The sequence below is a fragment of the Lissotriton helveticus genome, chromosome 4_1 (genome assembly GCF_964261635.1).
Source record: "Lissotriton helveticus chromosome 4_1, aLisHel1.1, whole genome shotgun sequence".
Taxonomy (NCBI): Eukaryota; Metazoa; Chordata; class Amphibia; order Caudata; family Salamandridae; genus Lissotriton; species Lissotriton helveticus.
In genome coordinates this window covers 1,129,245,402-1,129,317,490 of record NC_136063.1, presented here as the reverse complement: position 1 = coordinate 1,129,317,490, position 72,089 = coordinate 1,129,245,402, and positions in this window count along the sequence as shown.

The following is a 72,089-nucleotide window of genomic DNA, read 5'->3' as shown; positions in this document are numbered from 1 at the left end:
CCGATTCTGTAAAATTCCGAATCGGTATTTTTACCGATTCGGTAAATCTCAGATGTAGGTGGGACTCCTCTGAGTCCCAAAGGCCCTACAAATTCGGTATTTTACCACCCAATCCAATTGGGTGTTAAAATACCGAATTAAGGTGTGCATGCACATGTGTGCATGCACACCTATGCCATGTGACAGACAGACATGCCCTTAGGGCATGTCTGTGTGCCACATGGCGCACATGCCTATTTTTGGGGTGCCAGAGGGTGTCAAAGTGACACCCCCTGCACCCTTGCAGAATTCGGTATTTACCGATTCGGTAATTACCGAATCGGTATTTCCCATTGATACCTATGGGCTTCACAGCCCATAGGAATCAATAGGAAATACCGATTCGGTATTTACCGAATCGGTAAATACCAAATATTACCGATTCGGTAATTCCACATCTGGAATTACCTACATCTCCCCCCCTCTATTTTACCACTTCTTAAATACCTAATCGGTAAAATTCGGTATTTAAGAAGTGGTAAAATAGAATTACCTACATCTAGCCCTATGTGAGAAATTGGTAGATTAGATACAGAACATTATAAGTTGTTTAGGTCCCCTGGGCCAGTAAGTACTTTTTCAAAGGTGTGACCTGACCAATTTTCAGGCAGTTAGGAACTTCTCCAATGTGAGGGTGGCATTGAAAAGTTTGGTTCAAAAGAGTCTATGAGGCAACTATTGGGTTTGATGAGATTTGCGAGGATGGAGTTGGGGTTTAGTAGGAGGAGGCTTTTACATTTGCAACTATTTTATAGTGAAGATTCAGTGATTTACTTGAAGTGTGATCACATAGAGTATGATATCATGGGAGCACTTTCATATTTGTGGTTCATTTCTGGTTGGGAGAGGACATTTTGATCTTTTTTATTTCTTTGTCAAAGAAACAGGCTATGTTGCTGCAGTTTTCATGTGATTCTTTAAGGTGTAGTTGGGTAGGAGGGTTTGTGTGTTGTCAGTATAGCTATCTTGAGAAAGTTTGCTTAAGCCTCAGAGATATGCATCTTGTATTGTTTACCAGAATCTCCAAGTATTTTCAGGTTTTTCCAGAAAGGTAATTGGTACCAAATGCTGTCATTTGAATGGGGTACCTTCCTCTCCTCACTCGGGTCCTAACATTATCATTTAATTTCTTTCTCTTACAATATGAGTAGTGCATAGTAATCACTTTTCTTGGTCATGGTCATTTTCTTGGTCATGGTAGTGTTGTGATCAATGAGAGTTTAAGTCAAGTTGGGCCGGAATCTTGTACATTAGAGATGTGTGAAAGGATGGTGGATAGGGTACTGCCTCTGCCTTCAAGAACCACAGGCTGACTGTTGGTTTTTTCTTAACAGTCTATGAGGGAGAAAGGCTTAAGGAGAAGTGATCTGATAAGTCCATCGAAAATTGAGTTTGGTTTCCAGACGGCCCTCCTTGGAAAATGCAAATTGAGTATGACATCCATTGGGTTTCTGGGGGACATCAGCAAAACTGCAAAAGGTAATTATTGTGTAGTAAGACTGATGTTTGAGAGGAGACTTAGGCACTGAGATCAGTGATGTGAAGGTTGATGTCTCCCAGATAGATACTGTTAGAGAAAGTGTTCATGTTTCAAGGATGAGCTTCATTACTTTAGTCTATAAATATCAGTTTATTGTCTGGTTGGTAGTAGATGGTGTGGTACTTTGTATGAGTAGAATTTGCTATCTTGAGTTCCATATACATATACTCAACGGTAGAGAACAGTTCACATTTCTGTGTCAGAGACAGGATTGTGGTTTTGCAAATCATAGCAATCCCAACTTCTAGCTTTTGTCTCTGTAAGGCTGGAGGATTGAGTATTTCAGGGAGATTAGGATGTGAATTACCAGTTACAAAGTCACTGGATCATGGTTCTGTTCAGAATTGTAAGTCAAGTTCATTGATAAATATTAGGTCTGTAATTTCTAGGCAGTGTCTCACTGCTGAGTGACAATTAATTAGGTTGTATTTGAAAGATGAGACAGTGGTGGTTGTGAATGTTGTCAAGGTCTGTGGTACTAGAATAAGATTATTAGTTTTCAAAGCTTTTCTTGTGGACCTTAGATGGAATTCCTCATGGTAGTGATCATGGGAATGTAAAAATAAGGATATAGTGTATTGGTAGGTAAGGGTATTTGGCATTCTAAGAATAAATCTTGGATGTCTTTGAAAGCTAGATTTGGAACGTTCTTCTCTTTGTGACTGTAAGGAATGTGAAGAGATGTTAAGAAATATAATGTGTGGCCTCATGACTTCCTTTCTTAATTTTGGAAGAGAGGGATCGTACTTCGGAGATGGGGTGTCAAGTTTGTGTGCTATAGCATAAACTATTAGACTCTACTGCAGTGCACAAAAGGAGAACCATCTTGTTTCATTGGAACTATGGGACCCTCATTCTCTGCTAGGCACAGACCTAAAGCCCTTTATCCATCAGAACCCATACTTTCGAGGTCCACCATGTGCTACAGGCACAAGGGGAGAGCATAATCTAGAATCCATGTTTAAGGCACATCACTGTGAGAACACTCAGCAATTAACTGATTCCAGAAGCAAGGTAGGAATGTGCCAGATGTTTGTGGAAAACCAGAGCTGTTGGGAGATTTCTATGCCTAGCAATCTTCTTGATAAAATGTCTGTCAGCAGCCAATTTGCATAGAGATTCATGTAGTATACACAAATATTTTGCTGTGATGTCTAGAGAGCAAAATTGAATATTATTTGCACTAAATTGCGCTTTTGATATGAAATATATTTGCCTCTATCTCACATGACTTTTTTATGTAGTTGTCTATTTTGCATGAAATATGACACAAGATCACAAGCTCACATAGGCAAAAACGACATGAAATCATGTAATGAAACATTTTGCGAAACTTCTCAAATTTCTCGTAGCATGACAATTTTTTAATTTTGTAAATCGCACCTACACAGTTTTAATTCCCCCGGACAGTAAAAAACTGCTTATAAATTAAAAGGACAGTAAAAAGTAAAATTGGTCTCAGTAGAGAAATATTCAACACAAACATATCATAAGGAACAGGGTCCCATTTCTTTTTCCTCTTTTCCCTCTACTTCAGATTCACCCACAATCCTATGGAACTTCAGGGTCCAAGTTAATCTAAATATTTTTGGTCTCATGGCCGTTTGAAAGGGACAGATTCTTTTCAATTTGCTACAGGTAAGTCTGATCCATCCTGTTAGGTAGTTATACTGATGTCAATCTTCATTCCAGCCTACGGGTTATAAATCTGATGGCTCGCACCTTATTTTCCAGGTGCTTGCTACCTGCTCTCTTCCTTTTGGTGCCTCCGGGCCCAACACTATGATACCACCTACAGCCAGGGGTGGTACATGATAAATAAATGGGCTTCATCCCCCTTTTTTCCTGTTTTCAACTTGTTTTGGTACTTTTGGATTAAGACCTTTTATTTAATTCCCCAGGTGCCCCCCACCCGCCTTCTTCACAGTCCTGAGGAAGACCCCGCCGTACAGGAATAAACAACCTACAATTCTATGGGGCTCGAAACGTCGACAATCTAACTGCCATATGCCAGCTTGGTCAACAGCGATTTTTTTCACTGTAATATTGAACTTTCCGTCATGGCTATAAATTTGTATTTATTCTTTCAATGTTGTGGCTTAAAGATGAGCTGTTCTTTAATGTAAATAGTTTTGTGATGAATAGAATGTCACTACGTTTTCTATACACCTGTTCAGTCCTCACTTGATGCACAATACCACTCTCTTCCCAGCCCCTTTCTTTCTCCGCCTTTTTTTGGGGCACTTGTTTGTGACATATTTATTGATTCATTCGGTGACCCATAAGCAAATCTAATGTTCAATGTGATTAATTAACATTGGACTTAATATTCAAGATGTATTTGTTTGATTATGTTCACTATGTTCCTTATGATATGTTTGTGTTGAATATTTCTCTACTGGGACCAATTTTACATTGTACTGTCTCATACCCAGGTCCCAGTGGCCATTTTAGGTTTGCCCTTTTTTGTAACTATAAATTAAAAGGAAGAGAGAAAATTGATAATAAGGAGATTGTCCTTGCTGGATGCAACTGCTCGGTCCTACTAGATAAGCACTGACTATGAAAGAATGTAATGAGGTAGATATGACCCTTGGTTTTATTTGGGCAATTTTTGCCATAGTTAGCATTTGATGCATTTCAATTCATTTCAAGTTTATTTGAATTAATCATCATGTTCCCAATATGTACGATACTCACACCTCACATTGTTTCTGAAAATTAAGGCACACCTTTGTTGTGCATATCGCGTGATGATACATGTTTTGGACATTGGGCTAAACTATTATTGTAAAGTGGTCCCGGCGCTGTTAGATTGATCCGGTGACGTGAGCCCTATGGTTTCTCCCACGTTGCGCTAGCGCGCCTATAAGAATGGGTGCGCAGCCGGTGTCAGAACCGCCTGCAGGCCCCCACCATAGAAACTAATCATGTGTCTTGGCCTAATTACTGCGGCCTGCATCGCGTGCGCTTAGTGCCCTAAATCACCGTCCCAATCACCATACCGCGCACTCCTAAACTACTGTGAGTGATGCGGTAAACATAACAAACAGGAGACGAGGATGTGTCTGTACCCTGTGGGACTGCGGTAGCGGACACACATGTGATTCTTCATGCGCGGTGCTCATGCTGCCCGTCACCTCTCACCACGTGGTTGGCCTGAAGTTCCTTGGGGGCTGCAACTCCCCCTAAAGCCGTCCAGGAAGGCTGGCAGGTGCTGACACCACCTGAAGGTGAACATAGGAGCAGGTTGTGTGTCAGTGCCCAGGTGGGCCCTACAAACAGTGAGTGGAAAGCGTTGGCAGGCAGCTGGACTGAAGGAGCGGAGCGGAATTTCTTTATTATGCATGATTAATTAAAACTGTTACATACATTAAAACTTATTTTAAAACATCTGATCATATGTACTTAAAAATACTGTTATATGGTCCACATATTTAATTTCAGTTACTCATTAAAAAAGGACAAAGTTGAGATGGAAGAGGGCGAATGTCACTGTTATTTGACTTCTCCAATGTGCCATTTTTGGCCTTTTACCAGTGGGGCGCATGTTGTTGTAAAAAGGGTCATGGCCGGTGTAGGGAGAATCCTCAATGTCATTGCCTTGACTCTTGTTTTCTATCGTCAGCTTGCGACATTTCGTTAAGAGGAACCTCTACGGAGAGTTTGTAATTTAATTCACCGTGGAAAGCCTTTTTTAGGTCTCACTGGCGTTGCAGCGCGAAGCGCTGCCGCCAACGAGACTTATAGCCGCCTTCATCCCTGTCAAGGGAGTAACAGCTGTGAACGAGCCCGATACAGACCTGGGCACGAGCCGACCCAGGTCTGTGAACGCGCTTCAAGGTTGAGCAGCTTGTGCACATTTGTTGGACGTTAGGCACCGCAAGCGCCGCCAGACCAATTATCCCAGCATGAAACTCTACTTCCTGAGGCCCACAAGACCAATTATCCCAGCAGGAGTCTCCACTTCCTCAGGCGCTGCAACAATTATCACAGCATGAGACCCACTTATCACAGCATGTCAACAGGCGCCTCAGGCTGCTGGAGCACTCAACTATAATTAATGTGCAGTTGAGTGCTCCAGCAGCGTGGGGCGCCTCTCTGCATGCTGTGATAATTATCACTTTGGGGCCTCATGCTGTGATAATTAGGGCGGCATGCTCTATTTGCAGCACTGAACATTTTCAAAGAAGGCAAAGAAGGCGAAGCAGCGACATTCATTGGATACACTCACCCTCATGCCCTCACCCCCTCACTCGCCCTCCCCCCTCACACCCCCTGACCCCTCACACACCTCCTCACCCTCACACCCCCTCACTCACACACCCCCTCACTCACACCCCCCTCACTCACACCCCCTCACCCTCACACACCCTCACCAACCCTCTCACCCTCACACCCCCTCTCACCCTCACACCCCCTCTCACCCCCTCTCACCCTCACACCCCCTCACCCTCACTCACCCCCTCACCCTCACACACCCTCACCCTCACACTGCCTCACCCTCACACTGCCTCACCCTCACACCCCCTCACACCCCTCACCCTCACCCTCACACCCCTCACACCCCCTCACCCTCCTCACACCCCCTCACCCTCACACACTCTCACCCTCACACACTCACCCTCACACACTCTCATTCTCACACCCCTCACATACCCTTACCCACCCTCACACTCTCACATCTTCACCCTCACACCCCCTCACCCTCACACACCCTCACCCTCACACCCCCTCACCCTCACACCCCCTCACCCTCTCACCCTCACACCCCCTCACCCTCACACACCCTCACCCCCCTCACTCACCCTCACACACACACACACACACACACACACTCACATACCCTTACCAGCATAGCATAACAAAACATAGCATAGCATAGCATAACGAAACACAGCATAGCATAGCATAACAAACAAAAGCATAGGATAGCAAAAGCACAGCATAACAAAACAAAGCATAGGATAGCAAAACATAGCATAGCAAAACACAACAAAGCATAGCATAACAAAACACAACAAAACACCATAGCATAACAAAACACAACAAAACACCATAGCATAACAAAACAAAGCATAGCAAAACAAAGCATATCATAGTAAAACAACAAAACATAGCATAACATAACACAACAAAACATAGCATAACAAAACATAGCATAACAAAACATAGCATAACAAAACATAGCATAACAAATCATAGCATAACAAATCATAGCATAACAAATAATAGCATAACAAATAATAGCATAACAAAACATAGCATAACAAAACATAGCATAACAAAACATAGCATAACAAAACAGCATAACACAGCAAAACATAGAATAGCATAACAAAACAAACCATAGCATAACAAAACAAAGAATAGCAAAACAAAACATAGCATAGTAAAACAAAACAAACCATAGCATAACATAACAAAGAATAGCAAAACAAAACATAGCATAGTAAAACAAAACAAAACATAGCATAGCATAACATAACACAACAAAACAGCAGAACAAAACAGCAGAACATAACAAAACATAGCAAAACAAAGCATAGGATAGCAAAACAAAACATAGCATAGCAAAACATAGCATATCATAGTAAAACAACAAAACATAGCATAACATAACACAACAAACCATAGCAGAACAAACCATAGCAGAACAAAACATAGCATAACAAAACATAGCATAACAAAACATAGCATAACAAAACATAGCATAACAAAACATAGCATAACAAATCATAGCATAACAAATCATAGCATAACAAAACATAGCATAACAAAACATAGCATAGCAAAACATAGCATATCATATTAAAACAACAAAACATAGCATAACATAACACAACAAACCATAGCAGAACAAAACATAGCATAACAAAACATAGCATAACAAAACATAGCATAACAAAACATAGCATAACAAATCATAGCATAACAAAACATAGCATAACAAATCATAGCATAACAAATCATAGCATAACAAAACATAGCATAACAAAACATAGCATAGCAAAACATAGCATATCATAGTAAAACAACAAAACATAGCATAACATAACACAACAAACCATAGCAGAACAAAACATAGCATAACAAAACATAGCATAACAAAACATAGCATAACAAAACATAGCATAACAAAACATAGCATAACAAAACATAGCATAACAAATCATAGCATAACAAAACATAGCATAACAAAACATAGCATAACAAAACAGCATAACAAAACAAACCATAGCATAACATAGAATAGCATAACAAAACAAAACATAGCATAACATAACAAAGAATAGCAAAACAAAACATAGCATAGTAAAACAAAACAAACCATAGCATAACATAACACAACAAAACAGCAGAACAAAACAGCAGAACATAACAAAACATAGCAAAACAAAGCATAGGATAGCATAGCAAAACATAGCATAACATAACTTAAAACAAAACATAGCATAGCAAAACATAGAATAGTATAGCATAGCAAAACATAGAATAGCATAACAAAACAAAACATAGCATAGCATAACATAACACAACAAAACAGCAGAACAAAACAGCAGAACATAACAAAACATAGCAAAACAAAGCATAGGATATCAAAACAAAACATAGCATAGCAAAACATAGCATATCATAGTAAAACAACAAAACATAGCATAACAAAACACAGCAAAGCATAGGATAGCAAAACACAGCAAAGCATAGGATAGCAAAACACAGCAAAGCATAGGATAGCAAAACACAGCAAAGCATAGGATAGCAAAACACAGCATAACATAGCGCAACATAGCGCATAACATAGCGCAACATAGCGCATAACATAGCGCGACACATAGCGCGACACATAGCGCATAGCATAGCGCATAACATAGCGCATAGCGCATAACATAGCGCATTACATCGCGCATAGCGCATAACATAGCGCATAGCGCATAACAAGGCGCTTAGCATAGCGCATAGCATAGCGCATAACATAGCGCATAACATAGCGCATAGCGCATAACATAGCGCATAACATAGCGCATAGCGCATAACATAGCGCATAGCATAGCGCATAACATAGCGCATAACATAGCGCATAACATAGCGCATAACAGCGCAGCGCATAGCGCATAACATAGCGCATAGCACATAACATAGCGCATAACATAGCGCATAACATATCGCATAACATAGCGCAGCGCATAGCACATAACATAGCGCATAACATAGCGCATAGCATAGCGCATAGCATAGCGCATAACATAGCGCATAGCGCATAACATAGCGCATAACATAGCGCAACATAGCGCATAACATAGCGCATAGCGCATAACATAGCGCAATACATAGCGCATAGCGCATAACATAGTGCATAGCGCATAACATAGCGCATAACATAGCGCATAGCGCATTACATAGCGCGTAGCGCATTGCATAGCGCATAACGTAGCGCATTGCATAGCGCATAACGTAGCGCATTGCATAGCGCATAACATAGCGCATAGCGCATAACATAGCGCATAGCATAGCGCATATCGCATAACATAGCGCATAGCGCATAACATAGCGCATAGCGCATAACATAGCGCATAACATAACGCATAGCGCATAACATAGCGCATAACATAGCGCATAACAACGCATAGCGCATAACATAGCGCATAGCGCATAACATAGCGCATAACAACGCATAGCGCATAGCGCATAACATAGCGCATAACATAGCGCATAACATAGCGCAGCGCATAGCACATAACATAGCGCATAACATAGCGCATAACATAGCGCATAGCGCATAACATAGCGCATAACATAGCGCATAACATAGCGCATAGCGCATAACATAGCGCATAGCGCATAACATAGCACATAACATAGCGCATAACATAGCGCATAACAGCGCATAACACAGCGCATAGCGCATAACATAGCGCATAGCACATAACATAGCGCATAGCGCATACCATAGCGCATAGCGCATAACATAGCGCATAACAAATCGCATAGCGCATAACCTAACCTAACCAAGCATAGAGCATAACCTAACCTAACCAAGCATAGCGCATAACCTAACCTAACCAAGCATAGCGCATAACCTAACCTAACCAAGCATGGGGCATAACCTAACCAAGCATGGAGCATAACCTAACCAAGCATGGAGCATAACCTAACCAAGCATAGAGCATAACCTAACCAAGCATAGAGCATAACCTAACCAAGCATAGAGCATAGCCTAACCAAGCATAGAGCATAGCCTAACCAAGCATAGAGCATAGCCTAACCAAGCATAAAGCATAGCCTAACCAAGCATAGAGCATAGCCTAACCAAGCATAGAGCATAGCCTAACCAAGCATAGAGCATAGCCTAACCAAGCATAGAGCATAGCCTAACCAAGCATAGCATAGCCTAACCAAGCATAGCATAGCCTAACCAAGCATAGCATAGCCTAACCAAGCATAGCATAGCCTAACCAAGCATAGCATAGCTTAACAAAACACAACAAAACATAGCATAACATAACAAAACATAGCATAGCTTAACAAAACACAGCATAACAAAACAAAACAAAACATAGCATAACAAAACAAAACATATCATAGCATACCAAACACAACAAAACATAGCATAGCATAACAAAACATAGCAAAACAAAGCATAACACACACCACACACAACCACGCACACACAACCACAACCACACACAACCACACACAACTATCTATCTATCGCCCTCACTCTATCTGTCTATCTATCGCCCTCACTCTATCTAGCTAATCGCCTTCACTCTATCGCCCTCACTCTATCTATCGCCCTCACTCTATCTATTGCCCTCACTCTATCTATCGCCCTCACTCTATCTATCTATCGCCCTCACTCTATCTATCTATCGCCCTCACTCTATCTATCTATCGCCCTCACTCTAGCTATCTATCGCCCTAACTCTATCTATCTATCGCCCTCACTCTATCTATCTAATCGCCCTCACTCTATCTATCTAATCGCCCTCACTCTATCTATCTAATCGCCCTCACTCTATCTATCTAATCGCCCTCACTCTATCAATCTTTCAATCTTTCAATCTTTCAATCTGTCAATCTTTCAATCTTTCAATTTATCAATCTATCAATCTATCGCCCTCACTCTATCTATCGCCCTCACTCTATCTATCGCCCTCACTCTATCTATCGCCCTCACTCTATCTATCGCCCTCACACTATCTATCGCCCTCACTCTATCTATCGCCCTCACTCTATCTATCGCCCTCACTCTATCTATCGCCCTCACTCTATCTTGCTATTGCCCTCACTCTATCTATCTATCGCCCTCACTCTATCCATCTCCCTCTATCTATCTATCTATCTATCGATCTAACACCCTCACTCTATCTATCGCCCTCACTCTATCTATCGCCCTCACGCTATCTATCTATCTATCTACCTATCGCCCTCACTCTATCTATCTATTGCCCTCATTCTATCTATTTATTTAGATACTGATCGCCATCACTCTATCTATCTGTCTAGCTATCTATCGCCCTCACTCCTATCTATCGCCCTCCCTCTATCTATCTATCGCCCTCACTCTATCTATCTATCCCACTCACTCTATCTATCGCATCACCACAGCATCACTCAGCACCACCACAGCATCACTAAGGGGCACAACAACATCACTATGCGCTACCACAGGATCATTGAATGCCACAGCATCACTAGTCGCCACCACAACATCACTCAGCGCCACCACAGCATCAATCTGTGCAACCATTCAACAACAACTGGGTCAAATATGATCTCTCAATGTTTCAAGCTTTATTACAAATGTCACAAAAAGAGGTTAGTATTTCACTTCTGTTCTTGGATTTTCGTCACAATAAAATACACTGAACATATTCTTCACAAAAGTTATTTACAAAAGTTTAAGCTATTGCTATTATAAATTACAATAACTTTTATTTAAGTATTAATTATTAAAAAAATTCAAAGCCATTGTTATTTGTAATATCAATACATCTAAGTCACGTGAATACAACACATATTGCATTACAAATGCTATAGGTGTCACAAGTTATAACTATTGGCATTGTAAATGACAAAGCTATTATTTTTGCTATTTTCAAAACCAACACATATATAAAAAATGTGTCATTTACAATACCAATAGCTCAAACTTTCCTAATGCGAGACCTTATGCATTGCAAATGCTTGTTTACTACTTTTTACTATTTTAAGTGTAACGAAAATAGATAGAGATTTTTAGGACGTTGGCTCCGTTAGTGACTCTTCTCCCTGTTGTTCTATTTGCTGGGTTTGTCCGTTTGGCAAAGCTTCTGTTGTTGAGTGTTCCAAGGGCAATGTACGTAAATTTTCCAGACGCTTAGCTGTTATGTCGAAAAACTTTGTTAGTCGACAATTTAGCTGCACTCTCTCTGGGTTGAAACTCAGCAGAATGCCTATTCTTATGTCTCTTAGGTTATTGCAAGTGCACATGACATGTAATAGGTCCACCACTCCGCAGCCGCAGAGGCGACAGGGCTGATCACCACCTTTTCTCTCCCAAGGAGGAAGAAACTGATTTATTGCACCAATCCCCAAGCGGAGTTTTAAGAATGTTTCCTTTGTAGTTGTTTTTATTCCGATTTTCAAGTAAGATTGCGGTTTTAGAGCTTTATACGTGTTCAGTACTACCCAACCGTGAGATCGTTTGGATAGCGAGTTTTTATCTTCTGCAACTGACAGTTGTCGGGATACCTTTGTTACATTTTTTTTAAATACAGAGTGTGCCACTGTAATACTCCAGAGGTCTGTCAGTCCTAACAGTTTGATTGAGTCCTGCAGGTACTCTCTGGCTGTTGATTTTGTAAGACGGAATAACTCTGTCCATATATGGCTGTTCAGGGATCCTTCTGCTGCTTCTTTGATTTTATGCCAGCATTTCACGTATGCTCCCCTTCTTTCGATTGATTGTTTTTGTAGCCCAAACTCCAACCATATTTGGGCCGGGGAAGCATACATAGGGAGGTAAAAGATGGATAGATATGTGTTAGTTATTGTATTTTCTACAACTTTTGCGTCTTTGCCCTTCATTGCTGAGCTACTGTATGTTATTGTTGGATGAAGTTTTGCTTGCAGGACTTTTAATAATGGGTCAAGTGTTAGGTCCGGCAATAGCTTCTTTAGAGGTTTTATTGCCAAGTATGTCATTAACCCTTTCCTCCCTACGGATTCTATCTGTGATTTAAATGAGTTGTTTTGGTCTAGTATTAATCCCAGGTATTTGTAGCTGAGTGTCTGGTCTAGGCGGTGCCCATCCAGGACCCAATTGAAACCTTTCTTCCTGTGATGATTTACTGTCATTATTCTTGTCTTACTATAATTTATTTTCAAGGTGTTCCGAGCTGAGAAGCTATGGGTCACATTCAGTAGATGCTGTAATCCAGTAGTAGTTCGACATATCAGAACCAAATCGTCGGCATATAACAGGTTTGATAAGCTTACGTTTCCTAATTTTGGAGCATGGTTTTTACACTTGTCCAATTCCCCCGGTAAGTCTGCTAGGTAAAGGTTAAAAAGCGACGGGGCTAAAATGCACCCTTGTTTTAACCCTTTAGATGTGGGGATTTCTTTTGATACGTGAGTCCCTGCACCTAGCTTTATCCTTACCCAGGTGTTTGTATGCAGATTCCTTAACTGGTCCAGAAGCGGAGGTGGTATTCCCATCCCTTGTAGTTTTTGCCAGAGCTTTGTCCTGTCCACATGGTCAAAGGCAGCTGTAAAGGGATATACGTCATTACGACGCACACTTTTACAATGCGTTCCATTACAACGCGGTTGTAACAACGCAAGTCGTTACAACGACTTGCGTTGGGGGGGCGCAAATTAAAATTTGTTAATTTACTATTCCAACACCAGTCCCCGTGGATAGTAGGGAAGGTGTTGGGATAGTAAATTAAATGATTTACTATCCTTGAGCGCCCCCCAGCGCAATTCGTTGTAACAACTTTCGTTGTTATGACCGCGTCGTAATGGAACGGCGTTGTAATGGTTGCGTCGTAAACGTCGCATACCTAATATTAGTTATTGTTCCTTGACCTTGACGGAACCCGGTTTGTGTTGGTGAAATAATATGGTTGTCTGAAGCCCATGTTGTTAGGTCGTTTAAAATAAGCCCCGCAAAATATTTGGCTTCGGTGTCAATGAGGGCTATCAATCGATAGTTTTTTGGCTCTGACCTCTTCCCTTGTTTGTATATCGGGCTTATGATTGAGCCTCTCCTAGACTGTGGAATAATAAATGTTTCAAATGCATATTTAAAGACGGGTTCTAGTGTGTTGCTCCAAAATTCAGGATCATGTTTGTAAAGCTTTGGCGGAATGCCGTTAGGGCCAGGGGCGCCTGCCTGTTTTCCCTTTGCTATTTGTTTCTAAATTAAGGTTGTTTCCAGACTACTAGGCTTCTCTTTTGTCAGTTTCAGTGTCAAGTCCGTTTTCCTTGGTAGTTGGGAGGATGCTTGGGAGAATTTTTCATCTGAATGGACGTGATTTAGGTATAGCTTCTCCTTCATCAAGCTGATCACTCTCTCGGAGCTAGGACTGGCGCTTTGAACAGAAATAGAATTGGTTTCATTAAAGTGATTATAAAGAAAGTCTACCCAGGCTGCTTCAGAGATGTTAGAGTTTATCCCAGGATGGGTTGGGCGTTGTAATCTATTAATTGATTGCCAAAACATGGCGCTGTTTTTCATATTCGATTCGTAGAGTAGTTTAACCCATAGATCGTTGTTCAGTGATCTTTTCCTGTCCCATCTCCTTCGCTTTAGGAGAGCCTTAGATTCACGGAGAGTTTTCTGCAGTTTTTGGTCTGTCGGTGATTTACGAAGTTGCCTTAAGGTGTTGTTTATGATCTGTTTCGTTTTTTTGAGACAGGGCTCATGGCCTTTTTTGTTACATTGACAACCTCTCTGCTCTGTGTCTGATTGATCCCAGTTAGAGTTGTATCTCCCAGAGACGTGGTGAATTTTTACCAGCTGTCCATCGGATTTTCTGAGTTTTCCTTTGCATGGATTAGTGTATTTTTTGCTGTACTTGATACTAACTCCATGTTGGTTGAGTTGCATCTTAGTCGCTTTAGATTTATTGCTTCTGCAGATGGACTGGCCATAATCCTCCTCTGGGGCAGCTGTATCTCATTACTGCAGTTACAGTGCGCACAATGGCCCACATACAGCAGTTGAACCGTTCGTAGTAGAGGGGGCTCCCTTTGCTCAGGCCCAGAGGTGGAAGGAGTGGGTGGAGCGAGTACTCATGTTTTTTGAGGCAACCAAGGTGTACAATACCCAAAAGCACGCCATGCTGCTGCATTTAGGAGGGAAAGATGTGGCTAGATCATTCAGGCGTGTGTGTCAGTGAAGCTAAGGGAAAGGATACTGGAAGAATCCGAAAATCCATTGGTGGACATACTCACCTTGGGGAGAACAAAAGAGCTATCAAAAGCCAGGGTGGCACACATGGAGGCTGTTCTTCAAACGCCCATCAAGACGGAACCAGTCAACGCAGTTGCCAGTATGGCCATGCGGCCGGTAGCTTGCACAAGGAGCCCCACCACCACTGAGTCGATGGCCCACACGTGGAGTATCAGGGTCAAGTTGTGTGGGTACTGTGGAGGGCCATCACACCGACCGTCGGACTGTCTGGCAAAAGGGAAGAAATGCATGGCATGTGGGAAGTTTAATCACTTGATGAAGGTGTGCTGATCCAATCGGGACGGGCAGGAAGGTCTCAAGTCAACATGAATCCTGAGGCTCAGGAACAGGGCAGTGACATGGACGACGATACCCAGGAAGAACATGTTGTACACTCAGTCTTCACAATGGAATCTGCAGCTGACACACCGACGTGCCTCCCGAGATGCCAAATCTTGGTGGCTGGGCGCCCAGCAACAGCAATAATTGACACAGGTGCCACCATCAACATTATGTCCTGGGAAGCAAACATAGAATTGCTGTCTCACCAGGCATTGACGGTGGCCAAGGTTAAGGTGTTTGAATATGGACAAACCAAGCCTCTACTCATAAAGGGATAGTTTAAAACCAGAATAACCTACGATCAACACAAAGTGAATGCTCAGGTGTTCGTGACTTAAGGAGGGCATGGCATGCTACTGGGCTGCAAGTCAGCGGAAGCATTAGGGATCATCACGTTCGCGTTTGGGATCCACCAAGAGGGCATGAGCCAGATACTGAAGGAATTTCCGAAAGTGTTTGACGGCCTTGGATGCCTGCGGGACAAACATATACACCTGCACATTGATCCCTTGGTACAACCGGTGGCTCTGAGGCACAGGAGGGTCACTTTTCATCTCAGACCGCTCGTCGAAAAGGAGCTGAGCAAGCTGGAAAAAGCTGGAATCATCGAGAAGGTGCATGGTCCGATACCGTGGGTGTCTCCGATTGTGGCCACTCGAAAGCCTAAGCAGCAAGGAGAAGTCAGGATATGTGTAGATATGAGGATCCCGAAGACTGACATTAAAAGGTAGAGACACCTGACACCCACCATAGATGACCTAATCGGGGAGCTCAGCTGAGCCGATTGGTTTTCAAAACTTGACCTAAGAGCAGGGTATTGTTGGGATTCAGGGGCAGCAGGTGCCTTCTGTCTAGTTTCCCGTCCTCCGGTCTCTCCCTGTGTACCAAGTGCATGCATGAATTTATGGACGCTCCCTTGGGGTTGCTTTATAAGGGCCTGCCTCCAGGAAACCAGTGCTTGGTTTCTTTGATGGTCCCTTGCCTTGGGATTTCCTGTTCCTGTTTTCTTCCCTTGCTCTTTCCTGAGAGAGGTCTACGGCTGTGGGCCTCTGGAGGGCTGTTTGCTGATTCCCCTGTTTGCCCTCCCTCCCTTATCTGTTTATTATCCTGCCCCTTTTTGCTTTTCTTGAAGTCAGTTGGGACCTTTTGTTCACTAGAGACGCCAGCGATCACGCGGCTGCGTGTTCCATTAAGTGCTGGGCATTTCTTTTACTTTCTGGGTTTTTGTAGTCAACCGCCTTGTTGTGCATCATTCGGGTTGTTTTACGAAGGGGCTGAACAGCGGCCGTTTTTTATGCCACCTTCGTGTTTTTAGATCCTAGGGGGATTTTTGGGTGCTTTCCTTGTCTTGTGAACACCTTTTTTCCCCCTTCCTGACCCCTACCTTGCCCTTATCCTGTTTAGGCCACCCCTCTTTTGCCTACTCTCAATATCCTGCCCAGAGGGTGTGGCTGGTCTGGGTTACCCGGCGGAGCTTTGATATTGGAAAACGTCTTTCCCCTGGTGTTTGTTAAAGCTACTCCCGAGCAGTGACCAGGGTAAGCGGGGAAGTTGGTGGGTTTGTGTGCGTACTTGGTACACGGTAGGTGGGTTCGGTGTGTGTAATCTTGTTCCCCTTTTTGTCTTTAAGGTCCCGGCTGGGGTCGAGTGGTCTGTTGCTGGGGGATCTGAAGAGACACGCCGCGTTACCCAAGACCTTGAGTTTCCCTGTTTTGTTTGTCCATCCTCTCCCTGCGTCGCGGTTTTCCATCACCTGGAGTTATACTTGTGGGTGTTGGGGAGCTACGGTGGGGGGTAGGGGATTGGGACATTCTTCACTCCTGCGGTGTCGGGCCGGTTGGCAGGCGGAACAGAAAACCAAGCCCACGAATTGAAACACTGCCCGAGTGAAGAATGGACGAAGAGGCCGGAGGAGGGATTCCTTCTGTACAGGACTTGATGCAGGCCATTGCGTCCTTGCAGGCGGAAGTTCAGTCCCTTAGACAGGAAAACCATGGGCTGCAGGCTGCCTTGAGTAGTGTTAGCGCTAAAGAGAATACTTGGGGGAAACAGGGGGATCCCTCGGTCAAACCCAAGTCCCTAGTGCTACAGCCTGCTACCTTCCAGTATGAGCGGGGTTTGGGTCAGAGTGGGCCTCCTGTGTCGGTTACCGTTAACACTCCTATACCGGTGCCATTAGCAGCTCCTGAGAGGTTTTCCGGGGATAGCAGCAGGTATACCATCTTCATGAATCAGTGCCACCTGCACTTTATGTGTAGGCCAGCTGCTTTTCCCGATGACACCTCGAAAGTCGCTTTTGTGATTTCGTATCTCTCGGGGACTGCAGCCGACTGGGCGGTCCCCTTAGTGGAAGGGAATGACCCTGTACTGAGTAGCTTTCCAGCGTTTAAACTCCAGATGCATAGCTTATTTGCTAAGCATGCGTTCATGCAAGCAAGCGATGCAGAGTTATTAAAACTAAGGCAGGGAAAGCAGGAACTCCTTGTGTATGTGGCCACCTTTAACCGCCTTGTAGCAGAAACCCAATGGCCTCCCGCTAAAAGAACGTCTTTTTTTATCAGGGCCTGTGCGAGGAACTAAAAGATATCGTCTCGCAGGTGGTGGACCCCCCTGAGGATTGTGTGAAGTTTATCGATTTGGTGGTCAAGCTCAACCATAGATTGTCTGAGAGGAAGGGGGAGAGGACTAGGTTTCACCCATCACGTGTAATTGTGACCAAAAGAGAAACACCTGAGGTTGGGGATACAAAGTCGGACCCAGAACCGATGCAGTTAGGTGGGATACGGGGTCCCTTGACTAGGGAGGAAAAGGAGCGGAGACGGCTACTGCAATTATGTTTATACTGTGGAAAGAGCGGGCATTATGCCCGAGAGTGTCCAGTGAAGCCGTCTCGGTTGAACTTGAATAAGGCAGTGGCCTTTGTAGGAGGGGGGTTTGAGAGGCCTTCTATCCTGGAGAGTAGCAGTAGCAATCCTTATGACATACAAGGGGCAGTTCAGAGGGTCCCACGCCATTTCACTGTGTCAGCCTGCTTTGCGTTTTCATCTAGCAGTAGAGCTACTCTATCGGTGTTATTGGACTGTGGGGCCACTGGGAACTTTCTGGACATTGCCTTGGCCGAGAAATTGAGGGTTCCGTGTGTTATGAAGAGACAACCCGAACCAGTGAGGGTTATCGACGGGACGGAACTTTCCTCTGGCTCAATCGTTCGGCAAACGGAACCTTTGTTGATGACCTTTGATAACGGGCATTCCGAGACCATTTGTTTCGATCTTATAGACGCACCTGCGTTTGGCGTGGTTCTTGGGGTGCCGTGGTTACAGGCCCATAACCCTAGGATTGATTGGGCACGGAGGTTGGTCACGCTTGACTCGGAACATTGTCTTCTGCACTGTTACTGTGAGGCGACCGATTGGGTGACTCCTTTATCTTGTGCGGCGAGTGGTAATGCTGTGAATAGTCTACCTTCTTCCCTTGTTACGTTCAAGGATGTTTTTGACAAAGACCAGGCTTGTATCCTGCCTCCTCATAGGGCTTTTGACTGTCGCATCGATGTGGTACCGGGGGCGGTTTTGCCCTGTAGTCGGGTATATGCGCTGTCGGAGCCAGAGGAGAAGCACTTACAGCAGTACTTGGATGACATGTTGGGTTTTGGTTTTATTCGTCCTTCTTCTTCGCCTGTTTCTTCCTCCAACTTTTTTATACCTAAGAAAGAGCGAGATCTCCGCGCGTGCGTGGATTACCGGGCGTTGAATAAGGTAACGATTAAAAACAAGTACCCACTGCCTCTTATACCGGTGTTGTTGGACCAGCTGCGACATGCCAGGGTTTTTACGAAGCTTGACCTGAGAGGTGCTTACCATCTCATTCGTGTCCGTGAGGGCGACGAATGGAAAACGGCGTTCCGCACTAAATTTGGTTTATTTGAATATTGCGTTATGCCTTTTGGTTTATATAATGCCCCTGCCGCTTTTCAGTTCTTTATCAATGAGGTTTTACGTGAGTATTTGCATATTAGTGTGATTGTTTACATTGACGATATTTTGTTTTTTTCCCAGTTCCTGAGGAACATGATACTCATGTTTCTCAGGTTTTGTCTAAGTTGCAGGAACACCGTTTGTTTGTTAAGTTGGACAAGTGCACTTTTGGTGCGGCACACGTGGAGTTTTTGGGTTTCTTGATCTCGGCGGATGGAATCAAGATGGACCCCCGGAAAATAGATGCCATTATCAACTGGCCCATTCCCACGTGTGCAAAGGATATACAGGTCCTCCTTGGATTTGCCAACTTTTATAGGCGTTTCATCAGCCATTTCTCGGAAATAGTTTCACCAATGACATCTTTGTTGAAGAAAGGAGTGACTTTTGTCTGGACTTCGGTGGCACAGTCTGCATTAGAGCAGTTGATTGGGCATTTTACATCTGCCCCGGTGTTGATGCATCCTGATCCTGCTCTCCCGTTCTACGTGGAGGCTGATGCGTCTCAATTGGCAGTAGGGGGTGTATTGTCCCAGCGCGACAGTGTAACAGGGTTCATGTATCCTATTGCGTTCTTTTCAAAGAAGCTGTTACCAGCAGAGCAGAACTACACTGTGGCGGAAAGGGAGTTACTGGCCATAAAGCTATCGTTTGAAGAATGGCGCAATTACCTATGGGGGGCTCGGCACCCCATTACGATTTACACCGATCATAAGAACTTGGAATTTTTCCGGTCTGCCAGGGCCCTGACACCAAGGCAGATGAGGTGGGTGTTGTTCTTCAACTAATACGATTTTACCATCAAGTATAGGCCAGCTGCCCAACAGGGGAAATCCAATGCTTTGTCCCAGATTCATGTAAGTCCAGTAGAGGGCGGGCAGGGTAGCGAAACCCAATTAATGATACCTCCTGAAAAAATTGTAGGATGTGCCTCCATGGATGAATTTTTGATCAAGGTACAGGAGGAAGTGGAAAGGGTAGATCTGACTCCGTGGTTGTCTGATCCAGGGTTCGCGTTACGGAATGGGTTGTTATACAAGGCAGATAAGTTGTTTGTCCCCCCTGAGTTGCGTACACTGGTCCTTACCCATTGTCATTCTTCGTCTCTGGTTGGGCATCCTGGGGTTAATAAGACCAAGAAGATGTGTCAGCGTTGGTTCTGGTGGCAGTCCTTAGCACACGACGTGCAGGTGTTTGTGGCCTCTTGTCCGGTGTGTGCTGTTAGTACGTCCTCGCATATGTCTCCATCTGGGTTGTTGCATCCATTGCCAGTGCCTCCCTCTCCCTGGCATACTATCAGTATGGATTTTGTGACCGATTTACCACCTGATTCGGGGTTTACGACCATATTGGTAGTAGTGGATCTTTTTACTAAGACGGCACATTTCATCCCCTTACTCAAGTTGCCTACGTCTAGGGAATTGGCTGAGGTGTTCATTGCTCAAGTGTTATGACTGCATGGGGTGCCTTCGGCCGTGGTGTCAGATAGGGGGGCCCAGTTCGTGTCTACTTTCTGGTCTGCCTTATGCCTGTCTTTGCAAATGGAAGTACGGTTGTCATCTGCCTATCATCCGAAAAGTGACGGGCAAACGGAACGTACAAATCAAACCATGGAACAGTATTTGCGATGTTTGTTGGCATCGCTGACGGGCAGTTGGGTACGTGCCCTCCCTGTGGCTGAGTTCGCCTATAACAACAGTATGCACTCAGCCTTAGGGATGTCACCTTTTTACTGTTCCATGGGGTTCCACCATAAAACGATTCCCATTCAACCATCCGAGAGGGTGCCTGCTGTGGACACCCTTAGTAGGGAATTGATTTCAATCTGGAAGAAGGCTCAACTGCATTTCCTAGCCTCTAAGACGAGCATGAAGGTTCAGGCAGATAGGCATAGACGTCCAGCTCCTCCATATGCGGTGGGTGACAGGGTTTGGCTCGCAACGAAACATCTGAGATTGCCGGGGCCGAAGAAATTACAGCCGCGATTTGTGGGTCCCTTTGTCATCCAGAAGGTGGTGAATCCTGTTGCTATAAGGCTGACTCTACCGGATGATTATGGTATCCACCCAGTGTTTCACACCTCGTTGTTGAAGCCTTATGTCATCACTACTCAGGCTGTGCCACCTCCTCCTCCTCTCTTGATCGATGATAATGAAGAGTATGAGGTTAATGCAGTTCTAGACTCCAGAAGGAGAGGGGGGCGGTTGTATTATCTTATAGACTGGAAGGGGTATGCCCCTGAGGATCGCTCCTGGGAACCGGCTAGTCGGGTGCACGCTGCCAGGTTGGTGCGGTTGTTCCATCGTCAGCACCCTGGGAATCCTAGGCCAGTGGGAAGGCTTTTGGGGGGGTACTGTTGGGATTCAGGGGCAGCGGGTGCCTTCTGTCTAGTTTCCCGTCCTCCGGTCTCTCCCTGTGTACCAAGTGCATGCATGAATTTATGGACTCTCCCTTGGGGTTGCTTTATAAGGGCCTGCCTCCAGGAAACCAGTGCTTGGTTTCTTTGATGGTCCCTTGCCTTGGGATTTCCTGTTCCTGTTTTCTTCCCTTGCTCTTTCCTGAGAGAGGTCTACGGCTGTGGGCTTCTGGAGGGCTGTTTGCTGATTCCCCTTTTTGCCCTCCCTCTCTTATCTGTTTATTATCCTGCCGCTTTTTGCTTTTCTTGAAGTCAGTTGGGACCTTTTGTTCACTAGAGACGCCAGCGATCACGCGGCTGCGTGTTCCATTAAGTGCTGGGCGTTTCTTTTACTTTCTGGGTTTTTGTAGTCAACCGCCTTGTTGTGCATCATTCGGGTGGTTTTACGAAGGGGCTGAACAACGGCCGTTTTTTGTGCCACCTTCGTGTTTTTAGATCCTAGGAGGTTTTTTGGGTGCTTTCCTAGTCTTGTGAACACCTTTTTTCCCCCTTCCTGCCCCTACCTTGCCCTTATCCTGTTTACGCCACCCCTCTTTTTGCTACTCTCAATATCCTGCCCAGAGGGTGTGGCTGGTCTGGGTTACCGGGCGGAGCTTTGATATTGGAAAACGTCTTTCCCCTGGTGTTTGTTAAAGCTACTCCCGAGCAGTAACCAGGGTAAGCGGGGAAGTTGGTGGGTTCGTGTGCGTACTTGGTACACAGTAGGTGGGTTCGGTGTGTGTAATCTTGTTCCCCTTTTTGTCTCTAAGGTCCCGGCTGGGGTCGAGTGGTCTGTTGCTGGGGGATCTGAAGAGACACGCCGCGTTACCCAAGACCTTGAGTTTCCCTGTTTTGTTTGCCCACCCTCTCCCTGCGTCGTGGTTTTCCATCACCTGGAGTTATACTTGTGGGTGTTGGGGAGCTACGGTGGGGGTAGGGGATTGGGACATTCTTCACTCCTGCGGTGTCGGGCCGGTTGGCAGGCGGAACAGGTATCACCAGTTGGTCCTGGATGAACAGTCCCGATATATCACAACTTTTTTCACTCATATTGGACTGAGGCATTACAATCGTTTGAGTTTCGGAATTTCCAGCACTGCGGAAGTGTTTCACAACATGATCCTGGCTGACATCCCAGGAGTGGTCAATGTAAGCAACGATATTCTGGTCCATGCCAAATCTGTAGGTTAACACAATACCCAGCTCCAACAAGCGCTCCGAAGGATTCAAAAGTCAAGACTCACCCTGCACAAGGAGAAGTGTGAATTTCTACAGAGGAAGCTGCAATTCTTTGGGTACATTTTCTCCGTGGAAGGAGTTGCCCCTGACCTGAGCAAAGTCTGAGATATCCAAGAGGCCCCAGCTCCCACAAACATGAAGGAAATGTGCAGTTTTCCGGGAATGGTGAATTGCTGCGGGAGATTCATCAAGGACCTCCATCACTCACCATCCCTTTGAGAGAACTCACCAAGGCCTCTGTTCCATTGTCGTGAGGTCCAGAGCAGGAGGTTGCCTTTTAAGTCACCAAAGATGCACTCTCCAGTAGCACCATGCTGCGATATTTTGATCCCCACCAATACACCCAAGTAGCTGTTTTCGCAGGTCCCTAAGGACTCAGAGCGGTGCATCTCCAAAGATCCAAGGAGGAAGAAGAGTGGGCTCCCGTAGCATTTGTGAGCCGATCATTGACTGATACGGAGAAAAGATATTCTCAGATCTAAAAGGAGGCCATCACCGGTCACTGGGGGTGCAGGCATTTCCATTTGTATGTCTACGGCAAACAGTTTCTCGGCACAACCGATCACAAGCCATTGGTCCCGCTTTCACGGGGACGGCTTCGAAACCTCCCAGCGCATCGAAAAGTGGATGCTGAGGTTGCAGGAGTACAACTGTAAGGTCGAATATCATCCTGGGGCAAGCAACCCAGCGGACTATCTCTTGCGCCATCCCAGATAAGCAACCATCAGTGAAATGGAACCTGAGGAGACAGAAGAGTACGTCCGGTACATCACGGATAGATCACACCCATTACCTCTCACCCTGTGTGAGATATGCCAAGCCACAGCAGGATGAATGCCTACAGAAAGCAGTGGAGGCAGTACGAAACAACCAATGACATCACCTCCGAGGCCAGGGAGTCACGTTTACTCAGGAGGCCTGAAGGATCCTTGACTTTATCTTGTGAGACATGAACTAAGTGTCGATCCCCACGGATGTCTCCTCCGAGGTCATGGATTGGTCCTCCCATCCATCCTTGTAGACCGGGTGGTAGGACTTGCCCATGCTGGTCATCAGGGCATGGTGAAGACAAAGAGTCGTTTGAGGACCAAGGTGTGGTTTCCCCTGATGGACGAGCAGGTAGACGCCACAGTGCGATCCTGTCAATGGTGCCAGCCCACCGGTGATCCAAATCTTCCAGCTCCCATTGTGACCAAATTACGACCTGAGGGCCCCTGGATGAGTGTCAGCATGGATTTTGGAAGCCTCCTCGATGGGAGACACTCCATAGTAATCATCGACAACTACTCAAACTATCCAGAAGTTCAAATCGTCTTGTGTCTGGGTGCTGGTGAGGTTATCACAAAACTGGAGAAAGTGCTTGCAACACATGGCTTGTTCCAGGAGCTCAAGACTGACAATGGGCCCCCTTTTCAAGGTCAAGAGTTCGCACTATATCTGTCGTCTCAAGGAATCCGGCACCGGTAGATCACTCCCAGATGGCCCCAGGCCAATGGGGAAGCTGAACGCTTTATGAGAACTCTAAATAAGGTCATACGGATTTCTGTTGCTAATGTTGAATCTGTGGAGCAGTCTATCTATTCATTTCTCAGAGACTACCGTCAAACCCGCATGCCACTACCGGGAGGGCCCCGGGACACTTATCAATAGGGAGGGTTGTGTGAGATTCAATTCCACATCATCCTCAGGGAATCCCACAAGGAGTGGATAAGTTGGAGGTACAACAAAAGCGACAAAGAGCGAACGACCAAATCAGTGCTCGCCGTCGAGCGAAGCACTCCCTGTTACAGCTAGGGGACCTGGTGTTTGTCCAAGACAGGCACCCAGGAAGCAAGTTCCGACTCAGGTTTGAAAAAGACCCCTGGCGTATCACCCAGATCCGTGGGACCCAAGTAATGCAAGGAAGGGTAGAAGTGATAACTCACAATGTATCAGCATTTAAGAAGTTTAATGAACCCCCAGAGATCTGTGTGAGCCCGTCCACAGAGACTGGAGGCGAATCAGACTGGGAAACTGGGTTCGAAGCGGAAGGTGCTCCTGACCTATCCGAGACAGCGAGTCCAGACTCAGCAGGGCCTAACCCAGATCGAAGTGTCGTGGTCAGCCCTGCTATCCAAGGCCCAGGTGCTGGTGTAAGATGAGGCTCCGGTTGATATAGGCTCTGGTCGATATAGGCTGCAAGGCAATCCAGAGCCTTCCCGCACGCAGCTGCAAGACTTTCACTGCTAGAAGGACTGATCCAGGGTTTGGGGTCCTCGGAAGCAGGTTTGAGGTGTCATCCATCTGGGTCATGATCTAACAGTTTGTTATTTTGTTTTGTTTTTAGGAGGAATGTTGTATTGCGAGATTATACATGTTTTGGACACTGAGCTAAACTATTATTGTAAAGTGGTCCCGGGCGCTGTTAGATCGACCCGGTGACGTGAGCCCTATGGTTTTCCCACGTTGCGCTAGCGCGCCAATAATAAAAACGAGTCGGCGTGCGCGACCCGCGTCAGAACCTCCTGCACGCCGACACCATAGTAACTAATCATGTGTCTTTGCGTAATTACTGCAGCCTTCATCGCGTGCGCTTGTTGCCCTAAATCACTGGCCCAATCACCATACCGCGCAGTCCTAAACTATCGCGAGTAACACGGTAAACATAACAGTGATGTAAAGCGTGCTAAAGATATGTTATTGCTATTAGATGAGCAGATTCACTCTCTTAACCGCTTTCGTTTTCTGCCCTGGTTTTTCACTGATATGCATGAAATGGCTGCTTTTCCTCGCTCTGCCTCAGAATCTCCAAGTATAGGATTAATTCTCTTAAGTATGTAAAACCAAGTGACAGACGGAAATAAATTTTTTCTGCTTGATCTGCTTAATGTTATAATGTGAAAAAACTTTGCTGAGTTAACTCCTGCTGTTACTCAATTAGTCCTCACCTCACAGCAAGAAGCTAGAAATCTGCTGAAAAAAAATCTCATTCTATACTTTAGATTTTTAGCATCCGCATCAATATTCGTTATGAATAAAGATGGATTTTTAGAACACCTTGTATTTTAGCAAAGTGTTCATTGCCCCCAGCATGATCTCTCGTTCAATAGTAGCCTTACAATTTATGCGACTTTGCTGAAACATTTATGCATTTAATGCTGCGCGAAATTGACAGGAACCCAGGGACATTGTCACGGAGATTCAATTTGAAACTGCAAACAGCCGCAGATCTTGCCATGCCAAATGCTGTCGAGAATGGTATCGAAGGAACCATGGACGTGACTATTTTTCAGGACATACAAGATGTGGGCTTTTATTGGTGAGCTGATATTCTCTTCAGCTCTTGAACGAAAATGACTTTCCTCTCCAAAGTAACTGATATTCTCTTGTATATGCTCTTTGTGGACAGGTGAAAAAAACGTGACGCCACTGCAGTTGCAATTGGTATTTTCTCTTTAAAAGCAGTGCTTCTGTCCATGTTGCATAAACTGTCAAAAGCAACAATTTCAACATACATAGAAAATAAACACACACGTATCAGTATGTCCTTGTTTTTGTTGATGGTGAGTTTTCGTTTGTGATTATGTGGTTGGATGAATGCGTGGATGCGAGAATAATAGAAAGGGCGGATATTGAATACGCAGATGTGAAATTCAATGACAGTTAGTGTATGGAGGTATGAGTGCATTGCTGAATGACAGTATATAAATTGGTAAAAGGGTGAGTGAGTTCGTGGATAGATGCCTAGATAAATTGACAAGGGCATAGATGGAGCAATGGTTGAGGGAGTGGGTGACAGTATAGAATAATGAATGAGGGAATGGGTGCATGAATGGATGAGTGAGTCAATAATGATAACTCGAATTGTTACGGTTTGATGGGGTGGCAACAGAAAAGGTGGTAGATGAAGTGAGAAATAACGGCAACCCAAATAAAACAGAAACATACTCTAAAGTATTTCTGTAGATGATCCACAGGAGGGCATTGTATTTTGTTGAAACAAAAGGACTTAGGGGCATATTATCAAGGGGTTTTATCTCCGCTTTTTTGGCTTTAAAAGCCAAGAAAGCGGAGATAAAATTATCTCTCTATTACCAAGCTGTCGCTAACACCAGTTAGCGGCAGCTAATAGGAGATAGCGACCATCATGGGCCCCACTTTGCATGTCAGTGATATTTATCACTAATGACATGCAAAGTGGGCGTGCCAAGATGTTAGCGACTGGAAACAGTCGCTAACATCGCTATCTCCTATTACCAACTTTTGGAGATATTCGCGCTAAGCGCGAATATCTCCAAAAGCTAACACCTGCCCTGAGCAGTTCTTAGCCATGTTATCCAATGGGAGGTGGATAACATGGCTAAGAGCATTTGCTCGATAATGCATGAATATCGCGGACTTTTCAGCGATATTCATGCATTGCGGCCGTTTTTTATCGCATTTGCGATAAACCTTGCTAATAGCAAGGTTTATCTGCGATAAAAATCGCCGATTTGCGGCGATAATTTTTGTCTCTAAACAAGTTAGAGACAAAAATTATCGCTAGTTGTTGGTAATATACCCCCTAGTCCTGCTGATTTTGGGAGAATGTGTGTAGTTTTCTGCTAGTGATACCCTCCTAAAGGTAATACTGTTTTTCCCCAATCATCATTATCAGCATTATTTAAGTACTAAGGTGCTATGGAAGCATTGGCATTGTAGCCTCTCACCCCATGCCACAATCTGCCCTATGAAATGGTGATTTGCAACCAGCAACATGCCTCCATGAACGCTTACCTCGGAATGAACAGTGCTTTGCAATCACCCTGCATCTAATATATATACTACATCTAGAGTGAGGAGGTGTTAGACCTGATAGCCTAAGGATGGTCTTCCCCCCAACCTTTAGCCTACCTCCTCCACTTTTCTGACCTAGTTTTTGCTGGTTCTAGGATTCTGTGAACTTTACCACTGCTAACCATTGCTAAAGTGCTTGTTCTTTCTCCCCTAAACATGGTAACACTGGTTTGCCCCCAATTGGCATATTTAATTCATTTATAGGTTCCTAGTAATTTGGTACCCCCTGTACACAGGGTCTGCAAATTAAAGCTACTAGTGGGCCTGCAGATCTGATTGTGCCGCCCACTTAAGAACCCCTTTAACCATTTCTCAGGCATGCCATGCAGAGCCTGTGTTAGCAGTTTACAGTGCCATGCTGACCTGGCAAAATAAACCTTTTGCCAGGCCCAAACATTACTTTTTATACATATACGTCATCCCTAATGTAGGCACCTTACAACCCAGAGGGCAGGGTTCAATGGTTTAAGGTTTTACATGTTCTGGTAGTGAAAAACTCCTGAAGTTGTTTTTCACTACTGCAAGGCCTATCTCTCCCATAGGATAACATTGGGATTACCTTACTACATTTTATAAGTGTCATTTCCGATTGGGAAGATATAAGACCCCCAAGTCTGGTGTCTCTGGAATCCTAATTCAAAATCCTAACTTATGATGAAGTCAAATTTTAAATTACATATCTGAAAATGCCACTTATAGAAAGTTGACATTTTCTTACCATAGTCATTTGGTGCCTGCTGTGTCAGGATTCCAGCTGATGGCGCCTGCCGAGAGTGAAGTCGAAGGAAGAGGCTGCTAGTCCCAGAACGCTCAGCGGGAGGCACGGTTAAAAAGAGCTAACGCGCACTTCCGTGTGTGCGCAATTCCGTGTTTGGTTGTAGTCGTGTGGATCATCGGAGACGCGAGGACTTTGGTGCCGGTGGTTGCGGTTCGTGTTGCAGGGGAAGGTCTCACCCCGTCAGGAGCCGAAGCATCGAGAATTTCCTCGCAGCCAGGTAGGGAGAGAAGAGTCGAGTCTCTGGCTTTTGCCATTTCGTATCTTAGTCGAGACGCAGCCAATTGGGCTGTCCTTTTAGTGCGTAACAATGACGCAGTGTTATCAGATTGGGACGCCTTCAGAAGTGCATTTGAAGGAGTGTTTGACAGGAGAACTACCTCTTTCAGTGCAGACAAAGAGCTATTGGCATTGAGACAGGGAAGGGGGGATTTGGTTACTCACCTCACCAACTTTAACAGGCTGGTGGCCGAGGCAGCATGGCCTGAGTAAAAGCGCATATCGCTCTTTTATCAGGGCCTGTGTGGAGAACTTAAAGACGTGATAGCGCGGATAGACCCCCATCCTCGCACGTGTGCGGATTTGGCCAGTCTCTCGTTGCGTCTGGATGGGCGCAACCATGATAGAGGAGGAGAAAGGGTATCAAAGAAGGAGACGTCACAGGGAGAAGCAGGAGGGGAACCCATGGAGATAGGAGCAGTAAGGGCTCCGTTGCCCGTATCGAAAGAGAGAATCACCGTACGCCGGGTCTGTGTATGTACTGCAGCAAGAGAGGTCATTATGTGCGAGAATGTCCTACGAAACCGAAGACACAAAACCCCTCTTTTCGGACGAAAAGGGCAGCGGTCTCCAAAGTAGGAGGAGACGGTGGTTTCGTTGAGTACGAACCTAAGGAGGATAAACCGGGTATGAAGATACCCTCCCTTGCGTCTGACCTTCCGTCAGCCACAGAAGCCCATATAGTGTTACAAGGAGGCTTGGTGGTGGGGTCCCAAGTACACCAGGTACTGGCAATGCTAGATTCAGGAGCTACCGGCAACTTTATAGACAGTGGGTTGGTAAGTTTGTTTTCATTAGGGGTAGTAGCAAGGACGGTTCCCGAAGAAGTGGTGCCGGTGGACGGGAAGCTGTTAAAATCAGGAAAGATCACTTCACAGACAGAGGAGTTGAGACTAGTTCTATCAGGGGAAGGGAAGCAACACTCTGAAGGAGTAGTGCTCAACATCATATACGCACCACAGTATGAAATCATCTTAGGGATGCCTTGGTTCTGCAAGCATAATCCTGAGGTGAACTGGACTGATAGGGCGGTGAAATTCTCATCAGAGTTCTGCAGGGTACACTGCCTGACAGAATGCGTATCTCCAGCGACGGCGCTGGCAGCACCTTGGTGTATTTTCAAAAAGGGGGTGGTGATGGACAGAGTATCTGAGTTAATCAGAACACTCCTACCCAGTCAACAGATCAGGGCTTGATCCATCACCGTTTTTTAGCTCACTGCACCATCCCAGTTCAGAACCTGGCTATATGCAAATTAGTCTGTCCCTGGCCCAGTGCATCATGGGAACAGGGCAGACCAAACTACCAAGCCAATTCTTCACTGGAAAGGAAACAAGCTTCCGGGGACCGGTTTCTGGCATTACAGCCGTCTTCGGCCCGGCTTGCTTGAATCCTGATGGTGCAGTGAGCAAGGGACTCATGTCTGAGCATACCCTTCCACACTCATGGTGGCCAAAATAATTTCAAAAAGGGGGTGGTGATGGACAGAGTATCTGAGTTAATCAGAACACTCCTACCCAGTCAACAGATCAGGGCTTGATCCAGCACCGTTTTTTAGCTCACTGCACCATCCCAGTTCAGAACCTGGCTATATGCAAATTAGTCTGTCCCTGGCCCAGTGCATCATGGGAACAGGGCAGACCAAACTACCAAGCCAATTCTTCACTGGAAAGGAAACAAGCTTCCGGGGACCGGTTTCTGGCATTACAGCCATCTTCGGCCCGGCTTGCTTGAATCCTGATGGTGCAGTGAGCAAGGGACTCATGTCTGAGCATACCCTTCCACACTCATGGTGGCCAAAATAATTTCAAAAAGGGGGTGGTGATGGACAGAGTATCTGAGTTAATCAGAACACTCCTACCCAGTCAACAGATCAGGGTTTGATCCATCACCGTTTTTTAGCTCACTGCACCATCCCAGTTCAGAACCTGGCTATATGCAAATTAGTCTGTCCCTGGCCCAGTGCATCATGGGAACAGGGCAGACCAAACTACCAAGCCAATTCTTCACTGGATAGGAAACAAGCTTCCGGGGACCGGTTTCTGGCATTACAGCCGTCTTCGGCCCGGCTTGCTTGAATCCTGATGGTGCAGTGAGCAAGGGACTCATGTCTGAGCATACCCTTCCACACTCATGGTGGCCAAAATAATTTCAAAAAGGGGGTGGTGATGGACAGAGTATCTGAGTTAATCAGAACACTCCTACCCAGTCAACAGATCAGGGCTTGATCCATCACCGTTTTTTAGCTCACTGCACCATCCCAGTTCAGAACCTGGCTATATGCAAATTAGTCTGTCCCTGGCCCAGTGCATCATGGGAACAGGGCAGACCAAACTACCAAGCCAATTCTTCACTGGAAAGGAAACAAGCTTCCGGGGACCGGTTTCTGGCATTACAGCCGTCTTCGGCCCGGCTTGCTTGAATCCTGATGGTGCAGTGAGCAAGGGACTCATGTCTGAGCATACCCTTCCACACTCATGGTGGCCAAAATAATTTCAAAAAGGGGGTGGTGATGGACAGAGTATCTGAGTTAATCAGAACAATCCTACCCAGTCAACATATCAGGGCTTGATCCATCACCGTTTTTTAGCTCACTGCACCATCCCAGTTCAGAACCTGGCTATATGCAAATTAGTCTGTCCCTGGCCCAGTGCATCATGGGAACAGGGCAGACCAAACTACCAAGCCAATTCTTCACTGGAAAGGAAACAAGCTTTCGGGGACCGGTTTCTGGCATTACAGCCGTCTTCGGCCCGGCTTGCTTGAATCCTGATGGTGCAGTGAGCAAGGGACTCATGTCTGAGCATACCCTTCCACACTCATGGTGGCCAAAATAAGTAAAGAATTGGCTTGGTAGTTTGGTCTGCCCTGTTCCCATGATGCACTGGGCCAGGGCCAGACTAATTTGCATGTAGCCAGGTTCTGAGCTGGGATGGTGCAGTGAGCTAAAAAACGGTGATGGATCAAGCCCTGATCTTTTGACTGGGTAGGAGTGTTCTGCTTAATTCAGATACTCTGTCCATCAGCACCCCCTTTATGAACAGCACCTTGGTGTATTGCTACGGTTGTGGAAAAAGAGGTTAGTCTGTCCCTAGAATACCAAGCTTTTGCAGGTGTCTTTAATAAAGCAAAGGTGGAGATGCTACCCCCACATAGAAGATACGATTGCCGGATACATTTGATTGACGATAGCGTCCTCCCTTCTTGCAGAGTGTACGCGTTGTCGGAGCCCGAAATGGTACATCTTCGTGCGTATCTAAACAGTTATGTCAAATTGGGGTTCATTCGTCCTTCTAGGTCTCCGGCAGCCTCTCCTTTGTTCTTCATATCAAAGGCTAATGGAGAATTGAGGGCTTGCTGCGATTAAAGGATGTTGAACAAGAACACCGTCAGAAACCGATACCCTCTCCCCCTCATTAATGTCCTGCTAAATCAGGTACGCGAGGCAGTGATCTATACAAGGTTAGACCTGCGAGGAGCATACCATTTAGTGCGGGTTAGTCAGGGGGATGAGTGGAAGACAGCCTTCAAAACAAGGTATGGGCTGTACGAGTACTTGGTGATGCTGTTCGGGTTGTGCAACGCCCCGGCGGCATTCCAGTACTTTTTAAATGAAGTGTTGTCTGAGTTCCTGGATCTGTTCGTAATAGTGTACTTGGATGACATACTCATATATTCAGACAGAACCCAGGATCATTACCAACATGTGTGCAAGGTGTTAGAGAGACTCCAGAAACATGCATTGTATTGTAAATTAAGCAAGTGCGAGTTCAGCGTGACAGAGGTGGAATTTCTAGGAGTAAATCTCAGCCCAAAAGGGCTATGCATGTCTGAATGCAAGGTACAAGCGGTGTTAGAATGGCCCAAGCATATCAGGGAGGTGCAGAGCTTCTTAGGGTTTGCAAACTTTTACAGACGTTTTATCAGCGAATTCTCCCTGAAGGCTGTGCCCATCACACGGCTGTTAGGTAAAGGAACGACTTTTGTTTGGGACACAGAAGCAGACAGAGCCTTCGAGGTTCTAACAAGAGCCTTCACCTCTGCACATGTGCTGAGACACCCTCACTTGGAGGCGCCTTTCATTGTGGAGGCGGATGCATCCGATGTGGCGATAGGCGCCGTTCTGTCTCAGAGGGACAAGGAGACGGGTAGGTTGCACCCAGTGGCATATCTGTCCAAGAAACTGGACTCCGCCAAAAGCAACTACACTATAGCGGAGAAGGAACTCTTATTCATAAAGAAGGCTTTTCAGGAATGGAGACCCTATCTATTGGGAGCCCGTCATCCTGTCACTGTATACACTGACCACCGCAATCTGCAGTATATGCAGTCAGCCCGTCATCTCACACAAAGACAGATGAGGTGGACTCTCTTCTTTGCGGAATACGAGTTTCACATCACGTTCCGATCCGGAGTTGATAATCACAAGGCAGACGCCTTGTCTAGGCAAGAAAGCACAGAGGACCAGGAAGCCCATGCTCCTATGGCTATCATTCCAAAGGAAAAAGTGATATGCGTGTTAACAGCAGAAGAGTTGATGAGAGAAATTCGTGAAAACAGAACTGTTGAAAGATGGGAGAAGTGGGCCGAGGGGAAGGAGGGGCGGTCTGTGAGAGACGGACTCCCCTTCGTTAAGGACAAACTCTACTTGCCTACCCAGGTGTTGCAAAAGAAGGCATTTCGGTGGTGTCATCAGTCCCCCTTAGCCGGTCACCCGGGGATCAAGAAAACCATAGAACTATTGCAGCGTCATTTCTGGTGGCAGTCCTTGACAGGCTTGGCCAAGAAATGGGCATCAGATTGTGAAACCTGTGCAAGAGGGAAATCGGATCACACCAAGGCCAGGGGGAAACTCAGACCCATGCCCACACCTCCACATCCATGGCACACCATCAGTCTTGACTTCATCACAGGGTTGCCCAATGAGAAGGGCAATTCGGCGGTATTGGTGGTAGTAGATAGTCTGACCAAGATGGGTCACTTCGTGCCGTGCCGAAACTTACCGTCTGCGGGGCAGACGGCCAAACTGTTGTTGAGCAAAATTGTTCGTCTACATGGATTGCCAACAGTGATAGCATCAGACAGAGGCCCACAGTTCGTGGCTAGTTTTTGGAGAACCTAGTGTAAGGCACTTAAGATAGAGGCGGCGGTGTCCACCTCCTTTCACCCACAAACAGATGGGCAAACTGAGAGGCTCAATCAGACCTTGAAGAAATACTTGCGATGTTACTCAGAGGACGCCCACGAGTCATGGGTTTCATTGCTTTGGTTGGCTGAACTCTCATACAACAACGCGGTGCATAGTTCCTTAGGTGTATCTCCATTTATGGCCAATTTCGGGTATGCCACAAAGGTTCTCCCGGTGGAAGTACCGGCAGAGGTGAAGGATCAACCGTCGGTCCAGGCCCGCATTGAAGATTTGTTACGTGTACATAAGAAGCTGACCGTCCACCTGCATCAGGCGAAACAAGATTACAAGTAATTGGATGGATCGACGACGTGTGGAAGGCCCTGAATATAAGGTGGGGGAGCGGGTATGGCTGTCCACTAGAAACATTCGGTTCCAGCTCCGGAGCATCTTCTTCCTCGCTTTAACGGGCCCTACGAAGTGGTAAAGAGGATAAACCCTGTGGCTTACAAACTGCGATTGCCGGGGAGTCTCAGAATACACCCGGTATTCCACTGCAGCCTGTTGAAGCCGGCGGGGCCGGTGAGAAGAAGAGCACCTCCTCCCATACGCACGAGTGAGGGGGTGGAATACGAGGTGAGGAGGATTCTCGATTCACAATACCGCAGGGGGTGGGTGTGGTTTTTGATCTCGTGGAAAGGATACTCGGGGGAGGAGGATTCCTGGGAGCCCTGCAGCGCAATGCATGCCCCGCTGGCGGTCCGTTCTTTCTACAAAAGGTTCCCGGGGAAACCGGGATCTAGGAGGCGCCGGGAAGGGGGACCTACTGTCAGGATTCCAGCTGATGGCGTCTTCCGAGAGTGAAGTCGAAGGAAGAGACTGCTAGTCCCAGAACGCTCAGCGGGAGGCGCGGTTAAAAAGAGCTAACGCGCCGGTGGTGGCTGTTCGTGTTGCAGGGGAAGGTCTCATCCCGTCAGGAGCCGGAGCATCGAGAATTTCCTCGCAGCCAGGTCGGGAGAGTCTCGGCTCTTTCTCTCTGTTCGGACTGTTATTCGAGACTTTGTTTAGCGGAACATTGGAAAGGGCGTCCGTGCAGTAACGGACCTCTAGCTTGCTCAGGAGCTTTAGAGAAGTAGCGGACTCGAACTCCGGACGGAGGAGCCGCACTGGGAATTCGTTCACTGCTCAGGTTGCAGTAGTGAATTGTGGAAGCGTGTTGATCCCCCGTGAGGAGGAGCGCGAGTACTTTGATATTTGTTTGGTTCGCTTTCATACGACAGCGTGTTGAACTCCAAGGAGGAGGAACGCTGCGCATGGATTTCTATGGAAGTATCTAAGGAGCCACTCAAAGACGGGAATAGGGCTTTTTTCTTTCTAATTGAGGGCTTCATACGAGAATTTCCATAAGATAAGATACATTGTGGTTTAACCCAATTCAGGGTGTTTCATTTGTTTGCAAGTTGTGTCTGGGCCAAAGAACAAAAAAGGCCTTGTGGGTTCCCTCACTCTGGAAGGGGACATATGGTTTACTTTGAGAGTTTTTGGCACAAGGTTCTGCACATGAAGGTATCTATGGTTTAGTAAGACCGAAATGAGAGTAGCCGTATATATGTATGAAGTGTATTAATGTTATCTACTTGTGTATTACAGCGCCTTTGTCCCTGCAGCCCCCTTCCGTCCTTTATCCCCTGTCTGATCCGACTAGAACTCTGTGTATTTATCTCTGAGTTCGGAAAGATCTGGAAGTGGAACCCTTATAGCATCGTCCTGACCCTGAGGAGCGTGAGAAGCCTGACATGCTGCCTGTCTCGGATCACATGTTTTGGGTGGGTGACTATTGGGCTTTGTTTGTTCCTCTTAGACAGCCACACACAATGGGAGCTTAGGTGTGACTTCATGGGCCATACTGGCATATTGGGCGGGCGGAGCTGGGCCAAGCCTCACTTACATCTAAATAGGCTGTGTCCTGTTCCCACACAAAGGCCTGCATACTCCCCTGTAGTGAGCATGGAGCCAGAGCAGGAAGGGCAGGATGTCTGTGGACTTCAACGGCCTGTCTTTGAAGTCTCCCCCACTTCAAAGAACAAACTGGGTATAATTACTGGACCTCTGACAACACCTCTAGACCTTGCAATACTCTGCCAGGAAGAAGGACTACTGTGCTACTGAAAGTAAGGCCACTTTGCTGAACTGCCATTCTGAGGGAGCTGCTACCTTGATATGCTGACCTGCTGTCTGCTGCCCTTTTGCCTGGAGAGGGGAAACTGGACCTGGAACCCATCCTGAACCCAGGGCCCCATAGAGACTCAAAGGGCTAATCTTCTAGCCTCCTGATCTGACCCTTAGGGACATAATAGGTTCTCCATAGCTCCTGGACTCATCTTCAATGAGTTCCTGACCCCCAAGAGAAGACTTTCATATCCCTCTGCCCATGGTATGGCTCTCAAGCTCTTAAAGTCAAGCTTTTGGTATCTTCGCAAACAAGCCTGTTCTCTCTGGGACTGCGCCACTCACACAGAGAATCAGTGCAAGCCACCAAAAGTTCGTCTCTTCGCACAGCTAGCATCATATGCCAGCGCCAATTGTCACCACAAGGCCCTATCCCATCCATCCGTGATACTCTGCCTGCTCTTTGTACCCTGCTGATCATCACCAGCGATGTTCTCCTTAATCTCGGTGAACTCCCCAGCGAGTGGGAATCTTGGCAAAAAACGTCAGTGGGACTAATCTGGGACTGTATCTGACACATGTTCCATCGCAGTCAGCCTAAATTTTTGGATTATACTTTAAAAACTCATAATACCGGTTCTACTTATTGGACTTTTTGCATTGGTCTTCTTCTACTTATATAATTAAGCTATATTTTTCTGACCTGGTGTGGAAGCTTTTTGTGTGGTGTTTTCACAGTTTTACTGTTTGAAGTGTTGCAAAAATACTTAACACATTACATAGGCAGATATATAGCCCACAATTTCTTTTATAGCCCTGGGTTGGAAAACTCTTGCTCCCTGTTGCCTTACCATTGAGGAGATTAATAATCGCCCCTGCAACCTTCTCTATGAAAAAAGCTTTTACTATTCGAGCGGCATTTTCTGAATCTAGCTTTGGTATTTGAAACTTTTCCAAAAACGTTATAACTGGTTTAAGTCTATCTCCTGTTGATTAGAATAGATATTTGTGTAATAGTCTACTATTATTTCTTCAAGCTCGCATTGACTATTTATATTACATTTTGCATTCGACAGTTGTGGACCTGGAATTTCATTTAACTTACATAGATTGAAAACTCGCTCTCCTCACAGCTCCACTGTCTATAAGTGTAATTATTTAATTGAACTACTTTATAACGAAATTCTTTCAGGTTCTCCCTTGATCTAATTTTTTTTTCTAAATTATCAGAAGGACTAATAAACACTATCCTCTGCTGGGGGGCCATACTTTGATTCAAAGACTTCATAAGTGAGAACCTGACAATCTGACCTCACAGTGATATTTTGAAAGCATCCAATAATACTACAAAATCTGCCAACACTATATTCGTATCAAGAATATCTCTTATAAAAATTGTAATAGCTTTAATCCATATTTCCATTTTCAACAGTTATGTATTAAAAATTCACCCAGTAATTTGATTTGGGTCTGGGTGGTATTGTAATAAATAATTCAATAGAGACACAATAGGGAAAACCATTAGGAAAAAGTGATCGGTCATTACTCTGCAAGATTTCAGAAAGGATAAAAGAATCTAGCCAAGGCGGGAATTTACTGCTAAGAGCTAGACACATAAACTCTTTTTTCACTGGAGTTTCTGATTGGAGAAATATATTGAAGGGTTCTAAATGAAATTGAAATCCCCCTCAAGCATAATTTCACCTTTCAACAGAGCAAATATCAGAGATCTGTCATTGACTGTGCAATTCACCCAACCCCATTGCCTTCTAGGACTGCATCATGGCTATACATTTTTATATCTATATTTTTATGAAAGAATATTGCAACCCCTTTATGTGCTGCATCTGTGCAGCTAAAAAACCTATACTGGGCCCAGAATCTCAACATATTGAAGTCTTTTAAACATGTTAAAGGGATTTGTGTGTCTTCTAATAGAATCACATCAGGTTTGAGGGTATTAATTCAAGATTATATACCCATCAGTTCACAAAGGTTGTTTATTCCGTTTGTATTGAAGGGAAAACGTTAACTTTGCTACTGCAATATATTATTTCCCTCCTCCTCCTCCTCCTCAACCTCCCCTGACAATCCATTCCTGTATAACTCCCTAAGATGCTTGTAATCCATCACCTCTGAGTGTTCCCTAGCTCATAGCTTTTTAATTAGCAGCACGTTGTACACCTATTAGAATGAGTCCGTGTCAGAATGCACAATTAGTTTCATCCTTGAAAAGCTACCCTCCCATACTTTACAAACCTATCTGACCTCCAGTTTTACGGATTAATACCAAAACACAAGGGGCATAAGCATTTTCTGTTGTAGAAGGATTTTTTCCTTTGCCACCTGCAAGAAAAAGGCCAGTTTCTGATTATGTAAGACTTTAAATTTAGCTTGCTGAGTAAATTTGCCTCCACACTCCAACACTAGTAGATCTTTATAGGTGTTTAAGCTATGTTTTTCCTTTTGCAAGTCTTAAATGTCATGTCAGAGAATAATTGAAAGGGGAAGTGTAGCACCTAGCCTTTCTGCAGGGGCACTCCAGATCTTTGCCTTACTTTGCCGAACCTGTTTTTGTTGACTTTTAGGACTCTGCACACTTTAACCCTGCTAGCCAGTGGTAAAGTGCTTGTGCTCGCTTTTTAAACATAGTGAAAATGGCTGAAACAATAATTGGCACAATTATTTTACTTACAGGCCCCTAGTAAATAGTACCACATGTGCCCAGGGCCTGTAAGTTAAATGTTACTAGTTGGCTGCAGCACTTATTGTGACACCCACTAAAGTTGCCTTTTAAAACATGTATCAAACCTGCCATTGCAGCCTGTAGTGCAGTTTTAAACTGCCATTTCCACCTTTAAAAACAGATTTTTTTCAAGTCCTAAACCTTTATTTTTAATACCTATAAGTCACTAATAAGGTAGGAGCTAGTCTCATAGGGCAGAGTACATGGTATTTAAAAAGTGGGACTTGTAGGTTTAAATTTTGTGGGACTTGACAGTGAAAAACACCTGACCTAATTTGTCGCCGTTGTAATGCCTATCTCTCCCATATAATAACACTGGGTTACCTTATTTCAATTATTAAGTGCTGACTCCAGATTGGGAGCAGATAGAAAAATGCTGTTTATACTTAAATGAATTGCAATTTAAATTCATCTGGATTTTGGATTTCAAGTTTAAAAATGGCACTTTTAGAAAGTTTATATTTTCCTACCTAAGGTTTCTGGTACCTTTCTAGAAGTTTCCAGCTTTCTGAGTCTGTAAGTGGTTTCCCCATTAAGAATGTGTATTGGGCCAAAACAGTGAACAATGGGACCTGTGTGTAGCTGGCAGAGAATGGCAGGGGAGGAGCTGTACCCTACCCTGATTATATTTCAAAGGACCTTGCCTACAGCACAGACCCAAAGGAACCTGACACCAGACCTGTACTGCCTTTTGTCACCATAGATAATTTAGAGCCAGGACCTGGGGAAGAAGGGTCAATAACTAGTTTTGGGGTAGGTCAGGGGATTCCCACACAAAGGCTGGCATCAGGTATAAACAAGGGACCTTCAGAACCACTCATCAGAACACTCCTGGATCAGTGAAGGTTTGCTTTTAAAAGGGCTGCCCTGCTGATTAGGCCTGCTTGCCTTGGCCGAGGCTCCCCAGAAAATGAACACAAGGGACACATCAATCTTCCAGAGGCCTCCCTGCAACTGCCCGGCTGACCAGCACCGAGTAGACCTGTCTGAGCCCTCATGATAGACTCTACTAGAGGGAGTCCTGGTTCTTAGGAAGTGCTACCCAGGCCTTGCACCCTAAGCTGGAGTCAGAGTATATTTCTCCTGGCCAAATTTAAGTTTTCACTAGAACCGAAGTAATGCAATGTGACCCAGCACAAGACCTTGCATTGTAGCATCACGCAGCGCCTCATCGGCAGCATCACTGGAATCAATGCCGCACAATGCAACCCAACACAGGCCTTCACATCGCAGGACCTTGCAGCTCCTGACTGGACTGGAGCTTCACTGGAATCAACACAGCGCTGCACAGCCTGACACAGGATCTTTCATCTTAACGAATCACTGACACAATATCATGGGAAAAAATATTGTTGACAAAAATATAATGTCAAAAATATAATTTACCCCCTCATCGTGATCCTATACATAGGAGTACGATATTGTGGTAAATGATGTTTCTGACATGATATTTTTGTCAACTATATATTTAACCCCAAAATTGTGTCAGTGATCCATTGAGAAGATTATAATGGTGAGTAACAAAATACTGGGGAAAAAATAGTTGCCCACCAGGTACCCCTGGTGGGTTAGCAGGCTGCCAGGGGACCACAGGATTCAAGGTGAATTAATCCTCAAACTTAAAACATGCCACGGGGTGCGTTTGCACAGTGGTGAAGGTAGGGCTTGGGGCCTAAGGTGATATGTGTGCAAACACACCCTGTGGCGTGTTTTAAGTTGGGAAATTAATTCCTCTTCAATCCAGAGGTCCCCTAGGAGTCAACTAGCCCACCAGGTACCTCCAGTAAGTGCCAAGGAGTTGTATTGCAGAGTGTTGTAAAAAGGGGCATGGCCTCTGAACAACTCTCTGCAGCGCAGCTCCCTGGCGCATACTGGAGGTACCTGGTGGGCTAGTTGGCCCCCAGGGGACCGCAGCATTAAAGAGGATTTAATTCCCCAACTTAAAACAAGCCTCAGGGCGTGTAGGCACACATGTCACCGCAGGCCCTGCCCCCTTCCTTCATTATTGTACAAATATTGCTCTAAAATCAGTCTAATTACGAATTCCAATTTACTCACCTGTTATCCGGAGAGAAGCCAGTGCTGCATCTTTTAGCCCAGCACTGACCCTGAAAAGTAATTCTAAGCAGACTTACCAGTAACTTGTATTTCCTTCCATAGCAATCCATTGTGTGGTTTTCACCAGAAAAGTTTCTAAGTGTCGATTTTTGAAACGTACAAATATTCCGCTAAAATCAGCCGAACTATGAATTCCTATTTACTCACCTGTTAACGGTAGAGAACCCAGTGCTGCATCTTTTAGCCCAGCACTGACCCTGAAAAGTAATTGTAAGCATACTTATCAGTAACTTGTATTTCCGTCCATAGGAATCCATTGTGTAGTTTTCAGAAGAAAAGTTTCTAAGTGTCGATTTTTGAAACATACAAATATTCCTCTAAAATCAGAACAACTACGAAATCCGATTTACTCACCTGTTATCAGGAGTGACCTAAGTGCTGCTTCTTTGAGCCCAGTACTGATCCTGGAAAGTAATTCTAACCGTACTTACCATTAACTTGTATTTCCTTCCATAGGAATCCATTGTGTGGTTTTCACCAGAAAAGTTTCTAAGTGTCTATTTTCACAAACTAAAAATGTCCTTAAAAGTTGTCTGTATGACTTAAACGCATTATTTTGACTGTTTACAGGAGATGCACCCGTGCTGGATCCAGGATCCCCCACTGAGTAGGAAAAAGTAATGTTAACACTACTTACCTGATAAGTGAATTTCCTCCCATAGGATAACATTGTGGATTCTATGTGAAAAAGTTTCTAAGTGTCAACTTTTAAAATACAATAATATTCTTTAAAAATCACTACTGTAACCAAAACATTTTTACTCAACTGTTTACAGTAGATATCCCAGGACTGAATCTAGGATCTAGTCTTGTGGTTGGAAAAGTAATCCAAAAAGTAACTAATTGCATTTAACTAGAAATTCTCATTGAGCTCAATGTTGCATTGAGTCTGCAATTGTGTTGCGCATTACAACAACGGTAACTACTGTACTTAAAAGTCTATTGCCTATTTGCAAAGTATTTAAACTAATGTAATTCATACTGAGAAAGTATATTTTGTAATGTAATGTATAATGTAATTTAAAAAATAAAATATCTAAAAATAAATAGTTTAAAAAAATGTAGTAAATCAGTATAAAAAAAATAAATATAGGAATTAATACATTTAAAAATTGTCATTTACAAAACCTTTGAAATTCACTGAAAACAACATAAGTTTCAGACATGTTATAGTTAGGAATTAGCATTTCAAAAACCTTAGAAATTCACTGAAAAAACCATAGGTTGTAAGAATGTTATAGTTAGTTGGACACTTCACTCGTACAAAACCATTGAAATTACCCCCTTATAGTTAGTTGTACTAACTATAACTCGCACGCACACAATCCACTGCTGATGATGTAACATATTACATCATTCATGACATGGTCAGTGGCATCACTGAAGACATCACTTTTGACATCACTGATGACATCTCAAATTACATCACTGATGACATCATGTCATGAATGATGTAATATGTGACATCATCAGCAGTGGATTGCGGGCGCGTAAGTTATAGTAAGTACAACTAACTATATCGGGGAATTTTCAATGGTTTTCTACGAGTGAAATGTCCAACTAACTATAACACCCCTAAAACCTATGTTTTTTTCTGTGAATTTCTAAGGTTTTTTAAATACTAATTCCTAACTATAACATGTCTGAAACCTATGTTTTTTCAGTGAATATATTACCTACTGACGGTCGCCAGTAGGTAGGTATAGTTAGGACCTAGTTTCTATAGGAAATCTGCAACATTCTATTTAGAATAACTTTGGCGCCGGTCGATGAATCTTCGCGAAATCCTCCAAGAAGATGTGGCACTCTGCTCAGCTCCTATCCTGGAAGTTTCGGGGTGATTCGTCTAGAGGGGGCTTAGAAAAAAGGGGGGTCCCGAAACGTGTTTTCCCTAATGCAATTTTCCATAGGGACCGTCAGACACGGCTACAGCCCAAACTGCTGAAAGGAATTACACCAAATTTGGCAAAAAGGTAGAGTTTGGTTCGCAGATCACGCTTTTTGTCAAATGGTGTAAATCCGTTCAATAGTTCTTGAGAAATTCAAAAGTAAAAACATAGATATATCTATAGACAAAGTACGGTACTCGTACGGTACGCGAACCCTCCCGAGCACGAGATTTATGCTATTTGGCTGTCACACTCCAAACCAGGAAGTGTTGGCAGCCATCTTGACTGAGGCACAAGAAAACAGAAAAAGAAAAGCAAAAAACAAGAAAAGGGGGCAGGGTAGAAACACCCTGACCCCCTAGGCCTGCTCAGGGGGTCCCACAGAGACCCCAAGGCCAACATTTTTTTTTTATTATTTTTAAAAAATCGCAGGTTGCGCGTAGGGTATGCATATCCCGTGAAAAAAACAGCCCCACCACCCCGGGTTTCTTTTTTTAAATAATAATGGGGGGGCCCAGAGGGGACCGCTACCCCCAGGGCTTTCACAATTTGTTCGCAAGCGGGCTCACTGCCCCCCCGCAGCCCCAGGAACCGCCATCCCTGGGGCTTCTTTAAAAAAAAAAACCTATGTGGGGGATCAAGCCCCCCCACATGCTCCAGGGACCGCCACCTACCCGGGGCACTCCATTTTTAAATTGGGGGTCGGTGACGGACCCCTCAGTCCCGGGGACCACAACCCCCCCGGGCTTTTAACTGTTGGGAGGGGGGCCACGCGGCCCCCCTCCTGGAGCCTTGTGGTGGCCCTGGGGACCGCCACTCCCCCAGGGCCTCATGGCTCCCGCCCTACCATAACAAACTGCTTTGGTTTGTGAAAGAGAGAGCAGGAAACCTACTCTCTCTTTCAAAAACAAAAGCTGTTTGCTTTTCTGCATGGGGAGCAGCATGTTAGCTGCTCCCCATGGAGAAAAGCAATGCCGGCTCCCGCAGGATGCGGGGAGACGGTAGGGACCGTGGGGGGCTTGGGGACCCCCCACGGTCCCCAACGGAGAGGGCCAGGCTCCGGGAGATGGGGTCCCTGGGGCCAGAAGTGGCCCGGGAGGGGGGCCATGCGGCCCCCTCCCCAAATAATTTGTTAAAAAAAGGAGGCAGGCCGGCCCCGGGGGATGGGGTCCCCGGGGCCTTAAGTGGCCTGAGGAGGGGGGCTATGCAACACCCCTCCTTAGAAAATTAAAAAAGATGTTTCCATGCCCCGGGGGATTAGGTTTCCGGGGCCTAGAATTAGGCACTGGAGGACCCTATTTCCATTAAAAAAAATATTGGGGCCAGGCCCTGGGGGATAGAGTCCCCAGGGCACAAACAAAGAAAATGAAGGGGGGCTACACAGCCCCCTTTCTTACATTTTTTTCTCCAAAAAAACGGGATGGGGAGGAGGCCAGGCCCCCTCCCTGCACCACTCTGCATACGCGCCCCCTGGCGCGTTTGCAGAGGGGGAAGTAATTCCCCTTGAATACTGGGGGTCCCTGGGGGCCAAGTAGCCCACAGGAGCCTCCAGTATGTGCCAGGGGGCTGCGTTGCAGAGGTGTAAACAGGGGCGGGCATCATTACACCTCTCTGCTATATAAAATATATATAAATTAAAAAATATATAAAATACAAAATAAATAAATTACAATTTCATATTTTTAAAAACATTTTTTTATCAATTTATATTAAAAATATGTAATGTAATTTAAAATATAAAATATTTAAAAATAAATACTTTAAAACAATGTAGTAAATCTGTATAAAAAAATAACAATTAATACATTTAAATATCATTTACAAAACCTTTGAAATGCACTGAAAAAACCATAGGTTTCAGCCACTTTATAGTTAGGAATTAGCATTTAAAAAACCTTAGAAATTCACTGAAAAAACTATAGGTTTCAACCACGTTATAGTTAGGAATTAGCCTTTAAAAAACTTTAGAAATTCACTGAAAAAACCATAGGTTTCACACATGTTATAGTTAGCTGGACATTTCACTCATACAAAACCATTGAAATTCCCCCGTTATAGTTAGTATGAGTATCGGTGTGTAACAGGATGTATAGGTGTATGAGTACATATGATGAGTGAGTACATGTATGAGTGACTATATAGAACTGTTGGTGAATGACTGGATGTGTATGTAGATGTTGGAATTACTGAAGAGGTTGTTGTAACTGGTATTGGTGTCTCCATTTTTTTGAAAAGTTTAGTTTCTATTTTTGAATGAGTGTATCAAAGGTTATATTAGGGTGAGAGGAGGTCTGCCACTGTTTCACAAGGATGATGTCATCAGTGATGTCATTTGAGATGTCATCAGTGATGTCATGAGTGATGTCACGGACCATGTCATGAGTGATGTAATATGTGACGTCTTCATCAGTGCATTGCGGGCGTGTGAGTTATAGTTAGCTGAACTAACTATAACGGGGGAATTTCAATGGTTTTGTATGAGTGAAGTGTCCAGCTAACTATAAACATGTGTGAAACCTATGGTTTTTTCAGTGAATTTCTAAGGTTTTTTAAATGCTAATTCCTAACTATAACATGACTGAAACCTATGTTTTTTTCAGTGAATTTATATATATATATATATATATATATATATATATATATATATATATATATATATATATATATATATATATATATATATATATATATATATACATATATATATATATATATATATATATATATATATATATAAACACACACAAAAAAGAAGGAGAGAACTCTAGGTAGTTTTCAAGTTTAGGGGGAAAGCAGCTCCTGTTAGAACACCCGCAACACCAGCGACACTCTAGATCTGCTCACCTCAAATGTCTGTTTTTCTATCAAAGTCTTTAAACATAGGATTAGCACAGTACCATCCACGAAGAGATGGAAAAGGACAAAGTCTTTTGCATTTCTACAGCAAAGTCTTTAAGCATAGGACTAGCACAGTGCTGTCCTTGCCGAGCTGTAAAATGACAAAAACATTCATCACTCCAGGCACAATGTTACAGCTTTGAATTGATAAAATACCAACTCAAGCCAACCTGAAATGAGTAACAGCAACCCCTGACACAGTGTTTCGCTCTAATTAGAGCTCTTCAGAGAGGTATAGCTTTGTCCAGACACAAGGGAGCACCCAGTATAAGTCTAAACAAAACCCTTTCAGGCACAGAGTGACACATAAATTATGCCAAAAAGAAGGAGAGAACTCTGGGTAGTTTTCAAGTTTAGGTGGAAAGCAGCTCCTGTTAGATCACTCTCAACACCAGCAACACTCTAGATCTGCTCACCTCAAATGTCTGTTTTTCTATCAAAGTCTTTAAGCATAGTGTGAGAAGTTAGCCTCGCATATGATGTCCACTAGTTCTAGTGGGCACCTTGCACCAGTCTAATCGACCCTTATTGATGGTGGTTGTAAAGTCAACCTTATAGAAAGCTATCCTAGTGGGAGCATGAACCAGCAGTCTTCAGGCTAAGACTTCAGTAGGCGACTTAAGCAATTTGTTTTACCATATATAATCCCTTGAATACCAAATGAAAGGACACCACACAAGGTATATATCAAATATATATGTATTTAATCTAAACACAACCCCTCTGCACTCTTTATGAGGTCAGAGTTAAAAATACAATACATACAAGTCACACAGTTAATATACGATAAGTTGCACAGTATACGTTATGCCCTAGGGGCCTCATAAACCATATACTAAGAAAGTGGTATAAGTACCACATGAGAGTTAGAAAGCAGGCCTAGGGCCTGTAGAATCGCTAGGGCTACACTAAACAACCAAAGGTTAGGAAGTAGGAGGCCCACGGAAGACACGTGCAGTGTTCTAAACACAGGCGCGGGTTCCCATTGACTTTCCATGGAGATCGTAAAAGTTACAAAGTTACAACTTAAGGACACTTCCGGATGGACTAGGATGGAACCCTTTCAAACTAGGACACTTCGAGAGTCAAGACCCACGGGAACACCGGAGTACTCGTGTTACCTCACCCAGGGAAGTCGGGTGCATAGGTGTCTTTTCGTGTCGGGCTTCGTTGTTGTTTTCTATGGCGAGCTGCAAAGAAGTGCTGCAGGCGACCAAAGGAAAATTTTCCGGGTGGATCAGAGATGTGAAGAATCTGAAAGCAGAGGGGAAAGAGTCTGGGTCACTAGCCAGTGACCAAGAAGGAACCAGGCGCTGTTGGGTGCTTTAAGGTGAAGAAGGTGAGTTTGTCTCTTCAGCCACGTGGTCCAGGAGGCATCAACAATGACCAGGAGCTGGATTTGAGCTGTCCCACAATGGATTTAGATGACAGCAGTGTCGGTATCCAGATTGGACCTAACAAGCCTTGGCAACTGCAACCCACGCAGGATGTCAAGATTGGCTCTGTTGTAGACCAGCAAGGTCTGTGGTGCTTCTCCTTTTCAGAGAAGCTGGAGCAAGCCTGGAGCAACCAGGATAGGATGTAAAATTCAAACGAAGGTCTTCAGGGGGCTCACAAGCCAACAGGCAAGGAACCGGAAAGATGCGTCAAGCTCAAATGCAAAGGCGGAGCCCACGAGACACTCGCGGAGTGTGGGGCCTGACTTTAGGTGCAAATGGTGCTCCGGACTGGGGCTACTCGTACCCCAATGCACAATTTACTGAGGCTTCAGGAAAGAAGTGCAGGTAGCAAAATGCAGGATGTCCAAGATGTCCGGTCCCACGTCTCTCATGTCTGCCACGTGTCTCAGCTTTAGTGTGGATGTGGGTCAGGGTCAGAGAAGTACTCTGAATGTCTCGTTCTTGTGTCACAAAGTCTTCGGGATCCGGTGAGTGCCTCGACTATGCAGACTGGCAAAGATGCTGTTGGTGCCTGTTTTCACAGGGTGGTCACTCCTTGACCACAAGGGAGATGTCTTCCATCTTCCAGTCAGAATGGAATGTCGAAGGTCCAAGATATGTCTTTCAAAGATTCGTCTAGGATAATCTAAAGTCCAGGGGACGCGGCTCCTATACTTATACTAAGAAAGGGGGCTGGATTACCTGACTAGGTCCCTCCTATGGTTGGACCTGAGAAGGGGGTGGTTACACCCCTTTCCCTTTGTCCAGTTTTTCACCAGAGCTGGGGCTGGAGTGCCCCAGCAACTGGTTTGAACCGGGCTATGCATGGAGCACCTTGTGTGCCCCAGGCAGTGTCTAGATGCATTCACTGAATGCAGCCCTCCCTGTCCCAATACTCAAAACCCCTCCCTGGACAGGTAACCTACTGTCCAGGCCTCCCCTGCTGGAGTTTCCCCCAGCAACAGGAGGTCAGACTCGTGTCTGTGGCAGCAGCATCCATTTTGTGATGCTGAGGCTCCGTTGAACTTTAACCGGGTAAAGCAGTAACTTACATGTCTTTTCCCTCTAGAAGGGTGGAATGCTACCCCTGCCGCCAGAATTGGCGGGGGGGTAGTATTTCAAAGTGTTTGACACCTTACACGACATGTTTTGATAAAGCCAAACCAAAGTTAGCATTAACCGCGAGGATTATAATGCACTTAAGAGTACATGGTATGGCTATATCGTAGAACAGCTATAAGGAGATGGTTCCGAATGCTGCAGAGGGGCTCAGGTCATGCCAGAGCACCCTCTCACATAAAACCAAGCACTCTGACTCCAGGATTGTCGAGACCTACCATAGGAGTGGCTTATAGGTATATATGTGTCTATATGTAAAGGTAGATATAGATATACTATATATAAGTAATGGGTGATTACACCACCTTACCCAGGCTGTGTGAACAGACCTGTGGTATCAGTTTGGAAGGCAAACCAGGGGTGGCACAATACATGCTGCAGCCGCTGGTAGGCCTAGGGTGCACGTATGCCCTGGGTACCTAGGGTACACTATACAGGGGCTCACAAAGGTGACCCAATAACCAATCTGGTATGCACCTAAAGTGCATGGTATCAATTTAGAGAAAAAACAGATGGACTGTGTGTCTGATTAGCAGGCCCACAGCGAAAAAGCAGAGAATCACAGCAAAAAGTGGAGGTGACCATAGGAAGCAGACCCTACTCTCCTACACCCCCCCCCCCCCAAAACTAACCTTGACCAGTTCAGTCTTCATGTTCTAAGTGGAAATATCTGGAGAGTCCATCTGCATTGGCATAGTCAGTCCCAGGTCTATGTTCCACTGTAAAGTCCATCCCCGGTAGGGAAATGGACCACATGAGCAGTTTGGTATTTTATTTTTCACCCTTCATCTGGCTTAGCCACAAGGGGGCTTATGGTCTGTCTGAATCTTGAAGTGAGTACCAAACAAGAATGGCCTCAGCTTCTTCAGGGCCCAACCCACAGCAAAAGCCTCCCTCTCAATAGCTGACCAACGTTTCTCTCTAGGGGTCAGCCTTCCGCTAATAAAAGCTACTGGTTGGTCTTGACCATCTTTATTCAGTTGTGAAAGCACAGCACCTACCCCCAACTCAGAAGCATCTGTTTGGACAATGAATTCTTTGGAGTAGTCTGGACTTTGCAGAATAGGAGCAGTGCATATGGCCTGCTTCAGGTCATCAAATGCCTTTTGACAGCTGACTGTCCACTGAACTTTCTTTGGTATTTTCTTGGAAGTTAAGTCATTCAGGGGTGTCACTATGGAACTATACCCCTTGACAATTTTCCTGTAGTACCCAGTCAGGCCCAAGAAAGCTCTGACCTGAGTCTGGGTGGTTGGAGCAGTCCAGTCCATTATGGTCTGGATCTTGCACTGCAATGGTTGAAATTGGCTTCCACCTACAAGGTGGCCCAGGTATACAACCTAACTCTGCCCTATCTGGCACTTGGTAGCCTTGATGGTTAGGCCTGCAGGGCCTCCAAAACATTCTTTAGGTGGATCAGGTGATCTTCCCAAGTGCAGCTAAAGACAGCAATATCATCTACATAAGCTGCACAGTAGTCATCCAGACCTGAGAGGACTTGGTTCACCAACCTTTGGAATGTGGCAGGTGCATTTTTCAAACCAAAGGGTATCACCACAAATTTATAATGCCCACCAGGGGTTGAAAATGCTGTCTTTTAATCGAGGTGACTGGAGGAACATGGCGGCAGGCTAACGCCGGTCACGGGTGCTCCGAGAGCGGCGATGCGTCTTCACAGGAGAATGCAGTGAAACAGAAACGCTGCATGTCAAAAACTTGGCCTGTGAGAACGCCGCATCTTTTTGGCAATTAAGTGGAATATTTCTTTCTAACGCGGTTTTTCTTCTGTCTTTCTTGTATTTTCCACCAACGTTTGGGAGGCGGCAGCTGACGGTTGAAACAGCGGCGCTAGGGCCGGGAAGCCCCGATGGTCCGGGAGGCAGAGGTGGAGCCGCGGGCAGGGCCAGCGTTCTACTGTGGGTCTGTGAGCAGCCAAGCTCAGCTGTGGCTACGGACCCAGGCAGCGGTTGCACGGACCTGCTCCCAGCAGATTAGTAGAGGGGATACACTTCGCATATTTCCTGAAGTGTTGGATTTACAGTGTCTTCCAGATTACTGTTCGCGCCCAAGAAAGCTTCTACAGGGAGGTGAGTGGAGGTGTATGGCTCTTGTTCCTGTAGATCTTAAATTGGTTTCTGCCCCGCTTATTGCCCCGTTTACTGATAAAGCTTTATTGGCACCGATTTCAGCCAGGGGTGCCATTATACCTGGGGACTCGAGTCCCTTTTGCAGGAGAAAAAAGGAGAATAAAAGGGAGAACAAAGAGGAGGTGTCTCTCCCGGTGGGGACTTCAGTAAAAACCAGATATCAGCTGCGGTCACAGACCAATTGGGGATTAGAGCCGGGGGCACTCTGGATCCTATAGGAGGCTCGAAAAGAGTGGTGCCTACGACCCCCCCACAAAAAGAAGGACGCCAAGCTTGGGAGTGTGGTGAAATCTAAAGTGCCTGGTTACCCCCCGTAAGGTCTACCCCATCCCTCAAATCCTATTTTAAAATAATGGAGCAAGCTGTGTGAAGGCAAGAATCAGGGTAGTCTGGCCAAGACACCCGGGATAGCCCTTCTCTAATCCCTCTCAAGAATTGTTTTGCTCCTTTGGTTATGGTGCAGGATCAGGAATTAGTGTGTGCTCTGCTAACCCTACTAGTCCTGCTAATCAGCCAGTTGGTGTTACGTCACATGCAGTTGTTGTGTCCTCTGTTTTACAAGAGCCTACTCAATCCCTTGCTAAATCAATCCCGCAATTGGTGGAAGTGGGTGCTGGCCCTTTGGTCATGTTAGAGTCTGTAAATGGAGCACCTGTAATGTAGTCCCCTGAGGGAGCAAGCGGGGATGAGGTGCAGTTGGGGTCCTTTCTGCAGACTCTGAGAGGTGACTTGCTTTCTAAATTTGCAATATCAGAGGCAAACCAGAAGGGGATACACGATAAATGTGAAGCTCTAGAGTCCAAATTGGATGACATCTGTGCACGCACAGGTTCGTTGGAACTTGAGGTTAAAACCCTCTCCGATTCGGTCCTTGGAAATACGAAGGATATTGAGATACTTAAAACTCAGAATAGAGCCTTACAGTCAGACTTGGAGCGTTTAGAGACACAGGCCCGTAGAACTAACCTGAGGGTTCTTAAGATTCCGGAGGGAGCAGAGACGGGGGACATTAAGGCTTTCTTATGTAAGTTATTGAGGGAAGGAGTTCTGAAAGATTGTGATGACATTGACCTGGAAACAGAGATTCAGAGAGTCCACAGGGACCAGTTTAAACCTCACCCAGACAGGAAAGAACCTAGGAAAATTCTAGTGAACTTTCAGACATATGCGGTTAAAGAGCTGATCCTGGGGAGGTCCCTGAAAGGGGAGACATCACACCACAAGGTGGGGCCCTATCAGATCCGCTCAGACATTGGTAGGAGAACAGCACAAAGGCAGTGGGAGCTGGGGTCCAGATTGCCAGAACTTTGGAGCCGGGGGTCGCAGGTTCAAATGAAGTTTCCGGCATTACTTAAGGTAATGTGGAAAAACAAGATGCATAACTTCAGCTCCCCAGAGGATGTAGATGCCCTCTTGCTCCAGATGAGGGGATAGATTTGATTGGTATTGCATGGTTCCGTAGTTCTGTAGGGACCATAGGGCTGCTGCCTGTTTTCCCAGTATATTTTAAGATGGTGTGTTTCTATGCTTCTATGGTGTCACTATATTAGGGTCCTTCGATCTAGGGTGTGGAAGAGAGAACATAGGGGACGATGACAAGAGGGGATATGAATTGAAAAAAAGGGGGTGATATAAATACAAAAAATTATGAGGTCCCTTTTCTCTTAAAAAAATCAAAAATATATATATATAATAAAAGAAAAATGAATAAATAAATAAATATAGCGAGGGGGGGCGGATAAGGGGGTGGATAGGATATTTATGAGTGTAGCATGAACCTTGCGAGATCACTATGCTATGTTTACCAGACATCTGATGGAGGAGAAATGTGTCTGTTGGTATTTGTAGGTGGAAGAACAGTGAGACGCGGGGTTGCTCCACGGAGGGTCCCATCTGGCGCTTTGTACGCCGAACGATGGAAGGTGGGTTCCTCATGGGTGGGTGTAGGGGAGGGTTGTGGGAGGGGTTGGAAAATTGTCCTCATACAAATAATGGAAAAGCTTAATGGCTCAAGTTGGGTAGGCCTTTTTGGTTTTGGGTATGAGTAGCCTATGGGAGATTAAGTTCCTCTCCTGGAACGTTAATGGTCTTAGGAACCCCAGGAAGATATCCCGGGTGGCAGAGTTTTTAAAGAAGAGCGAGGCTCACATTTATCTGTTGCAGGAAACACATCTAGAAGCCCAGGATTGCAAACAAAGCTTTAATAAGTTTAGCTGGGTACAGGAGGTATTGCCCTCAAATCAAAGGGGCTGTACAAGAGGGGTAGCTTTGATCATAAGGCGAAATACGGGGATCAAAGTGGAGAAGTGGGGTACTGACCAATCAGGGAGGTGTTTAATCGCAACTCTTTCTATTAGTGGCAAATCAGTAGTATGTGCTGTTTATTACGGGCCAAATGAGGATAATCCAGGCCCTCTTTTGAATCTCCAGGCTAGCCTGCCAGAGACATCTGCTCCAGTAATACTTGTTGGAGACTTTAATTTAGTGTTTGACTCAAATTTGGACCGCACATCTAAAGCAAAATATAAGGTCCCGCTTAAACCTTTCTCCACACTTAAGATCTTGATTAAGGAGTTCAAGCTGTTGGATATATGGAGAGTAGATAAAGGGAATACCAGAGAGTATTCCTTTTATATTAAGAAATATAGGCAATATTCAAGAACTGACTACTTTTAAGTCGATCAGAGTCGGTTGTCAAATCTTAAGTCTATTGCCTATGTCCCTACGTTAATGTCAGATCATTCCGCAGTAAAACTAAGGTTTAATCTTAAATCTGAAGGTTGTCAGAGGAGGTGGACTCTGAACAGGGCCTTATTATTAGAGGAGAGGGTAATGGCTGAGCTAAATGCGAAAAAATAACAGTTTTTTAGGTTTAACGTGGCTTCTACTAGCAATCAGGTAGTGTGGGAGACCTTCAAAGCATATGTGAGGGGGCTGCTCCGCAATGATCAATAAAAGCAGATCAGCTAAAAAAGCAGATGCTGATAGCTTAAGGAGTAGCAAGGAAAAGGAGAAGGAGCTGTAACAGGCAGCCCTTCTGTCTAGAAGCCTCATGCCAACATTAGAGAGGGAATTGGTCTCTCTGCAAGCCGATTTCCAAGCCAGAATGGATAAAGTTGTAAAGGATAGATGGGATGCCAGTAAATTACAGCACTTTGCCTATGGTGAAAAATGTGGCTCCTTGTCGGCCTGGAAATCTAGGGCAGATCGGGTCAGGAACCATATTAATAACTTGGTCCAGAGAGGGTCTGGTGTCTTGCTGTACGTAGATGATGAGATCAGGGGGGAGGCCAGATCCTTTATGTATGACCTATAAAAGGAGGACACCGATTATAGTTCGGATGCTGTAAAAGCATGGCTAAATCAGAGAGATCTGAGATTGACAGGACTTATCTATCTACTGGTATCTCAGATGGGGAGATCGGAGAACAACTTAAAAAGATGAGTAGGGGCAAGGCCGCTGGGCCAGATGGGCTACCTGTTGAGATATATCTGGGTCTATCAGATAGAGTAGTTCCGGTCCTAAAAACTCTTTTTAATGAAATATATCTGGACAAGGAAGCAATCCCTCCTTCATGGTCGGAGTCAAAAGTATCTGTGATCCTTAAGCAGGATAAGGACCCCCAAAGAATTGAGGCATATAGGCCCATCTCTTTACTTAATTTAGATCTTAAATTTTTTTTCGCGGATTCTGGCTGCTAGGATGGCTAAGATTATCAAAACTATTATACATCCTTACCAGAGGGGGTTCATCCCGGGTAGGCAGCTCAATGAGCTTACTTTTCAAACCACAGGGGCAATAGACTTTGCTATCGAGAAGAGGCTGCCATTAACCCATGGTTGCGATCGATGCCGCTAAAGCTTTTGACCAGGTCAGCTGGAATTATCTATGGGAGACCATGTGTAGTTTTGGCTTCCCTGAGAATTTTATTGAGGCTGTCAGATCCCTGTATTCAAATCCACGCGCAAAAGTTCTGGTCAATGGCTCCCTTTCCGATTGGTTTGACATATCAAGAGGCACACGACAGGGTTGTCCCCTATCACCTCTATTGTTTAATTTATATATTGAGCCTTTTGTTTGTTCCTTTCGAGAAGATCCTTTTATTTTGTCTTTTAAGATCGCTGACTTGGAAGTTAAGTTTGCCCTTTATGCGGACGATCTCCTAATGTATACATCTGACCATGTCAAAGCTATACCCAGACTGTTTAAGCTAGCTGGGGAATTCAGCAAGGTCTCTGGTTATAAAATCAACAGAGAAAAGACTGAAATTATGAGCTGGACTTCCAAGAAGGCAGTGCCAGGGGCAAAAGGATAGATGTGAAACTTAGGGATCCATTTAGCGCAGAAGCTGATTGATACATCAAGAATCAGCTGGGAGAAGGTTTCCAAGGAGGTAGGCTGTTTATTGTCACGTTGGATGAATTTACCTCTAAAAATATATGGGAGGGTGAACCTGGCAAAAATGAATATTTTGCCTAAGTTAACGTTTTTGTTTAATTCAATTCCACTTTCCTTTAATGTTAAAGACCTTGCTACTCTTCAGGGTAAAATTGGGTCATTTATCTGGGCAACCAAGACCCCGAGAGTAGCCTGGAAGAAGCTTAGGAGAGAGCTGAAACTAGTAGGAATAAGTTTACCTGATTTGCTTGCCTATTGCCATGATTTTCATTTAAAATTTTTTAGAATATTAGCCAATACGGTTGATTCTTCCTTTCGGGCCGTTTGTTTCCGGCATTGTTGCACGATGTCCCTCAGGGACAGGATTTCTTCCTTTACAAATTTGGGGACCCCAAGTATTACAAAAGGTTAGACTCAAGGTTCTATCCGCTGCATTAAGAAACTGGAGGTATGTCAGGAATGTACTGGGAATATCATATTACACATCGCAGGCCTCAATCTGGGATTCCCCGGGTACCCCGGAATGCCTTCAGGACCTATTGTCACAACCATTTAGATCAGCAGGTATTAGATGCTGGGGAGACCTCCAGGAAGACACACAGCCTATTAGTTGGGAGGTAATGTGCAGAATAACCAGTGGGACACTGACGAGGTTTAAGTTCTATTAATTGTCTGCGTGGTGGTCATTACAGTCGTGGAGCAATGAAGTTTCTAGTATAGCTGTGGACTCTATTTCCAGAATAGGACCATGGAAATGTGAGGTGTCATTCTAGTATGGAGCATTTATAGAAACTGGGGATTGTCTAGACGTAGAGTTGATGAGGCGTGGGGCAGTGTATTTTCCGTAAATGGGGACGACCTGCGGAAATTCTGGTGTGACTCCTTCTCTATGTTGCAGACAGTGGTTAAACCAGCCAATCTTAGAAGAAACCACTTATACACGGCCTATAGGGTTATTGGACTCCAGGTAAACTGTCCAAAATGCCCACAATAACCTATAATTGCCCCAGATGTAAATACTCTGCTGCCAACGATCTGCATATATTTATGGGTTGCCCGAAGATCGGCCACTTTTGGTTGGAGGTATGCGGTTTCCTGTAGTCTGAATGCTCCTGCTTCAAAATTTGCATTGTACGTAGTAATCATCGTACGGAGGGAAATTTGTAGAGCTTGGAAGCTGGAAGCACCTCCCTCCTTTGCGGACTGCCTAAAGAACATTATTATGATAAGTCAATTGGATATGGCTTGTGATGTCTCTAGCGTCGATAAGATCTGGGCAGCTCTAGAGACTTGGAAAGAGAAGTAATGAAGGGAGAGAAGTAAGACCAGTCCTATGATTATGCCGGGGGTCTGTCGGTCGGTCCTCCCTAGTAACAAGTGGGTCCTCAGATGGTGTGAACGGGAGTGGGACTAGGATACAGCCCTACCTCTGTAAAGACTCTATCTCTCCTTTAGGCTCACCATCAGGGCGGTCTCCAGTAACGGGCTTGGGTAAAGGAAGTGGAGAATTTTCCATCTTGAGAGTGTACAGATGGCATGTATGAGGACAAAAAAAATTAAAATGCTGTCTTTGGCTTTGCATCATCAGCTAGTCTGATCTGCCAGTAGCCAGCTGTCAGGTCAAATGTACTCAAAAACTTGGCAGATGCCAATCTGTCAATGAGTTCATCTGCCCTGGGTATTGGATGTGCATCTGTCCTAGTGACAGCATTGAGGCCTCCGTAATCCACGCAAAACCTCATCTCTCTCTTACCATCTTGGGTGTGAGGTTTAGGCACCAGGTCCACTGGACTGGCCCAAGGGCTCTCTGAGGGCTCAATGACTCCAAAATCCAACATCTTTTGGACCTCTGTCCTGATACAGTCCCTGACATGATCAGGTTGCCTGTAAATCTTACTTTTAACAGCCAGTGTGTCCCCAGTGTCCACTTCCTGAGTGCACCAGGTAGTCTGACTTGGAGTCAGAGAAAACATATGTCTGTAGGACTGTAGAATGTGTCTGCAGTCCTGCTGCTGTTGGTCAGTGAGTCTGCCTGCCAAGGCTACACCATCAACTGAACAGTCATCAGGGTTCTGAGAAAGCAGGTCTGATAGAGGGTTACTCTCTTCCTCCTGTCCCTCATCTGTAGCCATGAGCAAGCCCATGTCTGGTCTGTCAATATATGGTTTCAATCTGTTGACATGAAGCATCCTATGGGGGCTCCTGGAAGTTCCAAGGTCAACCAAATAGGTGACTTCTCCTTTCTGTTCAACAATAGTGTGGGGTCCACTCCACTTGTCCTGGAGAGCTGCTGGGGCCACAGGCTCCAACACCCACACTTTATGTCCTGGCTGGTAAACAGTCAGCACAGCCTTTTGGTCATGCCTGGGCTTTTGCAATTCCTGACTTGCCTCAAGATTTTTGAATGCCTTTTTCATGTACTCGGCCATCCTGGAGCAGAGACCAAGTACATCATCCACAATGTCTTGTTTGGGAGGTTTGAGAGGTAACTCCTATCCCTCCTTCACCAGACACAGGGGTCCTCTTACAGGATGCCCAAACAGAAGTTCAAAAGGGCTGTGGCCAACCCCCTTTTGTGAGACCTCTCTGTTAGCAAACAAAAGGCAGGGCAGCAGGATGTCCCATCTCTGCCTAAGCTTTTCAGGGAGACCCTTAATCATGCCCTTTAAGGTCTTGTTGAATCTCTCAACTAGACCATTGCACTGTGGATGATGGGGTGTGGTGAACTTGTAGTTCACTCCACACTCTTTCCACATAGCAGTCAAATATCCAAACATAAAGTTTGCACCTCTGTCTGAGACAACCTCCTTCGGAAAGCCCACTCTTGAGAAAACTCCCAGGAGGGCTCTTGCCACAAAAGGTGCTGTTGTGGTCCTTAGGGGAATTGCTTCTGGGTATCTGGTGGCATGATCCACTACCACCAGAATAAACCTGTGCCCAGATGCTGTTTGGGGATCCATTGGTCCAACAATGTCAATCCCTACACGTTCAAAGGGAACCCCCACCACAGGTAGTGGTATTAGGGGGGCCTTTCTGGTACCACCTGATTTGCCACTGGCTTGGCAGGCGACACAGGAGCGAAAAAACACTCCTTGGTATCTTCTGACATATGAGGCCAGTGAAAGTGAGGAACAAGCCTGTCCCAAGTCTTGTTCTGGCCAAGATCTCCTGCAAGGGGAATATCATGGGCTAGTGTGAGAAGGAAGTCCCTGAATGCCAAAGGAATGACAAACCTCCTGGAAACTCCAGGCTTGGGATCTCTAGCCTCTAAATACAGGAGCTCATCATCCCAGTAAACTTTGTGGGTCCCACTAGCATTCACTGCAGCCTCAGCAGCAGCTTGCTGTCTGAGGGGTTCAAGAGAAGGGCAGTCTAACTGCGCCTGCCTCAGATCTGCCCTGGAGGGTCCCCCTGTCCCAAGAAACTCAACCTGATCAGGACAGTTTCCTCCTTGGTCTCACAATCAGATTCCTGTAAAGGCTGATCCTCTTCCTGAGGCAAGGGGGAAGGCACTGCCTTAACCCTACTGCTTCTCCTCCTGGTAGGCAACTGGTCCATTGTTCCAGAATGCAGTGCCTGTTCAGTGTTGCTATTTCTGACCTGTGACCTAGTCACAGCAAGGACATGTGCTGATATCCCTAACGTTTCTGCATGGGTCCTATACTCTACTTCACCCCAAGCTGAAGTCTCCAGGTCAATTTCAAGCAAGCATTCTACAGGGAGGTCTGAGCTAACCACAACCTTTTTGAGGCCAGTTACCCCTCCCCAGGAGAAATTAACAATTGCCATACTGTGAGTGGTAGTGACATTGCTAGCATTGGTCAATAGGTAATTTTCATCTAGTATGATCTGTCCAGGGTCCACAAAGCCAGGCGTCACCATTGTGACACTAGCACATGTGTCCCTGTAGGCCTCTGCCACTTTGTCATTAATTAAAGGAGTTTGTCTGTACTTGCCCAAGTTATTGGGACTCACAGTAGAGGACATAATTATGTCCCCATCACCGATCAAAACAGCTTGAGTTGGTATTCCGACTAGGCTAGAATCCATCTCAGTTCCCAGGGTTAACCCTACTATACCCTTCTGTTGAAAACCACCACTTGTAGCTGGACTAGGGGGAACAGTTGACTTAGGGGCAATGGTGGCTGGAGCTGCCTACTTCTTGGTGCATTCACTGGTCCAGTGAGTAGTAACCTTACACATCTTGCACCATGGTTTCTCTGGGCCTTCCTTCTTTTTAGATTGTTGGGAACCCCCACCATTAGAAGCTTTTTGGGGACCTTGAGAAGACTTTTGGTCTTTTGCTTTCTGCCCATTCTTTTGGTCTTGCTTCTTCTGATCACCACCTTGGTTCTGTACCTTCTGCTTCACCCTGGTTCTGACATATTTGTCTGCCTTCTTTACCAATTCTTGGGGAGAGGTCAGATCAGAGTCAACCAAGTGCTGATGCAATAACTGGTTTTGACAGTTGTTAAGAATTTGTTCTCTCATAATCAGATTATACAATCCTGCATAGTAATGTACTTTACTGCCCAGTAACCAGCCCTCTAGAGCCTTAGTTGCACAATCTACAAAATCAGTCCAGTCCTGATTCTGTGTCTTTTGGGTATCCCTGAACAGCAACCTGTACTGCTCAGTGGTTAGGCCAAACCCATCTGTCAGAGCACTCTTCAGTACATAGTAATTGTCAGCATCCTCTTCTCTTACAGTGAGGAGCTTGTCTCTGCCTTTATCTGCAAAGGAGAGCCACAAGATTGCTGCCCACTGACTTTGGGGTACCTCCTGTACTTTGCAAGCCCTCTGCAAAGCAGTTATCCATTTGTGGATGTCATCCCCAATCTGATAGGGAGGGACAATCTTGTTCAGGTTTCTATGGTCATGAGACCTTTCCCTATCTCTAGGAATTATGCTGCCACCAGTGGGCTCTAGCCCACTCAACTTGTTCTCTCTTTCAATAGCCAGGGTCTCTTTTGCAAGGGCAACTTCTTGCCTCTTGATCCTAAGTTTGACTTCTTTCATCCTAGCTTTGTGCTCACTCCTCTGAGGGAAAGTCATCCTCCTCTGAGCAGAGGCACGGGACCCTACTGAGGAATCAGAATGCTCAGAGCCACTGGAAAGTGACCTGCGCCTTCTGTTTCCACTGTTAGGCCTACTGGGGTGAGTGGAGGGGGCCTACCTTGGCCCTCTCCACTTCCAGTTAGTTCTAGGTTGCCAAGGTCAGCTTCATCAACTGTATCCTGGTCAGCATCCTCATCAGAGACCAGTAGATCTTCTCCGGGGGAAACAACCTTTACAATGCAACTTTTACAACGCACTACCATTACAACGAAACTTTTACAACACAACATCCATTACAACGCAGCCCATTACAACGCAACCATTACAACGCATGACACTACAACGCACACCACTACAACGCATGTCTTTACAACGCAGTCATTACAACGCATACCATTACAACGCATAACATTACCATCCAACACTTACCCTACTATCGCACCCCCTGGAGTTAGAATAGTAATTTTTACCCCTACACTATCCAACACTTACCCTACTGTTGGACCCCCTGGAGTTAAAATAGTAATTTTTACCCCTACACTATCCAACACTTACCCTACTGTTGCACCCCCTGGAGTTAGAATAGTAAATTTTACCCCTACACTATCCAATACTTACCTAAACATGCAATGTAATGTTATGCGTTGTAATGGTATGCCTCGTAAAGGTATTATGCGTTGTAATGGAATGCGTTGTAAATGTAGTTTTTTAATTTTCGTTGTAATGGCAAGCGTTGTAATGGAATGCGTTGTAATGGATGTTGCGTTGTAAAAAATGCTTTGTAAAGGTATGCGTTGTAAAAGTGTGCGTTGTAATGACATACATCCTTCTCCAGTGGTATTTTCCTCTGTTGAGAAATGGCCCCCCTCTCTACCCCCTTGGCTACCTGGGTCTGATGTAATCTCTACATCATGAGCCACTAAGATATCTACCAGGTGGTTTAAGATTGGACTATGTCCTTGTCTCAACTTTCTGACTCCACACAGGCTTCTCAGGTCTTGAAAAGTGAAGGAGTCATAGAAGGCAACCTCTGGTTGTCCTCTTGAAGAGGTCCACTAGGATCTCCTTCCAAGGAGATTTTCTAGTGAGGTATGGTGTGTGCACCTAGCTACACTAAATGGTTTCCTACTAGAACCTCTCTAGGAGTTGCATTCAGGGTGTGCCAAGCCCTTACCACCTACAACTACTATGTTCAGTAGAACTTATGTATATCTAAGACTTGATTTATATGTACCTACAGGTACCTTGATATGATCTTTCAGATGATATTACAAGATTATTTGGTAAAACAAATTGCAAGCTCTTATCCCAACCACTGCACACCAGTGTGAGAAGTTAGCCTGGCATATGATGTCCACTAGTTCTAGTGGGCACCTTGCACTAGTCTAATCGACCCTTATTGATGGTGGTTGTAAAGTCAACCTTATAGAAAGCTATCCTAGTGGTAGCATGAACCAGCACTCTTCAGGCTAAGACTTCAGTAGGCGAGTTAAGCAAGTTGTTTTACCATATATAATCCCTTGAATACCAAATGAAAGGACACCACACAAGGTATATATCAAATATATATGTATTTAATCTAAACACAACCCCTCTGCACTCTTTATGAGGTCAGAGGTAAAAATACAATACAAGTCACACAGTTAATATAAGATAAGTTGCACAGTATACGTTATGCCCTAGGGGCCTCACAAACCATATACTAAGAAAGTGGTATAAGTACCACGTGAGAGTTAGAAAGCAGGCCCAGGGCCTGTAGAATCACTGGGGCTACACTAAACAACCAAAGGTTAGGACGTAGGAGGCCCACGGAAGACGCGTGCCGTGGAGATCGTAAAAGTTACAAAGTTATAATTTAAGGACACTTCCGGGTGGACTAGGATGGAACCATTTTAAACTAAGACACTTCAAGTGTCAAGACCCACGGGAGCACCGGAGTACTCGTGTTACCTCACCCAAGGAAGCCGGGTGCATAGGTGTCTTTTCTTGTCGGGTTTCGTCGTCGTTTTCTATGGAGAGCTGCAAAGAAGTGCTGCATGCGACCAGAGGAAAGGTGTCCGGGTGAATCCAAGGGTGGATCAGAGATGTGAAGAACCTGAAAGCAGAGGGGACAGAGTCTGGGTCACTAGCCAGTGACCAGGAAGGAAGCAGGAAGGAACCAGGCGAGGTCGGGTGCTTTAAGGTGAAGAAGGTGAGTTTGTCTCTTCAGCCACGAGGTCCAGGAGGCTTCAATGATAAACAGGAGCTGGGTTTGAGCTGCCCACAATGGATCTAGATGGCTGCAGTGTTGGTGTCCAGATTGGACCCAACAAGCCTTGGCAACCGCAACCCACTAGGATGTTAAGATTGGCTCTGTTGCAGACCAGCAAGATCTGTGGCACTTCTCCTTTTCGGGGATGCTGGAGCAAGCCTGGAACAACCAGGATAGCAAATAAAATTCAAAGGAAGGTCTTCAGGGGGCTCACAAGCCAACAGGCAAGGAACCGCAAAGATGCATCAAGCTCAAATGCAAAGGCAGGGCCGATGGGACACTCGCGGAGTGTGGGGTCTGAGCTTAGGTGCAAATGGTGCTCGGGGCTAGGGTTTCTCGTACCCCATTGCACAACTTATTGAGGCTTCAGGAAAGGAGTGCAGGTAGCAAAATGCAGGATGTGCAAGATGTCTGTTCCCACGTCTCTCGTGTCCGCCACGTGTCCCAGCTTTGCTATGGATGTGGGTCGGGGTAAGCGAAGTCTGGAAGTCTAGTTCTTGTGTCGCAAAGTCTTCGGGATCTGGCCGGAGACTCGACGATGCAGACTGGCAAAGATGCTGTTGGTGCCTGTTTGCACAGGGTGGTCACTCTTTGACCACAAGGGAGATGTCTTCCATCTTCCAGTCAGAATGGAATGTCGAAGGTCCAAGACATGTCTTTCAAAGATTCGTCCAGGATAATCTAAAGAACTGGGGACACAGCTCCTATACTTATACTAAGAAAGGGGGCTGGATTACCTGACTAGGTCCCTCCTATGGGTGGACCTGAGAAGGGGGTGGTTACACCCCTTTCCCTTTGTCCAGGTTTGTGCCAGAGCTGGGGCTGGAGTGCCCCAGCAACTGGTTGGAACCGGGCTATGCATGGAGCACCATGTGTGCCCCAGGCAGTGTCTAGATGCATTCACTGAATGCAGCCCTCCCTGTCCCAATACTCAAAACCCCTCCCTGGACAGGTAACCTACTGTCCAGGCCTCCCTTGCTGGAGTTTTCCCCAGCAACAGGAGGTCAGACTTGTGTCTGTGGCAGCAGCATCCATTTTGTGATGCTGAGGCTCTGTTTAACTTTGGCTGGGTAAAACAGTTACTTACATGTCTTTTCCCTCTAGAAGGGTGGAATGCTACCCCCGCCACCAGAATTGGTGGGGGGGGGGTAGTATTCCAAAGTGTTTGACACCTTACACGACATGTTTTGATAAAGCCAAACCAAAGTTAGCATTAACCGTGAGGATTATAATGCACTTAAGAGTATATGGTTTGGCCATATCATAGAACATCTATAAGGAGATGGTTCCGAAAGCTGCAGAGGGGCTCAGCTCATGCCAGAGCACCCTCTCACATAAAACCAAGCACTCTGCCTCCAGGATTGTCGAGGCCTACCATAGGAGTGGCTTATAGATTTATATGTGTCTCTATGTAAAGGTAGATATAGGTATACTATATCTAAGTAAGGGGTGATTACACCACCTTACCCAGGCTGTGTGAACAGACCTGTGGTGTCAGTTTGAAAGGCAAACCAGGGGTGGCACAATACATGCTGCAGCCCCTGGTAGGCCTAGGGTGCACCTATGCCCTGGGTACCTAGGGTACACTATACAGGGGCTCACAATGGTGACCCAGTAACCAATGGCATGCACCTAAAGTGCATGGTATCAATTTAGAGAGAGAACAGCTGGGCTGTAAGTCTGATTAGCAGGCCCAAAGCCACATTAAAGTAAAAAAATGAGAGAATCACAGCAAAACGTCGGGGTGACCATAGGAAGCAGACCCTACTCTCCTACACATAGGATTAGCACAGTGCCATCCACGCAGAGATAGAGAAGGACAAAGTCTTTTGCCATTTCTACAGCAAAGTCTTTAAGCATAGGACTAGCACAGTACTGTCCTTGCCGAGTTGTAAAATGACAAAATCCATTAATCACTTCAGGCACAATATTACACCTTTGAAAAGGTAAAATACCAACTGAAGCCAACCTGAAATGAGTAAAAGCAACCCCTGACATAGTGTTTTGCTCTAATTAGAGCTCTTCAGAGAGGTATAGCTTTGTCCAGACACAAGGGAGCACCCAGTAAAAGTCAAAACAAAACCCTTTCAGGCATAGAGTGGCACATAAATTATGCAAAAAAAGGAGAGAATTCTGAGTAGTTTTCAAGTTTAGGTGGAAAGCAGCTCCTGTTAGAGCACTCTCAACACCAGCGACACATCTGCTCACCTCAAATGTCTGTTTTTCTATCAAAGTCTTTAAGCATAGGATTAGCACAGTGCCATCCACGTTGATATAGAAAAGGACAAAGACTTTTGCCATTTCTACAGCAAAGTCTTTAAGCATAGGACTGGCACAGTGCTCAAAACAGAGAAAAGCAATAGATGACCTGAAAAATGATAATACAATAGTGATAAAAAAATCTGGCAAAGGTGGTATTGTTGTGGTGTTATCTAGAGCTAAGTACATAGAAGAAGGTTTGAAACAGCTGGCAGATACTTCTAAATACTGTAGGAGTAATAGAATGGAATATGAGCATTCCATTAGATCATACAACGAAAAACGTTCTTCATGGAAAAACAAATGTTTACTGGAGAAGGAGGAGTTTAAGTTTCTTGAGTGCAAATTTCCTAGAGTACCAGGACTCTATTTACTGCCTACAAATCATAAACACAAAGACAATCCACCAGGGAGACCCATAGTCTCGTCCAAAGGTAGTTGTCTGGAAAACACATCGAGATATGTTGATCATTGTTTGCAGGGTCTAGTTCAAAAATTACCATCATATGTCAGAGATTCAGGCAATTTTCTGAGGTGTTTAAACAACATTATATGGAATTAGGATTATTCTTTGCTTTCTCTTGACGTTACAAGTTTGTACACGTGAATTCCCAATGAGTTGGGTCTGAGTGCATGTAGATACTTTTTGTCAGAAAGATCAATCTGACACCTACACCACACGGAACTGCTAGTTGAGCTGATGGATATCTGTCTCAAAGAAAATTACTTTCTCTTTGACGGTAAAGTTTATAGACATACCCTTGAAACATCAATGGGGACCTGTTTTGCTCCATCCTTTGCAGGTCTCTTTATGGCGTTCTGGGAAGAGAGAGTAGTTTATGTGTCATCAATGTTTTCAGAAAAGGTGGCCAAATGGGTCAGGTACATTGATGATATTTTTGTGGTGTGGAAGGGTACAGAAACTGAAGCTTTTAAGTTTGTGGAGTTACTGAACACCAACAAGTTTAATCTCCACTTGACAAGTCAGTGGTCCAAAGATACCTTAGAGTTTCTAGACTTGAAATTGAAAGTGGAATATATGAAATTGGAAAGTTCTCTTTTTAGGAAGTCTACTGCAGGGAATAGTATCCTGCATGCATGCAGTTGCCATCCGAATTCACTTATTAGTAGTATCCCAGTTGGTGAACTGTTGTGTGCGAAATGTAACTGCAGCACAGAACAAATTACAAAACAGAAGAATCCATAATGACTGAGAGATCTCTATCAAGAGGTTACTTACCCAAAGTAATCAACAATGCTACACGTGTTGTAGCAGACAGATCGAGGGAATCATTACTAGTCGAAAAAGAGGGAGTCGACCAATCACAAGAAATGTCTGAAAAAACTCGATTCATTACGACATATAGCAATAAGGCATTTAAGGTCCGAAAAGGACTTGTGAAATTCTGTCCAATCCTTCACACTGATCCAGATCTAGCAAAATGTGTAGAAGTATCTCCACAAGTTACATTTAAGAGAGCAAGATCACTCAAGGACCTACTCTGTAGAGCAGTCGAACCGCCAAAAACGAGGATTTTGGATATCCACGGCTTCTACACATGTAGGAAGTGCAAAGCTTGTAAGATCAGTAAGAATGTAAAAGAAGTAAGATTATCACCAGGTGGTAAGTTTACCACATTAAAGATCACACTTCCTGCAACACTGAATATGCAGTTTATGCATTGTTCTGCCCATGTAAAAAAGCATACATTGACAGCACAATCCATAAAGCCAAGATCAGGATCCTGGAACATATACGAGCGATCAAAAATGGCGATAAGCAGTATCCTACGGCTCGCCATTTTCAGAGTCATCACAAACAGGATATGAGTCTTTTGAGTTTTTGTGTATTAGACTTTGTCAGACTCAATGAAAGGGGAGGCAACAGAGTTCAGTGCCTACGCCGGCTGGAATCTAGATTAATCATCCAATACAAGACACTAGTACCAATAGGGCACAACTGCGATGAGGAGCTTCCAGTTCATTTGGGCTAGGCCAAGTCAAAATCTTTAAGAATGTATTTTCCTGAGGAAATGTCATTGAATTTAGTGAGTTACATTTTAAAGAAATCAGTTCAAGTCACAGAATGTAGTTTTATTGTTCTCCATAGAGTATTGATGATATCAAACAGGGGGAAGAGGGGTGGACGATTTGTGGGGGGGGGGTCCAATGTACTCGTCCTGAACAGCAGCAACCAACAGTTTTTTACAGAGTTCCCCAGGGGAGAATCAAGAAAAAAACTTTTTTTTCTTTTTTTCTCAGCCTCTCTTTTCTCTCACTCAAATAAAAAATGGGGGTTTAGTGCATGAGTGTAGACCCTCTTCAGAATGTAAGGATACCTCACACAGGCTCACGGCAGGACCACAACTGTTGTCCCAGCCCCGTCCAAAGAAGACCAGCACTCAATCCGTGAATACGCTCTGGGACCTCCCCCCAGTAACTGGACACTATCGCTGTGGTTCTTGTGTAGTCTGCCCTCAGACCATCCAGGGTAAGACCGTTGTACTCAATAAGAACTTCACCTGGACAATGAGCAGACACACTAACTGCAACAGCGCCAAATGCATCTATGTTTTGATCTGTCCTTGTGATTTATTGTACATCGGAATGACAATGCGTCCAGTCAAGCAACGAATAATGGAGCACAAGAGTAACATCCGATGTCACAAAACACACACAAGGCTGTACGAACACTGTAAGGACAGCAACCACTCTCCAGAGAACATTCGTTGGACTGTGATTGAGTCCTTACCGAACTTGAATCAACCAGCCTTGTTCAGATATGAACAGAGATGGATACATCGTCTTCAGAGCGACGATTTGGGACTTAATGACGGGGTGCCCTGGGCGACACTCGCCAGATAGTGACCAATCCGGACCAGTTGTCCACTTGCCAGTGTTCCTTCATGCCTTGCTAGATTTCCACATCCATCCATTGATGGACTCCGTTGTTTTATGGCTTGGGACATGTATTCTCCAGCCCAGCCTTCACTCACCTCCGTGATTTCGAATCACGTGCCCCATGGGCGATCCTCCCGAGCCTGAACTAGTGGTCTTTTTACAATACGCCTTAAACACATGCCTTGGGAGACTCTATAACAATTCCTTTAATTGGCCTCACCACTATCCGCAGCAACCCTCTCGTTGTCTTAAACTCGCGCAGGCCAGGGCAAGACTCGCTGGAGAGTTATTACTAATTTGAATTAATTGACCATTCCCACATGCCCCTACACATGCCCTGCGAGTGTTCCAGAACCATTCCAAGATGGCCGCGGCCTTTTTGGCTTGGTCCGCGCTATCCGTAGTTAAACCCCTCATCTGTTTCTACACCCAAGCGCCGTAACCCAGCAACTGGTCTGACACACCCCTTACGCGCGCTTTACTTTTCCCTATCTACACCGGACAAGCTGCACTCCAGCGCCGGCTGTCCAGTACCAGAGTTCCAGTGGGAGGGGTAGGTGTAGAGAAGCCTGCCACCGCCGACTCTTAAGGTAAGGTGTTGATCCGAGCTCTGAGTGGCTGCCTGCACATTAGCGCCCATTTGCAGCCATTTCAGTCACGTCTCCAGGCGATCTACTAGTTAGCCTTTCCCATCGATCCCGTTAAATAAGCTACCTCCCCTATAGGTAATCCCTTATCGGTGCTGGCCCCACCTGGACAGCTCGTGAGGCTTGAAAGAGGTCTCCTAACGGGTAAGTGGAATAGTGCATTCCATACTGGCGTTTTTTCAAACGCGCACATTTAGCATGGCATGTTTACTCTTTTTACTATCTCCTCGCTGGATATTCGATCCCACTGCCAGCGTTGAATTCCCCGTTTCACAGAGTGTCAAATTACCTCTAATGGTTTGTGTGGCTTTTAATAGCGTCTGTGGGTCAATATTTGGTTTACAGATGCACGTGAAACACTTCACTGTTGGCGCCATTCACCGCTTGACTCAGTGAGGATGTGCCACTACTTCCGTGTACTATTCACACAGGCGAGAATATGACGCCTTCACGTAGATGCATGCTATAGATTTCCGGAATGGCATCATCATGCAGAGCGACTCACCCAAGCGCACTGTGGATATGTGTATATATATCTGGGTACATTTTTAAATATCTCTCACTCTCACCACCACCCGACCCTGTCACCACCTTAAAACAACGTTAGCCACTGGGCACGTTTGCTCTGACACCCAGGGTATAGGCACAATTATGATGTACCCCTGTCAATCGTTATCTTGACATCATCGGTTGTTTGCTTATATTTTTTCTCATTTTTCCAGGAGGTCCCTCTGAAGGAATCATTTGAGAACGACAAAACACAGGTCGTATACCAGTGTCCTCCCAAACCGGGGGACGCTAGCAATCATATGAGCACTAGGTCCTGATGAATCGCCCTTAGGGCGTGAAACATGTTGACCGTTGTCACAATAAGGGTTGAATAAAGGTTTGGTCTCATTGTTCTCCACTCCTTAATTCCCCTTAACCTTTTTTAATAAAGCAGTGAGCCTGACCATTAAAACCTTCTCCACTTAGGACTCCACTGACTTTTTTTAAGAACACCCCACTACGCTCACTATTGCACCCCTTATAGGCCCCTCACACCCACACACCCGTTGGCCTCGGAATTGAAGATCTCCGCTAAAGTGCAGCTTCACTCGCTGCCCGACGGGCATTGCACCGCCAGCCTGCCGTAGGAGCAGGATACCAATGATGACGCTGGACGGTCATCGGCTGGGACAACAGTTGTGGTCCTGCCGTGAGCCTGTGTGAGGTATCCTTACATTCTGAAGAGGGTCTACACTCATGCACTAAACCCCCATTTTTTATTTGAGTGAGAGAAAAGAGAGGCTGAGAAAAAAAGAAAAAAAGTTTTTTTCTTGATTCTCCCCTGGGGAACTCTGTAAAAAACTGTTGGTTGCTGCTGTTCAGGACGAGTACATTGGACCCCCCCCCACAAATCGTCCACCCCTCTTCCCCCTGTTTGATATCAGCTTCAGCGTGCTTCTAGCACGGGAACTATTTTGTCTTAAGGTTACCAGGGGCAAGGATCTGCCGCCCCTTGGACCAAGCCACACAACAAACCTAGAGTATACTCTGTTGAGTTCTTCTTTGACACTCTGTCCTGGCCTACGTAGCACAGGGCACCCCGACCCCATCCGCATCCAATACTACTATGGAGGATGTCCCGGGCCTCAGTTTTAACGAAGACACTATTGCTGAAACATTAAGGAACACGCCTTCACTCCTCAACAATCCTCCAGCGGTGGTATCAGGAACTTCCTCTGATGATTGGTCTACACTTAATGAAATGAAAAAGGAACTGATCAGGATAACGATACACGGGCGAATGATGACGGAATACCTGAGGAGCAATATAGCTCCACAGGGCCTGATTGTCAATATCATCCCTAGGCTGTTCTTAGACGACAAACGGTTTAAAGTAGACTGGTGCCAGGTCTCCTGGAAGTGCACCAAGGACCTGCTATTCCTGATTAGCCAGACTGCTATACGATTGTCTGAAGCGCTCCAAGAGAAAATCTCTGCCATCGAAACAACCATGAAAAATGCAACGTCTAAAAACAATAAACCAGCATTTACAACAAAACTTGCTGAGATCAACCAGGAGATGTCTGACCACTACGACTTTCTGCTCAAACAGAAAACTACCAAATTAGAGAAAGACATAGCCAAGTTTGCAAAGGAGAAGGTCTATCCCTACCTCAAGGATGATTTTAAAGGAAAGAAGAACACCTATTCTTCGGACGACAATTCGGGCACAGACAACAGGAGGGGCTCCACGAGTAGTGATTCTAGTGGAGGCTACCCGGCGAGAAATGCACGTCCCACACGTCCCTGGCAACAAGGATACCACCAAGGACCAGTGTTCCATGGCCCACCCAATGTACCTCCACCATGGCAATATCCATACTACCCACAGGGCCCCCCGCAATTCTACCCACTTAATCCGCCACCTTTTCACGGCAGAGGTTGGGGCAGAGGAAGAGGGCGAAAGCGAGGAGGCAACAAGGGTGTACAGTGGCAAGATCAGACCCCAGAGTCATCGGGAGTGGAAACCAGGAGTGCGACAACCAGAGGGAGAAGAGCTTGATCGTGAACCTTTCCAATAGAAATCTGACTACTATAGAGGAAACTGTCCTGGAAAAAGGACTGGGCTTTGTCCCAACACCGATACCTGACTCATTCCAGGAAATGATCGAGCTGAAGCAGTTCTTTAGAAAGATACGCCTTCGGGCTTTCTTCTACAATCGGCCCGACTTACCCTGTGAGGACACGGGACTCAGGAAACCTTCCTCCTTCACCCCCACTGATGGGATGGTTCCACCAGAGGTCCTGACTTTTGAAAGAGCAGTCCTGCAAACCATGAAGAACAAACCATCAATCAAACCCTTCAACAACCTCTCCAATGCTGAAAGACAGGCAGCCTCCTCCCTTGGCAAGGATACTTCCATTGTCATCAAACAAGCTGACAAGGGGGGAGCCACTGTCATACAGAACTATGACGACTATGATCAGGAGTGTAGACGCCAATTGGCTAATACGACCCATTACAGATTATTGACGGATGATCCAACCAACCGATTAACCACCACCGTGATGTCTCTGGTCATTGAAGCGGAAACCAACGAATGGATTAACAAAAAAGAGGCAGAATTTCTGGTGACCACTGACCCAGTCATACCATACTTCTACACCCTGCCCAAGACACACAAGGGTACCACCCCAGTCCCAGGTAGACCCATTGTGTCTGGTATCGGTTCAATTTTAGAACCCCTCTCTCAGTTCTGCGATGCCTTTCTACAACCTTTGGTCAAATCCATCCCGTCATATCTGCAGGACACGAGAGACGTGCTTCGACTTATCGACGACATGGACGGCAGGGAGGACATTGATCTTCTCTTAACTCTTGACGTGGAAGCACTGTATACAAACATACCACAACAAGCTACGCTGGAAGTCGTGGACGCCCTCCTGCGATCGGAGGAGTGGCTGTCCCCCACCCCGGTTTCATTCATAATGGAGTTGGCACATATTGCTCTGACAGAAAACTTTTTCAAATATGAGTCCAATCTATACCATCAGATCCGCGGGACATCGATGGGCTCGACCTTCGCGCCGAGCTTGGCATGCCTATACATGGCATCGTTCGAGAAAAAATGTATCTACCCCCCTGAATACAACCCATTCCGTGAAAATCTCACGTGTTGGCGCCGGTACATCGACGACATCCTGGTGTTCTGGAAGGGGGATCGGACGACATGTGAGGCCTTCTGCACATGGATAAATCAACAGGATCCCTTTCTGAAGTTCACGGGCACCATCTCCGACAAATCTATACCCTATCTGGACCTCAGTATAATCTTGGAGCCAACTACAATTAACACCAGTCTCTACACGAAGGAGACCGACAGGAACAGCCTTCTGCCGTACTCCAGTCACCACACAAAATCCCTAAGGGATAATCTCCCCTTTGGACAATTTCTCCGCCTCCGGAGAAACTGTAGTTCAACTGCAGACTACAAACGACAAGCACAAGTCCTGCAAACCAAACTCCGCGACCGGGGCTACCCCACACGACTTCTGAAGAAATCTACCAAACGAGCCCTCAACAA